General features: G+C 38.3%; 1 protein-coding gene and 1 long non-coding RNA gene across 6 annotated transcripts in view; one reads left to right on the top strand and one right to left on the bottom strand.

Moving 5' to 3' along the window:
• LOC130466872 (uncharacterized) overlaps positions 1 to 630 on the top strand; it is a 3,260-nt gene extending 2,630 nt beyond the window's left edge. For both annotated transcript variants that reach the window (XR_008927012.1, XR_008927013.1), the window contains exons 3-4: positions 176 to 340; positions 518 to 630. This is a non-coding gene — a long non-coding RNA (uncharacterized lncRNA). The remainder of the gene's footprint in view (positions 1 to 175; positions 341 to 517) is intronic.
• Positions 631 to 29,673: 29,043 nt separating this feature from the next.
• LOC110795846 (SWR1 complex subunit 2) lies at positions 29,674 to 37,913 on the bottom strand. Of its 4 annotated transcripts, none has more exons than XM_022000870.2 (13): positions 37,547 to 37,913; positions 37,363 to 37,432; positions 36,822 to 36,893; positions 36,632 to 36,678; positions 36,249 to 36,552; positions 35,120 to 35,195; positions 34,901 to 35,020; positions 34,595 to 34,663; positions 33,994 to 34,036; positions 33,450 to 33,515; positions 30,294 to 30,490; positions 30,060 to 30,194; positions 29,674 to 29,974 (listed from the first exon to the last, which is right to left on the bottom strand). In XM_022000870.2, the coding sequence occupies exons 1-11, from the start codon at positions 37,612 to 37,614 to the stop codon at positions 30,301 to 30,303; spliced, it is 1,125 nt and encodes a 374-aa protein (XP_021856562.1). In that variant the 5' UTR covers positions 37,615 to 37,913; the 3' UTR covers positions 29,674 to 29,974; positions 30,060 to 30,194; positions 30,294 to 30,300. The 4 variants fall into 4 exon arrangements, with proteins under 4 accessions (XP_021856562.1, XP_056692663.1, XP_021856563.1 ...); XM_056836685.1 differs by having other exon boundaries at positions 29,674 to 29,968; positions 34,560 to 34,663; positions 37,547 to 37,874; XM_022000871.2 differs by having other exon boundaries at positions 29,674 to 29,968; positions 37,547 to 37,869.
• Between the last annotated feature and the right edge of the window lie 23,035 nt (positions 37,914 to 60,948).

Genomic DNA, 60,948 nt, shown 5'->3' on the forward strand with positions numbered 1-60,948 from the left:
GAAGTGTTGGGATGGTTGCTAGATAAGCCACCCTCCCTTATTTTTTTGCACTCTTCTGTTCCTTTAAGTATATAGTTGGTCTATTCCACATCAAGTCCGCAGGCTACAGCCATTTTGTCTCTTTGTCTCAGTCGGCCTGAAAGCACACTAACCAGTTTTTTCTTTGTAATGACAGGTGGAAGACATTTTTGATGAAATGAATTTGCTTGTGTATTCTGGCTCAGTAGACATCAGGATGGAGAAAGAAACAACTCCGGAATCATTTGCTGAGTCCAAGGAACTGTTGGAAGACATTGAAAAGCAGAAGGAGCTGTCGGAAGATATTGAAAAGCAGTACAAGGTGCTTTAACTTTCTCTATTTCAACAGAGTGTCTATCACATTGTGCATTTATACATGATCCTGATTCTTGACTGTATGTTGAAATGATTTCTAATTTCTACCCCTATATTCAACAGCTCCAAATTATTTTGATTAAATTCTGATATCTGCATGATTCATTGTTTTCTTTGGATGCAGCCTGCAGCCACTGTTTCTGAAGAATCTTGTTCAGACACTGCCAGATATGTAATAAAGGACTCCATTGAGGCTAGAGATATCGGCAAGACTGATGTTGAAGTGACTGGGAAAAGCAAAGATGATGCTTATATATATATATATATATATATATATATATATATATATATATATATATATATATATATATATATATATATATATATATATATATATATATATATATATATATATATATATGATGGAAATTGTGACGCTCTATCTATAGATAATTACTCGCCAACTATCCTTTTATCGCCTGTTTTCTCTCCTATGGAATGTATAACTCTCTTGATAATCATTTTCTTAAAACTACAGGCTCAGGATATTATTGATTTAGTCGCTCTGAATCAAGCAGCAAAGATCTTTATTCCAGGTATGGTTCCCCTCATTTTGTTTCAAAACATAATGGGGAATAACTAATAAGGTAGCCAAATCATTTTGTTAATACATGTCAGACATGCAGTTGTTGCTTGATGTTGTTTTGCTAGTTCACAGCTTCCTGATTTGTTTGATGACTTGTTTTAGATTGTTCTTTAGCTTTTGTCGAGGTTGTTAACAAACTATAGTTTCTGTTAGTTAATTTATGATGCTCCTTCTGTAACGCGTAAAGAAAACACAATGTTAAATGTCAATCCAAGACAGCAGCGACTCCGACTTACTCTCCTGATAAAACCTCATTCAAACTATGACCATGAGTGAGAGATAAGTCTGAAATCAACTACTATAAAAAGTTTTAGTTGCGCATAGAAATTGCTCATAGTATAAGCTTGTTTTCTGTTTGATTGACTTCTATAGTCGGTTTCGTTTTTGGTCTGTTCACTCATAGTACTCGTTTTTGGTCTGTTTTTGGTCTGTTCAAAGTGTTTTGGAGGATATTTGAGAAGCTTTTCACAGATTTCCGTTACTGTTTGAAAAATTTCGAGTACTATCACCTGGAGGCGAGCGCTAAGTCCAGATTTCAGCCAGTAGGAAGTGCCTTATTAAACAAAATAGTATATAGAGAAATGAAGGAAATAATGCCCTTGGTCCAAGTATGCATTCTATGTTAAGTCTAATAAATGCGGTTCAGTATTAATTAACAAGTTAATAATTCAGTGAGATCAAGTGAGCTGAATGCCTAGCTAGAGGCCGCTTCAGTTCAAGTGGAATTAATGATATTAAATCCACAGCTTACTCTTGACTGAACCCGTAGGGTCACACAAATAGTACGTAAACGGATCAAGTATTTAGTGGCATTAAATACTCCATCTATGAATATTCGGAACCGACGGATCTTGGTTTCAGTGGGAGCTAAGATCGTCACAGGCAAGAAATGAATACTCCGGAAACGATGATATTGCCGGAAACGGAAATATGGATCGTATCGGAAATATAAATATTATCCAAGTCGTAGATGTTGCCGGAAACGGAAACATGGTACGTATCGGAAAATATTATCGGAAATGGAAATATTGCCAGAATCGGAAATATTGCCGGAAACGGAAATATTGTCAGAATCGGAAATATTACCGGAATCGGAAAATAATTCCGGAAACGGAAATATTAAATATTTGTTCGAAACGGAAATTAATTCCGGAATCGGAAATATTAAATATTGTTCGTATCGGAAATGAATTCCGGAATCGGAAAATTTAATCGGAAGCGCATCGTACGAATAAGCATCGGACGAGGCCTGCCGGACGAGGCCCAGCACGAAGCCAGGCCATCGCCCAGCAAGCCAAGCGCGCCGCACAAACAGCCACGCCAGGCCCAGCGCAAGGCCAGGCCCAGCAGGCTGCGCAGCGCGCACAGCGCGCACAGCACGCGCAGCGCGCAGCGCGCGCGGGCGCTGCGTGGGCTGCTGCTCGCGCGCACGCATGGGGCCCATCGTGGCAGCCGTGCGTGTGTGTGCAAGTGTTTGTGTTCGTGCACGTTTCCTAAAACATGCAGAGTTCGGTTAATGATTAAATTCCTAATTCTATTTGATAAATTAATTAAATTAGAGTTCTTGTAGGATTCTAGGTTTAATTAATTTGTATCTGAATAGGATTTCGATTCCCTTTCCATACCCCTATAAATATGAGGCTAGGGCTCACAATTTATAACAAGTTTCAAAGTATTCAAAAGTGAGTTTTTTGAGAGAAAATTAAAACACACATCTTGCTCATAAAGTGCCGAAATTTTCTAGTACCTTAAGGGCGATTCTAGTTGGTCAATCTTAAGGCGGATCCGGACGTGCTGTGGACTATCTACGGAGGGACGACACTTGGAGTCCTAAAGACTTGTTCTTGTTCGGTTCGGGCGCAGCTAGGGAGGGCACGCAACAAAGAGTATGCATCTAAATTATGCTATATGATTATGTGTAAATAATATGTTGTCCTGGGTTAATGGTTGTTTCCGCATGATCTATGTAATGTCATATGTATCATAACCTAACAGTGGTATCACGAGCCCCTTATTATTTTCATAATCTAAATTGCATGAACATGGTTAAATATTACAAATTTGCAAGAATTAAAAGGGGTGATTAATTTTCATAATTGTTAATTAATTGCAAATTGCGTTTATTTAATTATACGTACGCAGTTTTTCGGCAGTTTCTTCGTTACTCATCCGAATTGAGTGATTTTTGTGTCAATTCCGCATGTAAAAGGCATTCTAAAATTTTGACAAAAAAAGTATTTTTCTGCCGAACCCAGAATTCTCAAATTCGAAGCCTAACTATGACTTTTCGAAGGTTTTAGTTTTTCGAATGCAAAATTTCGTAAATTTAAGATGTTAAATTAAATATTTGCGATTCTTGTTGATAAATCTTGAATTTTTGATTGACCTACTGCATATGTTTAACAAGTTTGAATGCCTAGTCTTGTTAATTATGCAATCTAATTTGTAATTATGATTAATTTGTTGAAAATTAGAATAATTTAGAATTAATTTGATTTTCATAATTAATTGTAATTTAATTAGAAACCTATGATTAAAAACCACCATAAAAATTGTAAATTTATGATAAATTTTAAATTTTTATGACCTAGACTTGAATCCATAACAATCGGAAATCAATTGGATAATAAATTTTCGATTTTTCGCCCTAAAATTATGAAATTAATATTATTTATTAATTTGTCATTAATTTTAAATATAAATTTTAAATTTTTATGCGATTCGTTCATAAAACTTGCACGCACGAAGCAATGGACGCTACGTGTTACCCTTAAGGGGTGTTGTATAATGCGGGCATGCGACGACGAGCAAGGGAGCTCGTCGCCCGTGCGGCACGAATGCAATGAGCAAGGGCGTAGTGCACGAGCACAAGGCAGCAGCCCTGCCTTGTGTCGTGTGCCACGAGCAATGGACGAATGGGCATGGGCGAAGGGCGAGCCAAGGCAGTCGCGTGTGGGCAGCAAGCGAGCTGCGCCACAACGCGCGCTGCCTCGCACAAGAGCGCGCAGCCTCGCGCGCAGCGAGCGCAAGCTCGCGTGCCACGAGCGCTGCGCCCAGCATTGCTCGCGCGCACAGCGAGCGATGTCGCCCGCCCAGCGAGCGATGTCGCGCGCCCAGCGAGCGATGGCTCGCGCGCCCAGCGAGCGATGTCGCGCGCCCAGCGAGCGATGTCGCGCGCGCACTGCGAGCGATAGCTCGCGTGCGATGAACGCTGGCGCGCGCAGCGAGCACCAATGCGTGCGGAGGCTTGCGATGGGGATGCAGCAGCTATGCGACGAGCGCATGGGCTGCGCGCACATGGCCAGCAATGGCTGTGTGCGTGCGGCCCATGGGCGTGCAACGCGTAGGGTGTTTGCGTTACGATTAAAGATCGTTTTGAATGTTTAATTTGAAAATTTCAGTTCACGTAATTTTAATTAATTTTAAAATTAATAATTTAAATTATTTTCTTGGATTTTAATTTTGAATATTGTAATTATAATAAATTTTATTTATTCTAATTATTTTACTAAAATTAAAATCATGAATTAATTTAAATACGACTGAAATTAAATTAAATTTTTGGATTCAATTATAAATTTATATGAGCTTTAAATTTTAATTAAATTTGTATGTTTCCGGTTAGACTAGAAATACATTTTTATGTTTAAAATTAGTAAAGCATATAAATTTATTGGTTTAAGTGGGAGCGTTTTTTAGTCATAAACTCTTGATTAGGTCTACAAATCCTTAAGGTTAAAACAACTTGATTAGAATTAATAAGGACTGAATAATTGGTAGATTATTGGTGCCCTTGATTAATTGCTGCAAATGTTTACGTGATGCATCATGTGTTTTACTAACCAGCTATGTGGGCCATTCATGATAATGAATGGGTGAATGGTATATATTGTATATGTACTGTTTTGCAGGTTATGAAGTGACTAGTATGGCCCAAATAGGATAGAAAATATGGTCTGCGTACCATTAATTTGAATGTAATTGGTCTAAAGTACCAAAGTTATTTTTCAATTCAAATATGGTCTGCGTACCATCAAATAGTTGTAATTAGTTATAGCTTATCCTATTTGAAGAAAATGGTGCCTCCCACGGAGATTTTCAAGACGGACTTTGAAGTCAAAGCTTCAAGATGAAGTCGGGCCATACTAGATCACATTTATCTTATGCATGCTTTAAGTTATTTATTGTTTTAAATATGTCTTAAAATGCATGAGATCAAAAGCTTGATTATGTTGCATGATTAAGGATTTTAGTTCACTTAAAATCTAACCAACATAGTAAGAGCCTTAAGTTCCAAACTTAAAAATTGAGTTATAAGGTGCCATGCCAAAATATACACTTGCTTGGATATCCTTTACATCAATCTAGTAATAGTTTTCGCTCAGCGAGGTGTTACTTATTGGTCCTAAAGGGGCAAGGTACACAAATAATTGTGAGTACACGTTAGTTTTGGTGAAACTCAACGATATAAGTAAGGAGTCCTTTTATGTCGTGGCAAAATCGATAGGTTTACCTAATAAGTTCTTAGACGTACCTATCAACCAAGAATAGTTTCTAGACTATTAGCAAAAGGCTTTTGCTTACCTAAGATGTTCTAGGATTAAGTCGACAAACTGTGCTTAGTTCTTCAATGATTTTAGGATCTTGGAATCATTTTATTCACACCTGCCGGAACAATAAATTCGAATAAAATGCTAATAACTTGTTTGAATTGCATGGTTGCTTTAATTTCAAGTTATTATTCATGATAAATGTTTAGACTTTGCATGCTTCAATGTATGTTTTAATTATTGTTTATAATTAAATATCTTGCACTGCAATAAATCCTTTTAGAAAGGTAACAGTAAATTTCCTCGATTGGTAGTGAATCCAAGAACGATTCACGGAAATGAGAGAAAGTGAGCAATTTAAAATGTACGTTTCTTTTAGCGACTTTTATGGTTGTTTTCGAATATCAAAATCGAATGGCAAACCAATTGGTGCTTGTGAATTCAAAATACAATGTAGTTTTGAGATCATAAAGCATTGAGTTTAATACGCTCAGCTTTACCAATGGTTAACAACCTAATATCTTTGTCCATTTAATTCTCGAATGAGTCTAGTCCCTAGACATTCGAATAGATCGATGCTTAGAGAACTTTAGAAGCTTCTGGTAAGATCATCTAGTTGAAACAAAATATTCAACATAAATTAAAATGGTAAAGAACCTTGTTGGTGACATTGGACATGTCTAACAAAGTATAAAAGTCAACACTAAAGAATTCAATTCTTAAGACTATAAGAAAGGGTACAAGAAATAGGAAAACGAGGAACAAATGAAAGGAATTTACGATTCCGTTTCTACCTATAAGTTTATGATTAAAGAGAAGTGACCTAGCAATCAAACTTCCTTGGTATCATATACCGCTTGAGGTTCTTACTTCGGTAATAACTCAAAAAAAAATGGAAGCTAGGCTACACTAATGGGCTACAAGTGGGAAATGAAGCATGGTAATGCTACATTAGTTGTAGGGTCATCTAGTTTGTTTTAAAGGCTGGAACTAAATGGCTATTTTGTTCCATAACCAGCATACCTAAATTTCTGCTTCAAACACAGAAAGACTCACATTCAGAAGAACAAAAACAATGCTTGTTTGTTTGTTTATTTGAATGAAATGGTCATTTACGGGATGAGTCAATATGCTTGATTAAAACAAACAACTCTTTAACAATAAAAACTTTACTAGGTTCAAATCAAACCCTTGATTTGAGTTCCACTAATCTTTGGCATTGTTGCTTAGACCATATCAACAAGTTAACATTCACAAGCTCTATTTTAAATGGACTTTTGAAAGTTGGTTGATTTCTAGATCAACTTAAGACAAGCTAGTCTTACTTGTTGAAAGTAACAAAGAATATGAACTATTGTTAGAACGTCTAGACGATAGAGTTCAAAGCTAAAGAAAGGTTTTATGACTTTATTATTTCACATGGATTTGAGTGAATATAGGTTTATTTACTCAAATATGATATAAGTTGAATCTGTTTGGCTAGTTCAAAGATTCAGAAGTATAAAATCCACTTGGCAAGAAATCATAAAGATCTAGGTTAGATCATGTTGATGATTACTTGAGACCAAATATGATCATCAATGATTGTGTGGTGTAATTTCACAATCTAGGTCCATAAGATATGGCATATCTTAGTTGGAATAATCGAAGTCAATTAGTACTTGATTCGATTAATGATGAATCATAAAGACTTTTCCTATAATTTCTAAAACAAAATGCTCAACTACCACCAAACTAAACCAAAATTCGTCAAAGCTATTGAAAAGTAAATTCAGAATAACTTTTCATAAAATATATCTAGAGAGTTGTAAAACTCAGTGGGAGCTTAGTGTTTGTCATTCGACAAACTAAGGTCCAAGTATAGATATATGTTTCATTGTGATTTATTCAAATGAGACACAAGGGTATTGTTTCTACCACGAATTTTTGAGAACATAATGTTTGTTTGCTCGAAATGATGTCCTTTTGGAGATTCGTTTCCAAAATGACAAGTGGGAGAAAATAGACCTCGAAAGTTTTCGAGGCGAACAACAAACATAAACGGACATTCCGGAGGCTTTTCGAAGTGCTTCAGAAAATCCGAACTTATTCTTTAAGACTTTAGAAGTGGCTTTAAAGAATAGACATCTCTTAGAAGACTTTACAAGTGCTTCAAGGAGAACAGAATATTCAAAGGACTTTAAGTGGCTATTGATATTCTAATGTTTGATGTTCTATACCCAAGTAGGCATAGAATTCAAGTCACTGAAACTATGAGATTCTTCTATTAGATAGTAAAGAAACATAGAGATCAGGTCAATGAAACTATGAGATTCTTCTATTAAATAGTGAAGAAACCTACAACTTGCAGTCAAACTGTTATCATGTAGATTAATGAGTTTGTGACTTGTAAGAAAGCTATGACGAAACCCAGATTCCCTAAAATGGTTAGAGGCCATATATAGACTCAAATGTTTTAAATGGTTAGAGGCCATAAAACATACTCAATGTTTTGATGACAAAATTGAAATTTTGTTGATTTGCAAGAATAGTTTCACACCTATTAGTTGCAAGTTTGTTTTAAGGATAAAAACCATCAAACATGAAATTGTGTTCACACACAAAGCTAGATTAGTTGCTAAAGGTTACAAGCAAATTCACGGCGTGGATTGTGTTGAAACCTCATGCAAAATCGTAATGCTTAAGTCTATAATTCAAGCAATGATTGCATATTGGTACATATGGCAATTGGATGACAAAACGTATTCCTCAATCAAATGTTGGAATATAATATGTACATGGTATGTCATAGAATTTGTGGATCCAAATAAATGCTTAAAAAGGAAAGCTAGCTTATGAAATCTAAGTACAGATTTAAGCAAGCAATTGGGAATTAGAAATGTATTTTAGTGAAGCTAATAAGTATTTTAGTTTCATAAAAATGTACATGATTCTTATAGATATATAAGAAGTTTAGTGGGAGTACATAAAACTTAATTGGTCCTATGTGTATCACACACATATCTCTCTATTGTAAAATAACATTCAAATGCTAATGACTTAGATTTGAAATTATTCATCAATGATGGACCATGGCGAAACTTAGTACATACTGGGTATTAAGATCTATTTACAAAGATCTTATGATATTGTTTTGGATTAAGTAATGGCATTTACTAAATCAAACACGAAAGTCTCCATTGGAGATATTCGACCCATGTGAATAAATCTAAGTAAAGGATGTTTGAACTATGTATAAGCATTTACTAAGTTAAACATCAAAGAGTCTAAATGAGATTCTTAAACCTATATTATATGTCAAAGAATTTAGCTGGATTCAGTATCTGCTGAAATTGAATGAGCTAAAATTACATGAATAGAATTCAATTGGGAATTATTCTGAAAAAGAATTTATCATGTATGATATAATATGAGGATCGCCAAAAACGTATCGTATGACTTTAGGCATGACGAACATATACCAATCTCTATTGATCTAAGTGAAGATCAACTAGGTTGAGATCAAGAATACTTATGGTACTTGAAAAAGTACATAGGAATAGTTCTTGATTCAAGGAAATAAAGATATGCTAAATATTGATGCTACACGCATAAACATTGGCAAAGGATCAAGCAAGACCCTTTGGAGTTAACCATTGATAAGGACGAGCTATAGAGCATGGTGTTTTGAAATGGCAACATGGATTGGAGACCATGAGTTGTTGCGTGGGAAATTAAAATATTAATTTCTATGTTCTAAGATATAGTTGGAGAGTCTTCCACATATCTATGAACTGCTTGGATAGGTAAATCCAAACAAAGCATCACTAGCAACCTATACATTTGAAGTAAAAGTGATTGTTGCCTAAGAAGCAATAAAACAGGGTTGTTTAAAGTTCTTCACTGAACTTGGGTAGATCACCTATCTGCTGGCTTGATGGTTCTTCATTGAAAAATGCGTAGAACCACTCTTGAAGCAAGAAAAACGTCTGCTAACTTGATGGTTCTTCATTGCAAAATGAGTAAAACCACCATCGAAGTAAGAAAGACTAGATCACATAATAAACAAACTCAAAAGATCTTATCATCATATCTCGAAGAACATTCGATGAAAAGGATATTAAGATTGGCAAAGCATGATAACTAAACCTATGCAACAAGTGAGAAGCAACACTCACGTTGTAGCACTGGAAATCAAACATAGCTTTGAATTCCATGAAATGTTTTAAAGATGGGTTAGAGGCCCATGGTTGTAAAACATTGGGGTTGAACATTTATCATATATGAAATGTGTTTTCATATTCCATTTAATCTTGGTTTAGTATTAAATGATGAGTCCCTTCAATTTGACAATATATTCAAGATAGACTGTCAGGACCAATCCTGTGACTAAGAAATGTCTATCAAGTGAACTTGAAAGTCAAAGGTTGAAAATGGTCCCTATTCGGAGTTTTCTATAAAATTGGACGCATAGAAAACGTTAGACGATTAGAATGCAAGATGACTAGTAGTTCTGTTTCTTGAACTATGTGGACATGGCAATGTCATAATCATTTGCATAGATACTTACTTTGGGAAGACTAGTATCGGACAAGACCTATGAAACTTTACTGTAAGAGATGAAAGTTTGTCATAAGTAAATTTCATTAAATTATTAGACACTAAATCCTCAATACCTGAGTGATTTGGGATTACTTGTTTGAGAACTGGTTGCTTTGACGTTGACCAACCGTCGCACCGTAAAAGGAGGCTATAAAGGCAACGCTCAGGTAATCACCTATCAAACGAAGTCTAATCTCAAGATCGCAAGATTGGGATTGTCCTCCCATAAATCGGGATGAGATGCTTAAAAGTTGTACAAGGCCACTCGGAGAGCTAGAAACTGTGAAATGCATGGCCGTGCTCAGATGAATCATAGGCTATGATTATCTGTTTATTTGATCAGTTGAACTCTGAAACCAAGGAACACCTCTGGACATAATAAGGATGACAACTCTTACCTTATGTTCAAGAGCAAGCATCGAGCGACAAAGGAATTAGGAAATGCACACTTGTCCCTAAGGACAAGTGGGAGACTGAAGGAAATAATGCCCTTGGTCCAAGTATGCATTCTATGTTAAGTCTAATAAATGCGGTTCAGTATTAATTAACAAGTTAATAATTCAGTGAGATCAAGTGAGCTGAATGCCTAGCTAGAGGCCGCTTCAGTTCAAGTGGAATTAATGATATTAAATCCACAGCTTACTCTTGACTGAACCCGTAGGGTCACACAAATAGTACGTAAACGGATCAAGTATTTAATGGCATTAAATACTCCATCTATGAATATTCGGAACCGACGGATCTTGGTTTCAGTGGGAGCTAAGATCGTCACAGGCAAGAAATGAATACTCCGGAAACGATGATATTGCCGGAAACGGAAATATGGATCGTATCGGAAATATAAATATTATCCAAGTCGTAGATGTTGCCGGAAACGGAAACATGGTACGTATCGGAAAATATTATCGGAAATGGAAATATTGCCAGAATCGGAAATATTGCCGGAAACGGAAATATTGTCAGAATCGGAAATATTACCGGAATCGGAAAATAATTCCGGAAACGGAAATATTAAATATTTGTTCGAAACGGAAATTAATTCCGGAATCGGAAATATTAAATATTGTTCGTATCGGAAATGAATTCCGGAATCGGAAAATTTAATCGGAAGCGCATCGTACGAATAAGCATCGGACGAGGCCTGCCGGACGAGGCCCAGCACGAAGCCAGGCCATCGCCCAGCAAGCCAAGCGCGCCGCACAAACAGCCACGCCAGGCCCAGCGCAAGGCCAGGCCCAGCAGGCTGCGCAGCGCGCACAGCGCGCACAGCACGCGCAGCGCGCAGCGCGCGCGGGCGCTGCGTGGGCTGTTGCTCGCGCGCACGCATGGGGCCCATCGTGGCAGCCGTGCGTGTGTGTGCAAGTGTTTGTGTTCGTGCACGTTTCCTAAAACATGCAGAGTTCGGTTAATGATTAAATTCCTAATTCTATTTGATAAATTAATTAAGTTAGAGTTCTTGTAGGATTCTAGGTTTAATTAATTTGTATCTGAATAGGATTTCGATTCCCTTTCCATACCCCTATAAATATGAGGCTAGGGCTCACAATTTATAACAAGTTTCAAAGTATTCAAAAGTGAGTTTTTTGAGAGAAAATTAAAACACACATCTTGCTCATAAAGTGCCGAAATTTTCTAGTACCTTAAGGGCGATTCTAGTTGGTCAATCTTAAGGCGGATCCGGACGTGCTGTGGACTATCTACGGAGGGACGACACTTGGAGTCCTAAAGACTTGTTCTTGTTCGGTTCGGGCGCAGCTAGGGAGGGCACGCAACAAAGAGTATGCATCTAAATTATGCTATATGATTATGTGTAAATAATATGTTGTCCTGGGTTAATGGTTGTTTCCGCATGATCTATGTAATGTCATATGTATCATAACCTAACAAGAAAGTCCTTCAACATAGCTTAAATTGACCCTTCAGAGACAGAGACTTCCCAACATCTCAATGAATAGGGCACAGCTTAACCAATTCCAATTAGCCAACTTTCAAGGACTTACAGAACCACTTGCAATCTGCTTGGCTTTCTAAACCACTGGTGGTGAAGAGAGTTACTCACCTTATATGCTTCAAGTTTGAAGGTTAGGAATCACAATTTCACTCTCCCTTCCTCCATCAGTAAATCATGGTCTGGTCAATGGAGTCTGTTCTGCAATTGTTATATGATGTTTGCATGATGATGATGTTGATTACTCCGTACTTCTTCTTTTTTTCACTCACAGGTAGCTTGTGCATTGCATGTGATGTTCTGTCAAATATGCTATTAGAATTAAAGCTTTTTGTTCATGAATTGTTGTCTTTTTATGTTCTACTTTACTTTGGTGTAGAAACTTACGTGTCTTGAGATTTTGTGTTCTATGATGGTATGTGGAATATACTAGTCTACAAAACATTTGGTGTTCCTTGTGAAATTTTGAGAATTATCTTTAGGCTGGTAGGATATGACGATATGTACACAAGTAAGTGGCCGTCAGACTCCTATATCAGCTGTCACAAATTACATACAAAGTACTCGTCTTATAGTACTTTTTATTTTGGGGTGCACTTCCTGGTCTTTTCAGATTTAACAAACTCAGTTTGTTCCACATTTTAAGGCACACATTCTTTAGCTATTGTACTTGTAAGCATTGCTTTGCTTCTCTTCACGCCTGAATATAAGAGTAGACATTTTGAAATTTTGAACTTTATTTACATCTCCTTTTCAGCTCTTTGATATGGAAGTAAAACCATCTTTTTGCTAACATGGTATACAGCGAATACCCATATCTGTAATCTGCTTGGCTGAACAAGTTCAAGATGACAATAATTTAATTAATACTATATCAAAGGAAAAAAGAAAGTTCTTGAGGTCTTAATCTAAATCTATAACTGACAAGAGGAACTAAACTCGAAAGATTAAGAATCTACAGCTTTGATAACATGAGAAGTAGCTGAATCTGCTGCTACTGCTGAGTCCTGTTGTTGTAGCTGTTGCTACTGCTGAGTCCTGGTGTTGCATAGTTTTGCAGGTTTGCAATCAGTCAGGCAAACTGTTCTGCTCAGGCTGGCTTGCTGTTGTGCAGTTTCTTTTTCAGCTTGTTGTTGTGCAGTTCTTTTGTGCAAGCGTTGTGCTGTTCAGTCTGGTTCTGGTGTGTAGCTTGTTTGGCTGGTGTCTTGTTATTTTTGTTTTGGTTTTCAAATGGGCAAGCATGCTAATTAAAGAAAGTCACAATTTAAGCAGCAAGTTAATGAACATCAGAGGCTAAGGATAAGAAAGCCATTATGACTAAGGTAAGACTATATACCTTTTTCCTTCCTAACTTGTCGCCTAACCACCCAAAGAAGAGTTGCCCAGCAAAGGTACCACACAAGGCCACATTCATGGGTATAAACCCTGGGCTAGTTGGGATTTGGCTCAGTGTAATAGAGACGGCCTAAGATTTTGGTCACCACATATATGGAGAAAAGCTCATAGACATTAGTAAAGAAGCCCATACCAACAATCATGAAAACTTTCAAGTGGTACCATTGTGTCTTTGCTACGTCAAGTACACTTAGCAATTTTAACTTTTGTTTCTTCGCCATTGATTAGGAAGTAGGAACTAACCTTTAATTCATAGAGGGAAAAAACAAGGCAAAAATCAGATGTTAATGTTTACTTATTATAAAAGTATTGCAAATTTGTCAAAAATGACCTTTTATAACTCAAATTTTGCGAATTTGGCTGGTGTCTTTGTAGAATGTTTTAGTGTTTTTTGTTTTTGCTTGGGTGCGGGCTGTGCTCCCTTATCTTTTGTTTCCCTTGTTGTTTTGTGTTGGTTGTTGTTTGGGTTTCTACCTTTGGTAATTAAGTTAACTAATTTATCAATATATATATATATTCATTGTTCATGTCTATATTTCTAATAGTCATGCATTTTTCCCTTGATTTATCCCTTGATTAATAGTTGGTATTATTTTGAGAAGACCACTAGTAGTTAGGATCAAGCTGGTTAGGATTACTGTTAATTTTCCCTTGACTTTATGGAATATTCATCATACTTCATATATATTTGACATTAAATTTTCTTTGCAGATTATTGATGATTCAAGTGGTAATAGTAAAATGTAGATCAAGTGATGAACAAGTTATCTTAAAGCTAAGCTAGCATAAGGATAGGTTTACTTGGTAATTAGTTTGTTCGTAGCCAGGAAGTTGTTTTTATTTAGTTTTGGACTATCTTGTAAAAAAATGATAATGCTAGTTAGAAAGTTATTTTTGTTTTAAAAAATCGCTTTTATTTCAGTTTGACTAGACTCTGCAAATTAATTTAATGTATAGATGATTTTTATCACTTTTTCTAAATTAACTACTTAAGTATATATGAATCATACCATGACGTTGCTTTAAGATAGTGTACGTACGTAGTAAGTTAATACTTGTATTTGATTATGATTAATTATCTATGGTCGATATATATTTTTATAGATAATTCATGATTTTAGATATATATATGAAAAAAAAATATGATGCAAATTGTGACGCTCCAAAGTGTCAAAATGATTATGTATATATGAAAAGTAATATGATGTAAATTGTGACGCTCCAAAGGGTCTAAATTGTTTTAGAGGGAATGAGGAGAACTCGCACGAAAGTAAACATATAGTGACTCTAATAAGAGTCTATATATTTCGGGTGTCTAAAGCGTCTCTATATGGTTTATAGTGGCGGAGAAATGTGTCTATACGCGTGCAAATAGTGACGCTTTATACAGTCTAAATATTGCGACTCCCTATAGAGTCCCTATATCCCAAATACCGACGAAGAAATACATCGATATTTTGCAAATTGTGGCAAATACTCTAAAGCGTCGGAAAATAGCGGCAATGAAAATAGCGTCGGAAAATAGCGGCAATGAAAATAGCGACCCTCTCCCAAAGCGTCGCAATGTGAAATAGCGACACTCTATACCGTCGCAATTTATCCCAAAAAGCGTCACAATGTGCCGCGTTTTTTTGTAGTGAATTGTCATCGAGCCCTTAGACAATTGTCACTTACCATCACCAAAGATATGTCCGAACCCTTCTTCATCAAGGACATTTGCAGACAACAAATTAAGGCGTAAATTAGGAATATGGCGCACATTTTTCAATGTAAGCATGCACCCAACACTTGTCTTAACACGAATATCACCCAACCCAACAATGCTAGGTGAGCTCTCGTTCCCCATCTTCACACTACCAAAATCACCAGATTGATAGTTCGTTAAATACTCCTTTTGGGAACACAATGATATAAATCACCTGAATCTACAAGACACTCTGTGTCTAAACTATCTACATGATAACACTCACTAGTTGCACAAATCAAAGCGACCTCATTATCACTCTTAGAAGCGGTTGCTGCAGTATTTTTATCATCTCCCTCGTTTGTGAGTCTTGCTTCTTACCTTGTTCTTTATTCCAACGATAGCAAAACGTTTTGATATGGCCAGGCTTGTTGCAGTCATGACATGTCCTAGTCTGTCTAGACTTGGACCTCCCCTTTGAGTTATCACGATCTTTGGGACCCTTACTCTTGCTTCTTCCACGATTCTCAACAACAAGAGCATGTGAATTATCAATTCCCATCTCCTTTCTTCTAATCTCTGAAGGAAATACGTCCTTCACCCATGGTGCATTAGTCTAATACCAAAGTCAAACCCTAATTTTATTTTCCCTAAATTTGTAATTTTTAGATCGCAAATTAATTTTTAAAATAATTTAGATCTGGAAATTTGGTTAATTGGGAAAGGGAATTTAATTTCAAGACATGTGGCATTTTTTAAAAATTATTGGATTAAAATTTTGATTAGATTCGTTAATTTTAATCGTCACTTAAACCAAATTGATAAAAATCTGAGATTTAAATGTTTAGAACGATTTGAAATTTTGGATTGGATTATAAAAAATGTTCAAATTTTAGTTGACATTGTTCGTTCGTTAAATTTGAATATTGTTAGCCAAGATTTAATAAATTTTGCAAAATTGGATTGTTGGAAAATTGATTAAATCACCCACTTTGTTATTTTTTGAAAATAAAAATGATTACTTTTGTTAATTTCAAGAAAAATAACTCATGCAAATTAAGTTTCGTGAATATTTTTTAAAAAAAATTAATTGGCTCGTATGGCACGAGCCAAAGGCGCGGGACGAGGGGTGTGCGGTGAGTGTGGCTCGGCGTAGCCCACGCGCGCTGCCTCCCCGTAGCTTGGCACAGCAACACGAAGCAGCCAGCAAGCGAGCTGGGCATGCCAGCGCGCTGGCTGATGCAGCGAGCAAGGCAGCAGTTGTGCCTTGGCCCAGCGACGAAGCAGCGAGCAAGCAAGGCACATCGCTGGCCTTGGTTTGCGAGCAGCGACGAGCGAAGCAGCCATCAGTAGCGTGTGGGATGCGGTGCTGTGCGGTGGGCTTTGCGAGGCAGGGGCCTTGCTCCTCGAGGCCTCGTATGGCCACAATGCACTTGGCGATGTTGGGCTGGGCGCAAGCCTAGCCCGTGTTGCACGAAATTGTCAATTTTGTTCGTTTGGGCTTTAAATTTTATTTTTGCATGATTGGCTAACGGTGGATATTTATTTATTTATTTTATTTAACTTGGGTCGTGCTGTGAGTTTAATTAAATATTTAAAATTAAAGTATCCAAAATAAAATGTTGGTTTGAGTGGGAGCCGCTTAATGAAATTAAAATGAAATAATTATTTTAATTATTTTCGTAGGGCACTATTATTTTATTTAAATTAAATTTTGATTAGAATACATTCTAAGGATTAATAATTCGGAATTGATTAATCTTTTAGGACGCGTTTTATGTGAACGTGATTTTTAAATAAATCATGTAAATACTTGCATATTTATTTGGGCCATTTGTTTTAGGATACGAATGTATGAATGCATAGAATGTATATTTTATGTATTGCAGGTACTCAAGTGACTAGTATGGCCAATCTAGGATAGTTAAATACGATCTGCGAACCGTTTTATCGTTGAATGTAAAGTTTTAAATATGGTCTGCGAACCATTGAAATTTTGATGTAATTTTTTTTCAATTATTCCAAGTGTTTCTAGTTTAGAACTTTAAGTTAGCTTATTGAATGAAGTTCAAGACGATGCCAAGCTAACAAGGTGAAGAAGATTGGATGCTGAAAGACAAAGTTTTGGGCCATACTAGTTCACCAAAGTTATTTATGCTTTTATATATTGAATGAATGTATATTATGCATGAATGCGTTGTTTGTATGCTCGATTAGATTTAGTTCACTAAATAATCGAACCAACATAGAAACAACTAGGTCCAAAGTAATATTGAGTTTATAATTTCCTTCCAAATCAAGCACTTACAAAAATCTAAGGACCTAAGATTGTAGGTTTCCGCCAAAGCGAGGTGCTATTTTAGTAGACTTAGATGGTAAGGCATCCCAAAGGAGCACGTTGGTTGTGGTTTTAACTCAAACAATATTGGCATATATTGTGACAATGGGATAAATTATGGTATTAATTTATTAACCAAGAGTAATTTGGAGATTACTAGCAATTGGTTTTGCTTACCTAGAATCTTAAAATACTTAAGACACGCCAAAGTTGCTTAAGGATTTAGGACTTTTAGGGTCTTGGAATCGTTTCATTCATTATGGACCATTTGTTTTTTATTGCATGAATGAAATGTTTAATAGCTTTAATGATTGTGTGAATGCTTTTATTCAAGTTATTAAAGTATGATAAATATTTTCTTTGCTAGTTCATTTTGTAGAATCGTAAATCTTCAACTTTATTGCGTTCGGATACTAGAACTGCGATATTTCCTCGATCGATTGGTAACTAATTTTGAGAGTGATTCTCAAAGAAAAGGAGAGTGAGAGCGTATCTTGAATGCTATTTTCTTATAGTGATCTTCATCGTTGTTTTCAAACTAAAATTTGAATGGTAGACCAATTGGACCTCATATATTCAGAAAACTGGGTAGTTTTGGAATAATGAAGTATTAAGTTAAAGACATAAATGAACTAGACTCATTGGATGTTGTCATTCAAAGTGAATAAAAGAAAAGAACTTTGTAAGCATAACAAAGTAAGAATATCAAGCAAAGAGTTAAATCTTTTGGACTATAAGAAAACGTGCTAGAAAGGAAAGGAAACGAGAACAAAAGAAATGAATTTAGATATTTTATTTATACCTTGAAGTTTATGTTAAAAGAGAAACTACTTAGCAAATAAACTCCTATGGTATTAGATTACTTCTTGAGGTTCTAACTCTTGTTAAGAACTCAAAATCCGGGAGCTAAGTCTGTATAAAGACCTACAAGTGGGAAATGAAGCAAAGTCGTGCTACATTAGCTGTAGGGTCATCGTGTTTGTTTTAAAGTCCTTCTATAGGTTGGAACTTAATGGTATTATGTTCCATTAATCATCCTAAACAATTTCTGTTTGGACAACAGAAAGACTCACATTCAAAGTAAACAAAAACATTCGTTGAGTGTTTATTTGAATGAAATGGTCATTTAAGGGTTGAGTCATATGATTGATTAATTAACAAACGAATCCCTTCACACTCAAACTTCAGAAGGTTCAAATCAAACATTTTGATTTGTGTTCCACATATCTTTGGCAATGTCTTACGACCATATCAACAAGACAACATTCTAAGATTCCATGGCATGGATTTCTGAAAGTTGGTTAATTTAAGACACGTGGGACTTGCTTGTTGAACATGACATTGGAATGGATTATTGTTAGAAGAGTCTAGACAATTATGTTCATGGGCCAAAGATGGATTTTATGACTTACCTATTTCACAAGAATTTGAGAAAATATGGCTATATTTACTCAACGTGAAATAAGTGAAATGCTTCAATGCGATTCACAAAAGGGTATAAAATCAACTTGGCAAGAATTTTGGAACATCTAGGCTGGGTCAAGATGATGTTTGCATGAGCCAAGAAAGATTATCTAGATTGTTTATATGAAAATATGACCATCGAAGCTCCAAAAGAATTTGGTATGTCCAAATGGAGAAATCGGAATCTATTCGATTAACGATAATCACGTATATAATTTCTAAATGATACTCTCAAGTGACTATCACACTAAACAAAGTTGTCAAAGCTAAGGATAAGATGTCATAAGGATTGAACTTCGGTTCAGTACATCTTTTCAGCATATATATCTAGGGTTGTCAAACCCAATGGGAGTTAGTATTTACATCAAACAAACTCAAGAATAGATATATGTTTCTTTAGCGACTCATAGAAACAAAAGGTATTGGTTCTACCACAAATCTGAGAACATATGGTTGTTGCTCTAGATAATGTCTTTTAGGAAACCATCATATTTCCAAAAAGGCAAGTGGGAGAAAAATGACCTCGAAGTGACCTCAAAAGAACTTTGAGTTAAGCAACAAACAAATGTAGGATACTTATGAGTCTTTGGAAAAGCTCCGTACTTAGAAGCCTTTGGAAGAGCTTCAGGAAGACTTTGGAAGTGCTTCAAGAGAATCCTAGTACTCAAAGGACTTGAGTAATGTCTTTATAGACACTAACGTTTGATGTTCAATACCTAGGTAAATCGTATAAGGAATAGAATTCAACCAAGATAGATACATAGATATCTTGAGGAATGAAAACTATGAAGACTTTGGAAGTACTTCAAGAACATACGAGTTATTGGTTAGCTACGACGAATTAAAATTCCCAAGTATGGTTTGAGGTCATCAGAAACACAAGTATGGTTTGAGGCCATCAGAAACATAAGTATGGTTCGAGGCCATACAAAATGGTTTGAGGCCATTTTATCCAAAGTATCTTCACCTTAAAGAATCAAATCTATGATTTGGTTGATTTGCATAAAGGGTTCACCCCCATTAGTTGCATAAATGTTTCCTAAACATACAACGTTGATTTGCATAAAGGGTTCACTCCCATTGGTTGCAAACATGTTTTCAAAACATAAAAAGATGATATTGTATAGACATACAAATGAAAAGCTAGATTGGTGGTTAAAGATTATAAACAACTTCACGGCGTTGATAAGGTTGAAATCTTTTTCACCAAGTCGGAATGCTTGAACTATTTTGGATAAATCTAGCAATCATTGCATATGGAAATATGGAAATTGGAAAACGAAACACCTTCCTCAATTGGACTTGTAGAAAAGAATTGTGTACATCACGCAATGTAAAAGTTTTGGCTGCTAGATAAAAGAGCAACTTAAAAATCTATTCGTAGATTAAAGCATGCAAGTGGGAATTGAATCATATTTTTCAACAAGGCTATTGAGCAATCATAGCTTTATGAAAATATGGATAATCTTGTAGATGAGGTGTTTAGTGGGAGCTAATATAAGTCAAGTTTATTAGTTATATATATATATATATATATATATATATATATATATATATATATATATATATATATATATATATATATATATATATATATAAATATATATATATGAGATACTTATCTCTCTATTGAAAATGACATTCAAATTCTAAATGGTTAGATTTGAAAGTATTTGTCAATATTAAAACCATGGAGAAACTTAGAACATACTGGGTTAAAGATCTATTGGATAGGATCTAAAGCGTTGTTTGGATTATGTGAAAGTAATTACTAAATCAAACACAATTGAGAGACTCAAAAGAGACTCTCAACCCATATGAGTAAGTCTAAGTAATAAATTCTTTAACTAAGTATAAAGCTAGGCTGTTATTACTAAAGTTAAGCATGAAGGACCTTGAAGAGGTGCCTTCACCATATATCACATGGAAATGCCAAGATTTTAGCAAGTTACATGGATAGATTTTTAAATGCGAATGGTTTTTGCATTACAAGAAATCATGTATGATGCTATATATATATATCGCCAAGATAGCTCGTGAACATTAGATCGTCACGGGTTTATACCAATCTCTATTGATCTAGAACAAAGATCATTAGAACAATATCAAGAACATCCATACATTTGGATATGTAGGATGAGCACTTTATAAGAGGAAGTGAAGATGAACTAAAGTTTTGATGCTATATGCATTTGCCTAAGCAAAATTTGAATCGTGTTGTTAGGCAAACCACAAACATACACGGGCAATTAGGCGTCGTGATTAAAAGGTGGTTACATAGGTTTTAAACCATATATGATGCATGGGAAACTGAATCAATGATTAGTTTCTAAGTTCTCAGTTGAAAGATGTATCTCCCACATCTCTGTAAACTGGTTGGAGTATTCCAAAAGGGAAGCATCATTTGAAATTCTACATAAGCATGGTCGTGCTCAAAGAGTTAGATACTTGTTCCTTAGATGTTCCTGTTGTTGTGCTCTTCTGGTTGAAGGCTTATGCTCCTGTTGTTTCTTCTTCCTGCTGTTTTTTTTTCAAGTTTCATGTGTTTCAGCTATTCTGTGTTGTCCATCAATTGCTGATAGTTTGGGTTGATGTTGGGGTGTGTTTATGCTTGCTTCTGGTATGTTGTGTGTGTGCATGTGTTAATATTGTTGCAGTTTGGGTTTTTTGCAACTGCCTTCAGACCTAGCATGTGAAATTTAGGGATTGGTGTCATTGTACATTTGTTCATGACATGTGGTTTAGCAATTGGGTACAATAGTCCATCTCAACCTTGACTGTCCCTTTCGGCTACTCTGTATATTATTGATTAATTGTGTTTGGTTCTTCAGAAATACAGTAGAAAATACTGGATTATGAATCATGCTTAAATTAGACAAATATGAATACTTTATATTAAGGGTTAATTCTGTATTTAAGCCTGATCATCCTTAGCTCGCAACTTCGATGAAATTGAAATTGAGAAAAAATGTTATTTTTATGTACTGCACTTGAATGTCCTCCAAATTCGGATGCGTTTAGGTATGTAGATGTTTATGATGATAGGATACCACTAGTTGGAACTGGCCGGATGAAGGGCACGGATATGGTGTTTGATTCGTAATCTTTAAAGTGTTGAGTAATGTATTCTTTATCTAACAAATTATTCTTTTGCCCTTTATATGCCATAATGTTACATTGTTGTTAGATTTGTGTAAATGATTGTGTGGACGAAATCACTTACTGCAGAATGTAGGTCTGATTTGCAGGAATAAAATTATACAAATTAAACTTAATATGGGTGTTTTGTTTAGTTCTCACAGTACAAAAAGAAAGGAGTTAACTAGTGGTTTTCTATTTGTTTATTTTCATTTAGTTCATGTTTTTTTCCTCAGGTTACTCGGATACAAATGATGATGATGCATTTCAACGAGAATGACAAGTCTTTTCATAACCAGGGTTATATAATGTTGTATTTTGAGAACTTCATCTATTAGGTTATTTTAAGGTCTATCGTCGCAAGGTTATACATGTATTTTCTTTTAATTGTGATCGAATTGCAACGTCTTTTGTATATGAAACTCCCTATAGCTTCCAAGCTCAACTTTGGAATATGTAAGAGCTTTGGATATTTTGATGTACTTACACTTTTACATCTATGAAATTTGACGAAGTGTTATTTTGGATATAATATGAATTGATTTGGTGTTATAATTGTGTATATGCTTCACATAAATGAGGATTTCAGGTTAAATATGCTAGATAGTAGGGTAATGGGGTTTAATATACCAAAAGACTTTAGGCGGCATTTATTTGGTGCTTTACCAGCATTTCCATCAAATGTTGCTATAAGTTTGGGCGACATTGGTTTAGGCGACACTTAATTAAATGCCACTACAGGTTCTAGCGGCTTATATATATGCCGCCTTAGCCTAAAATAAATGTCGTTAGAGGCTGTTTTTGTTGTAGCGGCATTAGTCTAATATCAAGGTTCAGATTAATTACGAATAATTAATTCAGTGAGATCAAGTGGTCGGAACAGCTAGCTGGAGCAATGCTTCCGATCAGTGAGTTCTAATCTATATTAGGCTCATAGCTTACTCTTGACTGAACCTATAAGGTCATACCATTGGCATGTAACAGATCACCGGATTAAATGAATCGGAAGTTCATTTAATAGATTTTCGGGAAATTGGTTTGGAAAACATAATTATACGATTAAACATTGGATCGTGAAATCGTATTTCGTATTGCGTATATTCGTAAGCTAGGCGAGACGAATAATCGTATCGTACGACATTAGATCGTCAAGTACGAAACGATTAATAAAGTTATCGAAAGATAATTTATTCGCAATACGGAAGCAACCCACGAGCCGGAGCGCACAAGCGCAAAGCCCATGGGCGCAGCGTGCATGGCAATGCAGCGCTGGCCCATAGGCCTCGCTGTCGTATGGCGCGCGCGGACAAGGCACAAGGCAAGCAGCAGTTGGCGGCCCGCGACCTATGTTGTTGTGCGTGCAAAATACCCCTCGTGGCTTGCTGGCCGGCCAATGGCCTTAGGCCTTGGTCGGTTAGCTAGCTTAAATGTTTAGGTTATTCTAATAACCTAAACACGTGTTTTTCCACACATAATTCAGTTTACATCAAACCCTAAGGAGGAAAGAGAAACCCTAATTCTCTCTCTTTGCCTCCATGGATGTGTTCTTCCCTAAAAGCTAAAAACTCTTGAGTGACGTCTAAGCTACGAATCTCAAGACGGATCTGAACGTGTCGGTGAACCAAATAGAGGAACGACAATTGGAGTTCTTTGTTCGTGTTCGTGAATAGTTGAACTAGGGAAAACATGCTTCGAATGTAAGTTTCCTTAATCTGTACTTTATACATGCTTCCTGGCTTTGGGGATTGTTCCGCACATGTTAATATGTATTTAACTGTATTCCCCTACAATCTCTTCATTGAACATGCTTTCTTTGATCACATCCAAAGATAGAACACCTTCCGAAACAGAGTTACTAATAGTCACAACCAAGGTTCCCTAACTATCTGGCAAAGAACTCGACAAGAACAAAGCCTGCAGTTCATCATCAAGAACAATCTTCATAGTAGTTAGCTTGTAAATAATATCCTAAAAGCCACTCAAATGTTCAGAAACATACTTTCTACCTTTCAATATTAAATTAACAAGTCTCTTGATTAATGAAGCTTTGTTATGTGAGGTCTTCCTTTCATAAAGACCTTCTAATTTTTTTCACAAATCATATGGGTCGAACTCCTGAAACACATGGTTGAAAATGCTAATATCAACCCACTGCCTAATAGTCCCTAAAGTTTTCCTCTTTAACTTTCCCCAATCTTTCTCTTCCATTTTCTCTGGTTTTTCATGTTTAGAAATGGTGTCATCAGCTTTTGTGGTTGTTTCAATTGGATCATACAAATATTTGCAATATAGCAAATTCTCCATCATCAGTCTCCAGATGGAATAATTGATTGATGTCAATTTAACCATTGAACTACCTCCACTACCACTAGTAGAATCCATAACAAATGATCAAATTAGAACCACGCTCTTGATACCAACTGATAGGACCCTAGTAGTATATATCAACTACCCACAAGGATCACCTCCAAGGAAATCATCCAAACAATACAAATCCAATACACCACAAATAATCCACCAAACAAATAACCTAGAAATCATCCAATAATGGATATCAACAAATAATCAAATGCGGAAGAATAAAATGCAATCAACACACGCAAATTATACGTGGAAAACCCCTTTGATGTGAAGAGTAAAAACCACGGGACTTGTGAGGGGTCCACCCTTGTCACCTTCTCTTATTATGATAAAATTGTGGGAAAAAGAATCCAAATTAGTCATAGAAAGGTTCACAACCCACCAACACATCCATATATAAGAGATCTACAATTAAGAGACAAGAGATGAAAAATATCACCCAAAAACGCAGGTTATGTCCAGCAGCTACCACAGACAATCAGAGCTCAAAACGACGATCAACCGTTCAAAATGAGGTTCTATGTATCCTCAACAAGCTGACCAAAAATCAGTACGTTCCGGCCGTTGAAACTCTGACAAACGACATTTTTCTGATGACTGCCCTGAAAGCTACGAACTGCTCTTCTCTTTCCTCTCCTTTGTGTGTGTGTGTCTTTCTGATTTTTCTCACCGCTGACCTAACTTCCCCTTATGTCATAACTAAGTATCAAAAAACACTCAAGGCTTCTACGATAAGCCAACCTATTTAGCCCCAAGTGGACTAAAAACATAACCCAACATTTTTGGGCTCACAAACACAAGATAAATGACTTACTTGTGCAACAAGCTAGTGGGCTGGACCCACAACACAAATCGTATCAGCGTTACAAAAAAACGTATATATGCTTAGTCAGTGAGCTGCCACATAAATATTGCTATCTCTTTGCATTTTTCCAATGCTTCATACAGTCTATCAGCAGACAAAGAAATAGATCACCAATCAACGTCATTAGGACAAAAGGTTTAGAGCATCACCAATGGTGAGTAACCTCGCTATCATTAATGATCTTGTCTCTCTTCCACATCATCGTCCACATTACTTTCCACTATCTTGAGTTACTATTATGAGTCACCTCCTTTATTTTTCTACAATGGTGAAGTTGTCCACCACTCTCTCTCATAATTTATCAATACCCTACCATTTATTCTCTATCTTATGTATTACTAGTTATTTCTAGTTATTGAGCTTATATAATTAATTAATAAAACTAATGACATTGTTAATTATTATTTTAATTAGAGCATTTTATTTAATATTAATAATCACTTAAATATCAATATTTTAAAGGGGAAAAACTATATCAATATTAGGCGCTATTTATAGATAAAATTATAAGAATTTCGTTGGTGTAATTATTTTTTTGAAAAAATACATTATTAATTTACGTTACAAAAAGTAACAAAGAAAAATAAATACAATCGTTGCACCTGTTGAAGCAACAACCCAACAAATGCAAAAGCATGGGACGCAAAGTGTTTGAAATGATTTCAGAAGTAACTCCCCAAAATCGGCTCTTTCTCTCTCTACCTTTCCTCTTCCACGAGAAACCTAAAAAACCCAAAACCCTAGCCGCGCCGCTTGCTCGCTGGTGGCCACATCCTTCACAGCCACCGGCGAGTTTGTGTGCCTCCGGTGTAGTAGTAATTAGGTGGTCATTCTAAGCACACGGTGGTGTTTTTCGCAGGCGAAGAGGTCAAAGAAGGAACGAGGCGTTCACGCCGATTGCTTCCCACTCCTCCTAGTGTTCTCCTCTTCTCGTCGGATTTCTCTTTTTTCTTGTTCGTATCATCGGAAGGAAATGACCTAATTAAGCTCAGCCGAGTTCGGGCCGGACAATTAGTTGGATCGATTGTCATCAACCTTGGAGCCTATTTAAAGATCTTCCCATACCTCCGCCGTTGAAAAATTGCCGGTAAAGGTAAAATTAAGGGTTAGGGTTTCTAGTTTGGGATAGTAAACACTAGTTAGGTTGTGATCTGTTGTCTTTAGGGGTTTGGAATCTTTAATTCCGAAAGTAACCTTGTCGTCGCCGTCTCGTGGTGTCGGAAAACGCCGACCTTGACGGTAAAGGTAAAGATTAGGGTTTTGGAATCTTTAATTCCGAATTTAGCCTTGTTGTCGTCGTCTCGTGGTGTCAGAAAAACGCCGACGTTGACGGTAAAGGTACAGATTAGGGTTTCTAAATTGGTTCTTAATTTGCCGTTTTGTGTCCCTGAGGCTTGATCCCCTAGTTGTTTGTAGGCTTTGTCGTTCTTTGGGTAGGTTGGTCATTTCCTTATGTTGTGTTTTTAATAGGTTAATGTTAATATGGCTTCTTTGTGGCTTAGTTGTTTGGTATCCTTATGAGTTTGTTGATGTTAATGTTGGTAATCAAACGTGGTTTTTGATGGTGTGGTGTTTAATTGAGGAAGTGAAGGGTTTGGATTTTCTGTATTGGTGCTGGAAGTTTTTAAGTTACTTTGGAAGTAATCTTAGAGTAATGCTCCTAGGTGATATGGAAGGGGAAGGAAATGTTAGTCAATGGAAGGTTTGGTGTTCCTAGGTTGTAGTTGTTAGTTGGTCTTTGGGATTAACTTTTGTTAATTCTAATATTAGGTTACCGTTGCAAAAATTCAACGCTTTCAAAACCCTTAATCTGAAATCAGCTCCTCAAATTTTGGGGGTTCATAGCTTGCTACCAAAGTCACGTTTAGTGACTCAAGAAACGTACTTGTGAGCGGTTCACAAGGTCTTTTCAACCCAGTTGTGACATTCTTACACTTTCGGTCCTTTCTTTGTCTTCCATAGTTTACAGGTTAACGAAGGAATACTCCCCCAACCCCTATTTCATCTCCTATAAGGAAATCATGGCTAACGATGACTTTGGCACGAGTACACCTCGTTGATGGTGCAAGCAAGGCCCTTTCAACAAACAAGGACGGACACAAGGAATGGCTATTGTAATGGTCTTTAAATACCATAGTGATGTAATTTGTTTAGGTTGTTTTGTAATGGTCTTTAAAGACCTTAGTGGTGTAGTTTAGTTTGTAAGCGTTATTTTATAAATGCAAATTAAGCCTATGTCAAAAAGGAAAAAGGAAAAAGAAAAAAAAGCATGGGGCACTTGTCATGTTTTCATTGGACTTTATTGACTCCTAACGCACGTCAGAAAAGAGGGGGTTTTACCTTTTTTGTGTGTAAAAACATGGTAGTTTTGCAGGATTATGGCAAAAACAAAAACAAAAATCAGCAGTGGTCCCGCTAACAGGTGACGCGCCAGTGGGTGCTTCCCCTCTCCATGGTTTAATGGTGTGTTACCACCTACAATGGTGAGCTTACCCACAAAGAGGATAGAATATTATGAGGCACTAGAAACTCACCACTACTCATGCTCTTAGCACAACAACTTTGCATATACAAACCAAAGTTGAATTATAGGTCAAATACAAAACAAAAAAAAGTTATTTACCTGATCATATGGTTCCTCACTTCCTTTCACTAAATATTGAAATTCTACTTGAACTTGAGGCTTCTACATTGAGCAGTTAATGAAGGGAAAACATCATAATCTCTCAGACTAAACATTGAACTTCTCCTTGAATTTGAAACCAATATAAGAAAAATAAATGTAAAATAGTTGTTTTATAGTGAACCGCTCACCTGATTACCGTTGTATCAACCCTCTTACTGTAAAAAAGTTGCAAACATCTCCAAACAGAAAAAAGAGACATGCAGGTTGACATGCCTGGTAAAACTGATCTGGATCCGAAAAATTACCCGATTGATCCGATCTGTAACCTGAAATTAATTTGAAATAACGATCCGCAATTAACCCGAAAACCAAATAGAACCGACCCGAAATCGATCCGGAAGTGATTTGACTTGAAATGACCTGATACCCGAACGACACGAACTGAAGTACCCGAACCGATCTTCATCCGAAACCCAACAAACTCGAACTGAACATAACTGTAAAATTTAAATCAACACGAAACGATCTGAACCGAAGAGCAACTCGAATTTATCAATTACGGAGTAGTTTTAAATACAAGTTTTTTTAGTTTTTCATATTATTATTATTATTATTATTATTATTATGGGAAAACACCAAAACGTTACAAGCTTAACAAGCTACAAAGATCAAATGAACTACAAGAAGTTGGAGGGGAGCCGAGATACAATCAAATAATAATAATAATAATAATAATAATAATTATTATTATTATTATTATTATTATTATTATTATTATTTAATTATTTATTATTATTTTTTTTTTATTATTATTATTATTAATTATTATTCTTTTTATACTCTTTTGTGTTATTGGAGAAAACTTTGATAATATTGTAACAGTGACCACCAATCTCAAGAGAAACAACCTAGTCAAAACTCGAAAAATATGATCCAACCCGAAAAACCCGATCCGTATAACCGATCTGATATGAACCGATCCGATATGACCCGATCCGATATTGACCAGAAATCCTGCCCGAACCACACCCAACCCAATTATAAAAAATCAAAGCTACCCGAAATCCGAATGGACCCGACCCATACTCGAAAGCGACCTGAAAGAAAAGTAACCCGAATGGACCTGACTCGAATGATCGAATCCAATCCAAACGACCCGTTTGCTAGGTCTATGAAGCAGGTAATCTACTATGGGAGAATGTGTTACAGTGTAAACCATCTTAGAAAATCCCCCAGTGCACATAAATTGCCGATGACACCAAGACCATCATGCTAAGTCACAAGCACTCAAAGACTAACAATAGAGTCCTGGACAAAAGTCTCAACGTAGTAAGTAGTGTCATGGCAGGATGATCAGATATTCAAGCAAAGAAACCAAAAGTATACCTCTTCCTAATCAATAAAATTATGTAAAGTTTAGTAGGATAAAAAATCGTGCTTTAGTGTAATAATAGATAGGTTGATACTTGATCTTAAACTATATTAAGTACTCGATTTCCAAAAAATTATTTTCTCGTCTATGATTTAAGGAGTATTCTACAAAAAAATGGTGGAGCCCTTTAATGTGTGAATAATTAAATTATTCTTTGTCTAAATGAATCTAAATTGAACTGATTAAACATAACTTTTTAGACCTAAACTGAACTAAAAAGCTGAAAAATAAATCCAAAAGAACAAAGCCATACGGACATACGGTGCACATTGTTATCTGTTTAATGTAAAAACACGTTAATAAGTACTCCACTCCATATAACTTTTTGAATGTTAAATTGAATGTCTCTATCAGTCATGCCACGAGGGAACAATACAATTTCAACTCTAAGAAACATCAATTCTGGAGAAAGATATCAAAGACCCCATAAAAATGCAGATTACATCAGATTCGACTAGATTATTCGAACTGTGGAAATCGAGAAAAGAATCAGTGACAAAAACTTGCATTCGCGTGACCTTCCACATCAACAGCAAAGCTCGAGTTCATAGTTCACAGTGGTCTTCTACTTCCCCTGCACACTTGTCTTACATCCAAGTGCCGCTGTCTGCAACTGTTCATCAGTCAGTTAATCATTCTTGCTTACAAAGAATTTAAGATGACTTCAATCACAAACTTAGATTACGCTGCATACGTACATGTTGCCAAGAGTTAACATTGCATCACAAAATCAGAAGTTGGGGATGACTAAGTAACAGTCTGACTAGTCCAATTAAACTTGAAAACAGTCTTGTGTTCCAAACTCCGGCTGTGGCATTAGGGTAAGGCTTGTCCTGGTCAAATAAAATATACGAGTAACACTTAATTGTTTACAAAATGCATTTGCATAACTAAACCAATATTACAAAACTGACAACTCCAGCAAAATTTACCTAGCAACTAATCTGAAACCAGATCAGTAACCGCCGGAAATCTGCAAAACCGCCTCGAGTCTTGAGCATATGATGAATCATCTTGATGTGGGACGGTCAATCTCTTCCTCTTGCCCACGAATCCGGGCCCAATAATTGAATCATACAAGTCGCCACTGGCCAACTTAGCTTCGGCGCGCATGTTATCAGCTGCATAACTGCAATATAGGAAATGGTCAGTCAACAACAACAACAAAGCCTCAGTCAAAGTAGAAAAAATCCTTGGCATCAAAGGATTTGTTGTCTTACTTTCAGATGCATCATTTGATCACAACGCTTGACCACACTCATGAAATATGCAGCGCAAATTATGTAAACAATTTGTAACACAAAGTCACAAAATACAACTTTTCATGCAGACAATATATAACCTTTTGGTAAGATATACTTGTACATTATATCGAGTGATAATAACCTGGGCCAGGGAACCAGCTTTTGAAGCTAGTAGGGTTGTGGGCCCTGTGAGGCAAGAAGGAACATAGCCCATAGGGAACGGGGAAACTTGGGTATCATACCCAAACGAAGAAGCCTATTCAACAAAGAGGTTGGAGGAGATGAAAACAAAACCCCACCCTACCCCTTCAAACCTGGCTGGGAGGTGGAAGCTCTACCCATTCCGCCACGTGATTCTCTTGATGTGCATTTAATGTTATTGGCCTAATAATTTCCATGAACTAAGTTTTATCTGCAGTGATTTAATTAATGCAGGAGACCCAAATTCCATTCTAAAAAAGCAGTGGAAACAAGAGATATTAAATGATGCTCAACATTTCACCAATAATCCCAACATAAGAATAAATACCCTAACTTATGAATGATAACCCTCCAGTTATGTACTTGCATTCCCAACCCTCCAAATGCCTCAACAGAGTCGGGAACTCACAACACCGAAATTCAAATAAACCACGTATCAAAAATGGATTTTGCAGAGGCAAAAGTTGTGTGAAATGACTTCGGTGTCTAATGTTTTAAGTTTTAACACATAACCACATAGAGAGGAACGCTTAGTAACCACGCAAGAATAACAGAAAGAATGGCAAAGGAGTTGGTGAAAAAAAAATATTAGGGTACATGTGAAGCAACCTATGAAACTGCCATTAAATGTCTTAATTTCTCGTGTTTTGCATTTGTAAGTGGGAAGACTTCAATTTCAATGCTTGAGATCTTGCCTTAAGGCTAGAGATTAGAGACTCAACTAATCAGCCAGTAACAGCAGAAACCGGTGGCAATTTCTTTTGTTTGCAACCCAGGCCTTTCAATTTGGTTCCATCGCAGTAGTAAAAAATTCAATAGACCTCCTCCATTCCAATATTATTGCACCATATAGTATTGCACAAGAATTTAGGTAGTGGGTAAAGGGAGAGAGAAAGGTAAAACTAGAAACTTGTCCATATGATTGCAAACATTAAATAAATCAACAAGTGTGAACTGTGAAGGTGTAAGGGTTTGTTGGGTATTTATAGTGTGAAAACAACTATTTCATTTTCTAAAATGGAAATGGTGCAATATATGTGAAACTTCCTTGGTAAATTGTGCAATAATATTGAAATGAGGAAGTAAATTTTTTTTTAGATTTCTTGACAATAGACTCTTTCTCAACAATTCTCCATATTGAAAAGGTCTTAGGATTCTAGGAACTAGGAAGTTGGTGCTATGGGAACACTTCCATGTAATCACTTACATGCTTAGATTAGATACGTCTAATTCCCGGATATATTTGAAATAAGTTCAGAAATTGTATTTTAAGCTTGTATAATTGTAATAGAAGCCTCCAAATAAGGGGGGGTATTTATGTTGTAATATTCAGACTATTGGAAATATGTTGAATACCAAGGTTTATGCAAGAAGTTTGTATTCTAAGCTTGTTTCCAACAGAAGCCTGAAGCCTCTATATAAGGAGGCCATTCAAGTTGTTTTATACTTCCTCTGTTCTTATTTACATGACACAATGGTGTTTTAGACACTATTCACACAAATAACTTTGACTTCCTTTTGTGGTTTATACATAAGAAAAAACATAGTCGTGTGAAATCTTATTAGATTCGTATCAGTAAATATTATTTAAATATCAACTTTTTATAAATTTTTCCAATACACAATTAGAGATATTAATGTTTGAAATCGTGCATTGGCAAACGTGCCTAAATAATTGTGTCATTTAAAAAAGAACGGAGAAAGTACAAAATACTGGAAAATTGATGAATGGGTTTACCCAAGAATTAGAGTGAAACTCCAGAACCTTGTTTCTTTATCCTGGGGAAAAACTTATCAGTGTGGTGTAAACAAACGAGGATTGGGGACTTTATCTTAGAGAAGGTGGCTCAGCTTTTAACCTCTAATTGGTAACTTCTTATCCATTTTAAACCCTTGTCAATCCTTATTCCACAAGAACATGGGCCTAGGGATGATGGTTCCTTAAGAGTTGGTTGGTAATCTATAGTTCTGGTCTATGTTACTCGGACTCTTCAATTTCCACAAGTACCCATGTTGCATACACGGAAACCCGATACTCGGACATGAGAATGACACTTGGACCCTCCCTTTTAATCCAAAGTAGTGCAAAGTTTTGAGAAAACGGTGTGTCTGACACATCCCGTGTCATTCAGTGTTCTGTGACTTCTGTCCCTTAGTCCCACCCTCCACTTCTGCCCAGTCATTCAGCAGTTCTGTCTCTGTCACTCGCTAGTTCAACTCCACTTCCCACCATGTTTCACTTAGTTACGAAACTTATAAATCAGTTATTTCGAGTTTATGTGTGCTACACTAACTGATGTTGAAGGTGGAGGTGACATAAGAATAAACCTAATGACAAGACACAAGAGCCTGTGCTGAAGAAGAAAATCTTCTGAGCAACTGGTATTAAACATTAGACCATCCACCAAAAAAATTGCAGGTATAAGGTTCACAGGACATCATCATATAGCCATATATCACCTTGTTTCAAGGACACCAAAACTTGTCCATACAATATCACTCCAATAACAAATGACCACAAGGAAAAAAGTAAAATGTTATGGTTTTTATTAACTATGTCACTTTTAAGTGGAAAAAAAAAGTGCAAGGCAAGAAACAGAAATCATACACAAGAAAAGGGTTGTTAAGATGATGAAGCAATACCGTTCACGTATTGTTTGAAAAGCTTCTTTTGTTGCATAAGGTAGCCCTGTTTTCGGATCTCGGTACCTAGAATGCATGAAATTACATACATTCATTTAAACAGCTTAAATAAAATACAGTCTGGTAAACACAAAAATAAGGCATCAGTACCATCTCTTTAAGTCTATGGGCATTTCCTAGATAGAAGCTTCCTTCATGAACCACATGGTCCACAATTCCACATGTGATTTCAGTTTATCTTACAGCAAAAGCAATTTCTTGTAGAAGGATTTGTTAAATGTAGGTGGTCTGTAATTCTCAATAATAGATATTGAAAGAAGCTATTTAATTGGGCTCACTGAGGATATTGCATTTGGTAAGAATTAGAAATTGTATTGAAAACTGAGCACCGATTAAGAATTGAAAAATCCACAGTTTATAATCTATCAAGTAAGCAAACCCCACTTCTGGGCTTCCAGCCTATATATTTCCCAATTAAAAAAAAAATACAGAACAGAGGAAAAAAAAAGAAAAAAATAGCATCACTAGCTTTTGCAGTACTTACTTTGCAGGCAGTCCAGTGACGGCACATAGAGCTTTCTGAGGATCTGAAAGGAAGAAAGATACATATCAAATTCTACATTATTGATAGGAATAATTGAATTAGAATAATGAAAGAGACGAGCGAAAATGCATCTGAAGGTGTATCCCAGTGGTCTATCCTTTCTTCCTCCTTCATAAGGTGCATGGCTCAAAAACCATTTCCCATCATAATAACATCAAATGGGCTGCATCCAGTACCATATTAAACAAGTAAAGAAAAAAACAACTTCACAACCCTTTATAGCCACTGGTAGCCGCATACAACATGATTGAATGTGCGACCATACAGAACTATCCACAAATCAACGTTCTCAATTAATCTAGAAAGCAATCTGATACAAATATCTAGACAGAAAAAAGAACCAAGGATGCTCGAATATGACATAGAACTGTATCTTTATGCAAAGGGTAATAAGTTAATAACACACTAAAAGACAAGGAATCAAACAAGAATGTGGTCCTTTATGCAAGCTAAACCTAAAAACTTCAGCATGCTACCAACTCAGACATTAAATAACAAGTACATAACTCTATCAGGATGGCCCCCATTCTCATGAACTTACAAGGAACTGATTTTGTTGAGATCTCTGACTCAAATGATAGTCCATTTCGGAATTCAATAACTGTGTCACCTACAAGATTTGCGCAGGGGTCAGGATACCCATATAATCAATGTTCAAACATAAATTGATAAATAATTTTGATTGTCCAACTTCAGGGAAAGTTTGAAATCATGTGCCAGCCTCATACTATCAGTAAGTTGGTGGACTCTTGCAAGCCCTCTAGTGTTATTTATCTAAGCTTGAATTACGTAAAACAAAGAGATTCGGTAAGGGACTAAGAGTGGCTATAAAAAAAGAAACGCTAACCATTTTTTGATGAATATCGCATTTGTGGGCCGGTATAGACTTCTTTATGCACAATAGCTCTTTTCTTAACTTCCTCTTCCCTTGCTAATACACGCTCCAAGTGTCTCAAGTTCGTAATTTCTGCAATATGTCAAGTATAAAGAAGTGAAAATCACAAGCTCCTTTACTGTTATTGACTCCTTCCGTCACCTCGTATTAATAAAGATATAAAGGTAAAACCTGTCTGAGCAGCTTCCAAGAGCATTTCTTCCTGAGACATCCGCTTCTCCTCGCCTTCTTTTTTTCTTTTTACAGGCTGATATAATTCAAATGAAACATATGTTCCACATCAGAAAAGTTATCTTTTTTAGTATCTTGGAACAAAAATGTGTAAACCAGATTATCTCAAGTTAGCAGTTACAATACTTAGTTATTTGTACTAAAGCTTGACATAGATAGAAACTGACAAAGTTCATCCAAAATACCTGTAAGACAAACAACTTTAGATAATTTGAGTACATGTCTTATACCTCTGCTTAAGTGGAAAAGTAGTTATGGTTACAAAGAGTGTTATTTGTCACTAGCACTGAGCTTCATATGAATGAATACGAAGCCATTAGCCATATTGGTATTAAAATATACAAGTTTTTTCCACATTAGTAAGAAAACAAACCTAAATATTCAAACGTCATTTAGAACAATTTGATCAGAAAAGGGATGGGTTTTTATAAGACGCCTGATCATATGTTTGGGTTCATATGATGGCTGATTATATGTGTGTGTTTATGTGAGCCTAAGTTATCGTACTTTTTAGAGGAAAAACACTATTAGGCTTCTATGCTGAACTGAGATTATAGAGAGATCTTTAGTGCCTATTTATTACATAAACATCGTTTAGAGTCCTGGAACAGTTTGACGAATTTTCTCCTGGTGCTCGAGTTTTCACATAAAATCTTATATGTCCTTTATTGTTAGTCTTGATACTTCCTGCCTGTTATCATGCTTGCTGATTCCTTACAAATAATTCTATTCTAGACAACCATAGGTATATAGGTTGAATTTAATAGCAAAATTCCATGAATCCACACTTCCACAAGGTTTATCATGCTACTCAACCTTCCTTTCCTTGAAAGGTGCTAAAATTATATAAATTCCGGAATGGATATGTTGAATTCTCTAATCAGCATAATCTTCTAAGCCTATACTGCAACATATTCTATTGGTTGGTAGCAGGATATGTAATGATTCAGTCAGACATAGGTCTCGGATTAATATAATTTCATTCGATATCCCAGACTTCGGATGGAAGGTGGTTGACAAGGTCGTAGATTGAATCAGGAAAAACAGAAGAACGGGGAGAAAGACTCACCTTCGTTGTAGCCTGTAATGCAGCGCGAATTGCTTCTCTTTCAGCCTGCCTAACTACAACAGCAGTTCTAGTAGATTTCCTCACACTTTTCTCTCCTTCAACTTCATCACCTTCCTCATGATGATCTGGGGTCGTAGGTTGATCAGAGTGCTTCTTTCCATCTGGAGCCTCCATTGAATTTGAAACATCCTTATCCATTTCATCCCTCAAAGATTCTTCTAATTTAGATAGGTCCTTCTTTTTCTTTTTCTTCTTTGTTTGTGGCTTTCCTGTATATACCAGACGCTTCTTTGGCCTCTTCTCCCTGCAAAACAGCAGAATCTTAAATACACTTCCATCATCAAAAACGAACAATACCTCAAGTTCCTATGATTATTATAAACCTTGCATCTGCCTCATTTTGTCCTCCATCATCATCAGGTTCAGACTCCTAAATAAGAAATGCATGAACAGTTTAGTTAAGGTACTTAAGAATGTGAAACATTTCGGAATCAATGAGAACATTTAATGATGTGCTGCGAACTTAAACAACAACAACAACAAGAATCTAAATGGTGTAATTTAGACACTCACATCTTCATTAAAGTCACTATCAAACTCATCAGCGATCTCCGGTTCCGCTTCATATTCATTGTCATTTTCTTCCTGATAGAACACAAAAGCAGGAAAAATCTTTATAAACTATATACTTGCATTTGCATAGAAAAACGAAGTCATACCTAATTTGAAACATGATCCAACAACTATCCAAGCAATAATATAAACCACCAGTACATCAGCAAAACAACAATCACTCAGCAAGACATATGAAGAAAATAAATTAATCCCCGGCAATATAAATAAATTGAATTATGAAAATTTTGGAAGGAATAAAAAAGAGGGAAACTAAATAAAATGGTAATTAACTAATTACTACTCCTAATTATCATGAAAATCAAATTCAACCTGATACAGCAATATCATAAACCATGAAGAGTCCCCTCAAAAAAAAAAAAAAAACCATGAAGAGCAATAATAATAATAATGTTGACGGGATTCGATCCGCGGTGTTGGGTACCACCTCCAAGGGCATGTCAAGAATGTTCATTTGCAGTTAAAATTATCACAAATTTACCTCCAAAAGAGCGTCTTGATTCCAGAAAGCCTCATCTTCTTCAACCTCGTCATCAAGCAATTTGTTCATCCTGGTGAAAATAGAAAATACCCATTACATCAAAATTAAAAAATATAGAGGAAAAATTAAACAATTGATTCAAAAATTGAAGTTTTATGCATTTTTGTTACTGTATTTTTCTCACCGTTTTCCTCGAGTTGCTCGAGAAGTACGATCAAGGAAGCTTGGTTGTTCTTCATTGGAGGGTTCCATGATTTTCTGAAGAAATTGCGAAGTTGAAAACCCTTTTTGATGAATTTTGGTAATTGTGTTCTACAGCTAAGTAGCTCGAATTAACTGAAATGTTAACGGAGTGGATTAGTGAGAAATAAACGTTCAGTATCAATTAACCGATAGAAAAAAAGAACGACAGGTTGTGGTTTGTGTCGAGCCCGCGGGGCTTGGCTTTGGTGCTGGCTACGCCCGACCCAAGGCTTAGCGGCCTTTAGACCAGGCACTCCCATCAGTGGTAGAAAAGAAAAAAAAAAGCATGATAAAAAAATTGTTCACAAACCACATCAACGAAGAGGAGAAGAAAAGTTCACGCGAGAAAGCTTAACAATCTATGCAGTGAACGAAATCGCGTCTTGACCAGCATGAATTTGTGGGTCTCACACAACCGTTAGGGCAGAGAAAAATGACGTTCAATGGTAAAAAATGAATTGAAAGTTAACGTTTTTATCAGAAAAATCCAAAAAAAATAACCAAACAGACATGTTGAATGGGAGTTTGCCACGTGTCCCAGTCAGCAACACTAGCCAATCACATAATGTTGTTCAAATCGTAACGTCTCTATTGTTTGGCGGCTAAATTTAGTCAAAAATAATTATTAAAAAAGGGCAACCTAAGAGAAACACAAGCCACATGTCAAAAAGTGACAAAGTCGTATCTTGCCTACATGCTAAAGCCAAATTTCACTTATTTTAACCTGTTTTGTTATGTCAAGCCTTATTTTGCTTTTTTCTAAACAAAATGTGGCTACTGGCCCACGACATGACACGTGGTGTTGCACAATGCATAACGTGGTGTATCCTTGGTATCGTGCTTGCAACTGTACGTGATCCAGTGTCTTCTTTCAAGTACTTTGTATAACTTTGTTTAAAATCTATAGCATAACTTTGAGTGGAATGAATTTTAGTAGACGAACCCAATATTTATGAGACCATACGTGTATGAGTGTATCCAAACTTTTAATCTAAACTTATTTTTGTTGCTTCCTCGTTTTTTTAACGTGCAAAAAATAACCAACTATATAACGAAGTCTCTCATGTATGACCTCTTAAAAAGTTGGTAAAACAAAAAATATCTTTTTAGTTTGAGAAAGTAAATTGTTTTCTTCTTGGTAAGTTGGTAGTTAATATATTTCGTTTATCCTAAAACACAAATCACATATTATAAAACATAAATAAAGTCAAATTTTATCAACACTCTTAAGATCAGAGTTGTACATCTACCACAACTGATGTGCTAATAATGGTCCAATGCAACCAAGAATCGTTAAACTACTGTTCTTCTGGAACTTTTTCTTCGAAATTGTAGTTTTGTTCAGTTTAATTTAGGTCTAATAAGTTCAGGTCATTTCAAATTAGGTCTAATAAGTTCAACAATCCAAAAGAATAGAACCTAAGTGAAGAATTCAATGACTTTTATTGTTAACCCTTTTGTCATAGTAGTAGTATTCTTCTTATTACTATAATCATCGTTACACGTTTACGTTTCCGCGTTGAGTGCAGTTAGGGTTGCAAATGAGCCGATACGTTCGCTAAAAACTCGCAAACAAGATCGGTCAAATGTCGTTTATTAATTATTGAACGAGTTGGAACAAAAATTCTAGACTCGATAAGTGAACGAGTTATGCTCGAACAACATCACGTTCGGCTCGTTAATGTTCACAACCATGACCACTCGTTTGGAGCTCATTACTTACTCGTTTATAACTCGCTCAAGCTTGAAAAAGTGATTTAAATGGAATATATTATAAGTTTTTTTATTTAAAATGTAACCCTTAAATGCCAAGAAATGTATATGTAACACCCTAATAATTCCTTATATTTATAATTCCATTTTCCGACTAATATAAAAGAATTACCAAGATATTACCGCCACCGTGATAACGGCTACGCCTATTTACCAGAATTACGCAGCAGAAAATAACTAACTTTCAAATCATAATAAATTGTTAATGGTATGACTACAAAGTCGGAACCGTTACGGCCCAAAACAAAAACCGTTAAAATCCATTAACTAATAGTCAAATAGTTAGTTTAGTCATGACTATAAAATAAAATAGAGTTTATAAAATACGGAAGTAGAAAATATAAACTCTCAACACAATCCCATGATAACTTCTTCCGCAAGTTATCTCTAACAACCTGTTTATTCAAAATGTACTCCCCAACAATGCAAATGCAATGGTGGATCATCATAGGGTCATTAAGGCAAAGGCCATGACCGAAAACATGAAGCACGAAGTCAGCAAAAGCTGAGTACGAACAAGCTAGTATAACATTCTATCCAAACATGCTTCACTCGAATTAATAATAATCCACATGCAAAAGCCATTTAATAAACAAGTAATCATGGAGACAAGACGCGACGCACGACACGAACCTTGACTCACATATTATTTAAGAAGTAGCTTCGAACGGGTAAAAGAAAATATCCATAAAAGGAAAGATAACGGTGTTGGGAGCCCTCCAACCACCAAATTAAATAAAGGTCGGACTCCTACCGACAGTCGGGTCATACCGACGAAATTCATGTGCATAAAAGCATTAAAACGAAAGAATGGAACAACGTCTTGTATCATTCAAGGAGTACAAGTTTTCCGGCAAGACTCCCCCCCATTGTTCATACTCAAGGTATATACGTTCCAAGAGTTTTGAAGCTCATTCGGGTTACACTTTACGTTAATTAATATTTTATGTTCAAGACGACTCAAGACTCACCAACAAGACATAACATACAAGCAATTAAACAATGACACTTTATTTTAATCCTTTAGGACTTGTGATCAAACATATGACTCAAATGATATTACTCCCATTGTTCCTTCTCAAAACACTGTTGAGATAACCCGACATTGCCAGTTAACAAGCGGAGTGTGCCCATAGCACGAATAGTCCTTAGTTCAATTCACATAAACTTCCCAAACATATTCTACTTGGCGGTAGAATAAATAATGCATTGCGGCATATCCACTAGGCTCCAAGTATGCTAGACATCTCGTACAATAGCATAACCATAAAAACTTGCATGTGAAACACTCATACATGCATATAAACCTGAACAACATGCTTGACATAATTCAACGATTATAAAAAAAATCACAACATGATTGTTCACATAAAATTCATAAATTTAATAATAAAGCATAACATGGTTGTTCACACATTAAACATGAATTCTCAACACTTCAAGTTCACATGATTCACAATTAATAACATCACATAATCCTCATGAAATAGGTGGTCACCCTAGTCATGTACGTACCTTGAATACCTAAGTACGGAGGCCACTTTGCGAATCAAAAGCTAGAAATCACCTCCTATAATTAAAATAAAGGAACTTAATTACTATCCATGTTTACTAAATTTTCAGCAACTATTATAGATTCTAAAACCTTTGTTTTGAATAAAAATTAATCGTCATTAAAAAATTAATAGTCTCAATTGGTCAATTAAAGTCCTAGTTCAAAAACATTGACTTTTGGCCTTTGTAATCATTTAAAATCAACACTTTAAGGCTTTATATTAAATCTAAAAATTAAGTTTGATTTCCATAATTTAAATCATCATTAAATTATGTAAATTCAAAATGCCTATTAAGTTGGGATTAAAACCCTAGTGATAAACAATCATAAAAACCATGTATTGATAATAAAAATTGACACTTTATTATTTTAATAAATCTGAAAATCATAACTCTTCTAATTAAAATCAATTTCATGAATTCAAATACGAAAAACATCATAATACAATGTTCATAACCGTTCCCAGCAGTTTAAATAATTAAAATCAATAATAATAATATAATAATTTAAATACGGAATTAAATTAGGATAAAAGTATAGGGAGTATTTGGGACAACAACCCACAACACACACGAGCACCGTGTGTGTGTGCGGGCAGCAAGGGAACAGCAGCAGCGAGCACAGAGGCAGCGCGCATGAGCACGGGGAAGGGCGTGCACGAGTCTGGGCAGCGAGAGGCGAGTGCGAGTACGGGCAGCGAGGGGGATGCTGGGCGAGCACTCGACACAACAACAACAACAACAACAACAACAACAACAACAACAACAACAACAACAACAACAACAACAACAACAACAACAACGCACACATCAACAGCACGAGGTTGTGCTTGTGGGACGAGGTGCTACAAGAGGCGAGAGAAAAGAGATACGGGAGGCGAGTGTGCAGCGAGGCACGAGGGTGCGCGGGTTGGGCGCAGCACACACAATTAAGGCAGGGCACGAGCACGGGAGTGTGCCGGGCTGTGCGAGGCAAGGCAACGAGCAAGGGCTCAGTTGTGGGTGAGGCCAGACGAAGAGAGAGAGAGAGCCGAAAGAGAGGAGAGGAGAGAGGAAGGGTTTATGAGATTTTGAGGGGATCAAGAGAAGGGAGGGTTATATTTATAGGTTTCTAGTACTCATGGGCTTAGGTTTTAGGAATTTGAGTTAGGCTTGCAATTGGGTTTAATTAGAATTAATTACTAGCAAGCCTAGTTGGATTTACCAACGGAATTGGATTGGGCTCCGAATATAATTAAAATAGTTTTGAAATACGACCCAACAATTCCCGAATAAATAAATTCATTTAATTTATTTAATAAAAATCCGGTTTTCGTAAATAATTAATAATTAAATTATTTAAAATAAAATACATTTAAATCACATTAAATGTAATTAAATTCATAAAATCCTTTATAAATACATTAAAATATATTTATAAACTAGATTAGATTCCGTGCATGCACGGATTATGAATTTTTTTTTTACAAAATATTTAACTAAATATCCCCAAACTACTGCATAGTTATAAAAAAAATTTAAACATACTCATTTATATTTATTCATCTAATATGCATATTATATATGTGTAATATGCTACTTTGACCGGCATATCGAGTGAATATGATTTCCATTATTAATGTGTCGATGCTAGGGGTGTTCATCGGTCCAAACCCGGACCAGACTGGACCGACCCAAACCATACCAAAAATAATTCAAGACCCGAAGACCAGACCAATTATGCTTGGAACGGACCCAGATCGGACCGAAAAAATCGGTTCAAAACCCAGACCGGACCTATTTTGGCCGGTTGTAGACCTATTTCTATATATTTTTTATTTTTTCTAAAAATTATGGTAAAAAAGAAGAAATATATAAAAAAAATTGTTTAAGGCCTATTTGAAAGCTAAAATAAAATACATTAAAATATAATAATATTTACAACATATTAAAGGAGATATTATATTTTAAATAATTTATATCATATTTTATTAAGTAAAATCGGTCTAGAGACCGGACCAATTGCATTCGGTCCGGTCCGGTCCATTTTTCGGTGCGGACCAATTTTTGCACACCCTTACAGCCAAACTCGCCACCTCATGTGTCAAAGTCAAATGATGGGGATGGAGGGAGCTACATCAGCATCTGCCCCACCCTATTAACATCCATACTAACATCCATTTTGTCTTTTTCACTACTCTTTTTTCTTTCTGTATTTTTCCTCGTAAAGTAACAAATAATAAAATACTAGATTAGATCCCATGCATGCACGGATTATGATAAAAAAAAATTACAAAATATTTAACTAAATATCCCCAAACTACTTCATAATTATAAAAAAAAAATTAAACATACTCATTTATATTTATTCATCTAATATGCATATTATATATGTGTAATATGCTACTTTGACCGACATATCGAGTGAATATAATTTCCATTATTAATGTGTCATTTGACTAAAATATTATAAAAAAAAGTAGTTAGCAAAAATATTATTATGTGGTATCTATTATTGCCATAAATTACAAACTAATATTTTTTTCCATACATAGATAGTTTGGCTCTTAGCTCATTATTGGTGGGGTATCTGGTAAAAAGGGTATAGAGAATAAAATAAAATAAAATAAAATAAGATATATTTTTTAGGAAAATATTTTAGGCGGGAAAATTTTACACCAGGAAGTGACATGTGTCATTCCTGGTGTCTATTTTAGTATATAGTAATAGATTCCAAAATATAAGAGGTATTACAGTCTACCTTCCTTAAAAGAAGATTCGTCCCGAAACTTGGGCACGGAAATCACAATTTGAAAATCAAAACTTGAGACTTTATGAGACTTTAATGTGTTTTCTTGCAAAAAAATTTGAGTTTCTTGTACTCTTTAAGTAATTCAACATGACAATATAAAGTGAAACTTTACTGAAAAACACTAAATTAGGCATAAAATAAGGGAAAGGTAGAAAGTGCGAAATTCTACCGCACTCTACCCCACTTAAAGAAAACGAGTTATGGCCTTGTAACTCAACTAACCTCGGGATATTTCTTTCTCATTTCTTCCTCGGCTTCCCAGGTAGCTTCTTCAGATTCTTGGTTAGACCATAACACTTTGACAATCTTAACATCCTTAGTCCGCGTACTACGCACTTTGCTATCTAGGATTTTGATTGGTCTTTCCTCAAAGGTTAAGCTTTGGTCTAATTCTATGGCCTCCGGTTGCAACACATGCGACTTATCCGGCACATACTTTCTCAACTCAGATATATGGAACATGTTGTGGGAGTTTTTCCTTATGATGCTGACGAGGAGGTATGCGGTCCAGGTAGAACTTGATCCACGTCACGTCCGGCCGAACCACCTGTAAAACAAGAATATTCCCGTGGAATATTTCCTCCGATGCTTAAGTAAGATTGGGGGTTTTTTAGAAAAATAAGATAGTATTAAATTAAGGGAGATAGAGAGAGAGTTGATGTAATCAATGATGAGGTATTTTCTGTATTGAAATTTGTACCCCCCTTTCTTGGGAAATGGGGCTATTTATACTTGGTGTCTTTATGGATTTAACCCGAAATAGGTGGATCCTGATTGGCTAATTAATGAGAAGAGGAAAAGTGTCTCTATCAGCATATTCCTCTTTTGGGCCATGGGCCAAAGGAATTTATTGGGCATATTGCTTAGTATTTGTCCCGTAAAGAGGGGAAAGTGAGCCAAGTGGCTTGCTGACATGTTTAAGTAGTGCCACGTGGCACTTACGGGTTGGTCCACATGACCGGGTAGATTTACCCACAAAATTTGCCCCTCAAGGAGGGTAATAACGTAAAGTCACTTGGTTAGTGCCATCTTTGACTGTTGGATTTTCCATGCCTAGTTTTTTAGGCTATGGTTGGTGGCCACGTGTCCAACCTTCCATTGTTGCCCCTCTCCTATATATAGAGGAGGGGTAAAAGTTTTTAACTTTTTAGATTTTTTCACTCTCTTGCGTTTTTAGAGAGAATTTGCTTCCAGTCTGCTCGCATCAAGTTTGCAGTCAATCATGGAGGACGAAAACCCTTTCTGCTGTCGTTCGATCTCTTTTTTAATCATTGCTCGGCTTCGTGGTCATCTGCTCCGTCATTTTTACCAGGTAAACCTTTGTGCCTTAGATTTTCAAGTTCATTTCGATTTGTGCCTTTCTTATAAGTCTTTCGTCGTTACTTTGTTTTTATTCAACTCTATGTCGGCAGTTACGCTGACGGTACCTCGATTTTTGGGCCATTAGGTTGGAACTTCTGGATATGGTGGTACGATCTGCACCGCACCAATATCCCTCATTTTAGCCCGTCGTTAATTTTGGCCTCCCATTATGCCTCTTATGCAGGATACGATGGCGAGGATGAAAAAGACGGTAAACTTAGCTGACCTTCGGTTGAGGGGACAACAGATGGACCCTTCTTTCTCAGGAGGGAGATCCATCAGAGTGCCGGCTGGAGAATTAAGTCGGACTCCTCCAGGCGAGGCCAAGGGCTCTCGTCATGAAGCTACATATTTTGATGAATTTTGGATGGAGGAGACGGAGGATGTTGGTCCATCTAATCACCCTGCTGACTCACTCGAGGAGTCAGAGAAGATGAGAGTGACGACGGGGTTGAAGAGGAGGCAACTGAAAGGCCTCGAGTTGCTGCTGTGGTGAGAGGGGAAAATGGTGAAATCCCTGCGAGCCAAATTTGTGTGTATCCTAAATGGATGAAGTGGCTGGAGAATGGAAAAAATTATGCCGATGGTTTGAACATATGCCCTTGTTATGAGATGAGGTTGCCGGCTAGTGAGGCCCTCCACTATTTATGATGTGGGCCCAAGAGAGTTTCCTGTGTACAATGGGGCACTAAAAAGAGGCTTGCGGATTCCCGTCCATCCCTTCGTGGAAGAAGTTTTGGATGGATTTGGCCTTGGCTTGTGCCAGTTTACTCCTAACTCCTGGACGAGCATGTTGGGGTATGTGGCCAAGTGCGAGATCTTGGGTTTGAGACCGTCTTTCAACGCTTTCCTGAGGTTAGTTCGTCTTCAAAAGGTCAAAGGAGCCGAGGGGTGGTTCCAACTGGCTAACAAAGGTGATTATGCAACTACTTTTGACAAACCGTCCAAACATCATCTCTGGAGGTTAAGGTGGGTGGTGATGTGGACGGAAGATCAGGAAATGGAGCTGAAGTGCAGTCGTTGGCAACTAGAACCTCGCTTTGCTGGGGGGAGCGAGGAGCTGCCGGCTTTGACTAGGCAAGAGTGGGACCAGATAGCCATCCACTTCCAAGTGGAATCTTTAGCAGCCCAAGGCAAAAATCTAAATATTCCCAAGTCTTGGCTTCCGTCTTGTTCCCAATTTAAAGATCCCATATTTCTGGCCGCCGCAGGTCTAGACCATGGGCTGGACCAAGGTATCTAGGATAGTTTTGATTAATCGGTACGTCGTTGCTTTAATTATACTAACCATTCTTTCTTGTGCAGCCTTTTCCATGTCTAAACTTCTTCCTATTGAGAAAGGTCAAATCGGCATTAAGGAGTGGCTTACTCAGATGGTTGAGCAAAAGCTGAAGGGGATCGTCGGCGGCCCTCCAGCGAAGGTAATTCTCTTAGTTATTTACTTTATCATTTTGGGGTCATACTCATTTTTCTTGTCTTTTTGGAACTATTGTCTTTATTCTTAATTTGTAGAAGGGTGAGAAGAGCCAAGCCACCCCCAAGAGGAAGGCAGAGGACAAAGTGGCATCGGCTGGGAAGCGTTCAAAGGTGAAGGCAATGATCAAGCGACCCAAAAAGGAGGACGTCGTTGAGGGGTCGGCAGATTCCCCGGTGGAGGTGATCCTTATGGCGATGACACCTCTGAGGCAACATCCGCCGCCAGAGGGTTCAGCGAGGCGGGATGATGCTAGGCGGGAGACCGCTCAGAAAGGAGTTCTTTCACCTTCCTTCGTCGAGATTCTTGATGGGAAAGGTGAACCTTCCAAGGCTGGCAACCCCGAGACGTCTCGTCAGAGGGCTGGTGAGGATGACGGTAAGTTATTGTTTTTAGTTCCTTGAGTTATTTTCTGAATATGATAAAAATTGAATGACGGTTTTCTTTGTCTTGGTACAGTGCCTAATCGGCAAGCTGGGGCTGGGGAGAAGGTGCATCACATTCCTCCTTCGAAGTATTTTTCTTTCAGGGACAAGGCTAAAACCATCTCTGCGGTGATTAAGGCCGTGCCTAAGGATTATGTGGAGTCATTTCCCTGGTCCTCCGACGGCCATATTTGGGCCATGCAGTCATATCTCCTTGACGTAAGTTAGTCATTCGATATTTGTTTGGATTTAAGTCTTAGTCCAAACTTTTGATTTTTTGCTTTTGATTTTATAGTTGATGGTTAGAGCCGAGCGTCTCAAGCGCTGGAAGGCCGATGTCACGGGTCAGCTCAACAGGCAGGTGCACAAAGCCACCAATGCTGGAGACTATGCCATGGCGACGGTGGAGAAGGTTCGGCTGGAGATGTAGGAGACGATAGAGGCTTAAAGTAAGGAGCTCACCGTCCAGCGGAGTGACAGTAAGAAGTACTTGATCAAGATTAATGAACAAGTACTTGTTATTGATACTCTTAAGGCTGAAGCTCTTTCTGCCCAGTCCTATCTTCATGAAGCCAAGGCCAAGATCCAGGAGGCGGTGTCTTTGAGGTAGCAGGTGGCCCAATTGGAGAATCAATGTTCTTCCTCTCAATCGGAAGTAGCCAAGGTCAAAGCGAAGGCTAAGGAAGCCGAGGTTGAGACCAGAGAGAATGCTCGCCATGTTTGGGACGCTTGCATGGACGAGTTTTCCTTTGAATGGTTTGAGCGGCAGATGGAAAAACAGGGTGCTATCTTAACTGCTGAGAAATTGGGTCTGCCTCCCCCTACCTTTGAGGACTCTGATGGTGAAAGAGAGGAAGTAAACTCGTCGGCCCATGATGGAGACGTCTCTGCTCAACCTTTGCCTCCGACTGCCGACGATACTGGTCCAGATGGTGTGGATGTACCGGACTCTGCCAACTCTGCTTCTGCTCAGCCATGACCCCCCGTCTTTCAAGGAAGTGTTTATAGCACCGTGAGAGCTTGTAATGAATATGTTTCTTTTGCGCCGTTGTGCGCTTGACAGTTTTTTAACGCCAAGGGGCGTTTGTAACAAATAATTTTTAATTTTTCTTTCTTTGAATCATTTCGCCGGTTAGGCGGACAAATGATGCTTCGGCATCCTTGACTTTTTAATGGTGGTGCTTTGTTTACACTGGTTTGTGACATGAAATGTCTTTTCTATATTTGCATGCTATTATTGTCGACGGTGGTTGACACCCGTCAACTCTATTGCCCCAGACAAGACATTTTCAGTTGTGAATGCTGACTCCTATGCCTAAGTTTATTTCAGATGATTGATTGACGCAAGTCAATCAATCAGTTAACTTGGTTCATTATGTCCTCTATCATTTGGGGACCTAATACAATGGTTTCACTAATGTCACTCCAACATAAGGGACTTCTGCATTTTCTCCCATACAAGGCTTCAAATGGTTCCATTCCAATGCTGGGATGATAGCTATTATTGTATGAAAAATCGATCAGATCTAGGCTATCTTCCCATCCACCTTGGAAATCTATCACACAAGCTCTAAGCATATCCTCTAGGGTTTGGATAGTCCTTTCGGTTTGTCCATCTACGGCTGGATGGAACGATGTACTCATTTTCAATGTCGTACCAAAGTTATTCTGTACACTCTTCAAAAAATTTGAAAGGAACCTAGAATCCCTATCTGACACGATATCCTTAGGAACTCCATGTAGTCTCACTTTATAGTTGATGTAGGCTTTGGCAAGTTGTTCCATTTTTCAGGTTTCTTTCATTGGTATAAACACTGCCGACTTAGTCAACCTATCTACTACTACCCAAATGGTATCATTTCCACTTTTCGACTTGGGTAAACAAGTGACAAAGTCCATTGAGATACAGTCCCATTTCCAACTTGGAATTTCTAAGGGTTGGACCTTTCCCTGAGGTCTCCTATGCTCAATCTTAAACTTTTGACAAGTCAAGAATCTTGCGGCGAATTCAGCCACTTCATTCTTCATCCTTGGCCACCAATAGATCTTCTTTAGATCCTTATACAACTTGTCACCACCCGGGTGAACAGAATACGGCGTATTGTGATCTTCTCTCATGAACTTCTCCTTTAGCTCACCACACTTTTGAGGCACACACCACCGTCCTTTGTACCTCAAACTTTTATCATCGTGGATCTTAAAATCCGTTTCCTTTCCTTGCTAAATCTTTTCCTTTATTCGCTCTAGCTTAACATCTCCAGCTTGATTCTCTTTGATCTCATCAAACACTGACGGTTGGATAGTTAAGACATTCATCATTCCTTTTAGACATTCTCCATTCACTGTCTCTAGATTCAATCGATGCATGTCCTTGCACAACTCGTTAGCAACTACTAACACATTCACACTATGACTTGATTTCCTAATCAAGGCATCTGCAACTACATTATCTTTTCCCTCATGGTATTGAATATCCAAATCATAATCCTTGATCAACTCTAACCACCTTCTTTGACGCATGTTCAAATTCTTCTGTGTGAAAATGTACTTCAAACTCTTATGATCCGTGAATATCTTACATTTCACACCATACAGGTAGTGTCTCCATATCTTCAATGCAAATACTATGGCAACTATTTCTAAGTCAAGGGTAGGGTAATTGGATTCATACGGCTTCAACTGTCTTGATGCATACGCAATCACCTTCCCATTCTGCATCAAAATACACCCTAGGCCATTCTTAGATGCATCACTGTACACATCATAAGTACCACTTCCGTCTGGCAAAGTTAACACCGGCGCGGTTGTCAATCGCTTCTTTAAAGCTTGGAATGCTTCTTCACACTGCTCATTCCACTCAAACATTGCTTCCTTTTTCATCAATGTTGTCATTGGTTTGGCGGTTCTAGAAAAGTTTTGCACAAAGCAGTTCTAGAAAAGTTTTGCACAAAGCGTCTATAATAATCTGCTAAACCAAGAAAACTCAGAATATCGGTGACACTCTTAGGTGTAGGCCACTCACTAACAGATTTTATCTTTGCAGGATCCACTGCAACTCCTTCCTTAGACACAAAATGTCCCAAAAATGCAACCTTCTCTAGCCAGAATCCACACTTTGAGAATTTGGCGTACAACTGGTTGTCTCTCAGGGTACTCAACACTGACCTTAAGTGTTCGGCATAATCTTCCTCACTCTATAAATATACCAGAATATCATCTATGAAAACCACTACAAAAAATTTTCCAAGAATGCATGGAATACTCGGTTCATTAAGTCCATAAAAATTGCAGGTGCATTGGTTAACCCAAAAGGCATAACAGTGAACTCAAAATGACCGTATCTAGTCCTAAATGCAGTCTTTGGTATATCGTGCTCCGCGATTCTCAATTGATGATAACCTGATCGCAAATCAATCTTTGAAAATATTCCTGCTCCTTTCAATTGGTCAAATAGATCATCTATTTTAGACAAAGGATACTTATTCTTGATTGTGACTTTGTTGAGCTCCATATATGTAGTGTATACAGAGTCTCATACTTTCGTCCTTCTTCTTCACAAACAAGACTGGCGCTCCCCAAGGCGATACACTTGGTCTAAACCTTTCTCCAGTAAATCCTCCAGGTGACCTTTCAATTCACTCATCTCTGCTGGAGCCATTAGGTATGGGGCTTTTCAAATAGGTGCATTTCCAGGTATTAACTCTACGGTAAAGTCAATAGGTCGGTTGGGCGACATTCTTGGGATCTCTTCCGAAAACACGTCCAGGAATTCATTTACTACTACAATGTCCTCAGGTTGATCCTTCATCACATGATCTAGGTTTCTCACATTGCTTAAGAAAACAAGGTTCCCTTTATTGAGTAGCCTCACGATTTCCATTGCCGTGATGATTCCTACACTTCTAGGCTTCCCAAAACGACGATAGGATACTACCTTTCCTAAGCTAGACTTCAAGTGAATCTTCTGCTTCTCACAATCAATCTTGGCTTTGAACATTGCCAGCCAATTCATTCCCAAAATCACGTTTAGATCTCCTAATTCAAACTCGATTAGGCTAGATAAGAATACGATTTTGGTTATTCTGGTTGTTGTTTTGGCAGTTGACCTGGTTGGGTTTCCCATTCTTAGTCCAACACTCAAATTATCTATGGCCTAGCTTCTCACAGAACCTACAAATGTTTGGATTTCCCTCACAGTCCTTTCCGGGGTGATTACTATTGTTGTGGGATCTTTTACAGTGATGACGTGTCACGCGTTCCTCAGAGGTATCAAGTATAAGTTGACACGATCCTCTGGCAACCAGCAAAACAAGAATATTCCCGTAGGAATATTCCCTCTGATGCTTAAGTAAGTATAAGCTAGAAAGAGAAGTAATTTGTAGAGAGAAGGCAGAGCAAAGATAGTTTTAGGTTGGTGGGAATGAATTGATTACCCCCCTTACCTTGGGATCTGAGCTATTTATAGGGCTAGGGTTTCTTGGGAATTGATCCCACAACCCTAGCTGCAAGATGTGTTGCCTACTTGGGATTTGGGACAAGTGTCCAGGGGTCAAAATGGATGGACCCTTTGCAATTTGGGCCTGGCCACAAAGAGAATGGGCTTTTGATAAAAGACATCGTTCTTTTATTTTTTAAGTATGTAAGCTTGAGCCATCTTCCAGGCCTTGGACACATGGGTCACCTGGAGGTGGGTTGTACTCACCATTCAGCCCTTGGGATTTATTGTGGAGATATCTAAGCCCACATCATTTGCCCCTCATGAGTAGTGAAAACGGACGTTAGTTTTCACTGCTCTTGGGTTATCCAGTATGGTAGTGACGCGTGGCAGGGGTAATCATTTCTTGCCCCTCTATCAATAAGTGACTGCTTCGAGTGATTTTCCCCCTCATTTCTAAAAATCATTTGAGAGACACAAGAGAAGGCGATTTCCGGCGTCTAGCAACCACCAGAAGGCACTGTAGCACCACCGTGGTCTTCGAACCCTTGTTCTTGAAGTTCTTCATCTTAGGGGAATTGAGTTTCTTAGGAAGTCCTTTTTTTGATCCAACAGGTAATATTTCTTTTGAGGAAACGTGTTTGTTGATTTTTGTTAATTTTGTTCTCTTCTTCTGTCTATGATATGTTGATCTGGTCTAAAAACTGAGGACGGCGACCTGCTATTTTGACGTCTTCATTTCTCAAGTTATGCCCCCGTCTTGAGTCAATTCTTCAGCCTGTGAGGGATATCATGGTGCGAATAGATGAAGATCCATGTTTTGGGGGGGGGGGGAATCTTCTTCTCCCATGGAGGAGGACGCTCCCATAAATGAGCGTGCCGAGGGGGCGCCAGCGGGCCCGTCCAAGAGTGAAGAAGGTCACCTTCATCCTTGCGACATCTTCCCCCTTCAGACGTGGTTGCATTATCTAACCGAGCAGGGAGCTGATTATGGGGCGTCTTTGAACTTGGGCTATGAATACAAGTTCTGCATGCCGACTGGCATGGATTGCACCAGCTTTGGTTTGGTGGAGGGGGAGTTTTCCGTGTACAGCTCCTTTTTAAAACTGGGCATGAGGTTTCCCCCTCACCCTTTTGTGGTGGAGGCACTGGACGGTTTCAACATAGGGTTGAATCAGATGTCTCCCAACTCCTGGGCCGGCGTGTTTGGATACATTGCCAGGTGTGAACTTGAGGGCATCACCCCTTCTTTCCCAGCGTTTCTCAGAATAGCTTCAATGTCCAAAGTTCCTCAGGCCTCTAAGGGTTGACTAGCCCTTAGTTATAAGGGATCATACAGGACGGCCATGGGCAAGGCGTCCAAATGGTACCACTGGCGAAAGAAGTGGGTTGTTATCAGGACTACTGATCTGGAGATGTGTAGCTGAATGAGGCGGTGCACGCTTTAACCCAACTTTGTTGGAAGAAGTGGTTTCTTTCCTCCGGTTTCTGCCGCCCTTTGGAAACGGATTTCGTCCCTTTTCAAGGCCAAGCCGCTCACAGTAGGAACCAAGACGGCCTATACCTGAGGGGTGGTTGCCTCACTTGGATCAGTTGGACGATCCTATCTTCCTCTTGGTTGTGGGCTTGTGTCCGTACATGCCGAGAGGTAATACTTTGTAACATGAGTCTTTCGTTGTCTTGTTCTCACCGTCTTTTTAATGTTTTCTTGACGTCTTCCTCTTTTTTTCTTTTTAGACGAGGCCATGGAGAAGCAGGACGACGCAGCCAAGGGCCGAGTGGACATGCCGTCCTGGCTGGCTGAGGTGCTTGATGCAAGTACCTTCCAGGCACTGCAACGTCAGAAGGCCGTTGAGCAGGCCGACCCGGAGCAGGCCATCCAACAGCCTGATCCTCCCGTGGAGGAAAAGAAGGTATTACGCCTTCTAAAATATGTGATCTCCTTCAGTGTTTGCGACTGACGTTGTTTTATCTTCCCAGGGTTCGAGGAAGGCTGCCACGATCGCGGCGCCGTCCTCCAAGCGCAAAGCTGGTGGCACTGGAAAACCTTCCTTCAAGCCGGTAGTTTCGAAGGCGTCTTCGTCAGCGAAGGCGTCTCCAGCACGTCAAAGGGTGTTTTTCCATGACACTCCCAGGGCTGGGGAGTTTGCCTCTCCTAGTTCCCAGAAAGCTCAAAAAGCGATTGTTCCGCTTGGAGGAATTCCGAAAGACGTCCGCCGGAACATTCCTTCGAAGACGGCGGAGAGGGCTAGGAATTCGGGTGGTAAGTTTTACTCCAACATCGTAACCAATTGCCGTTCTTCGTCTGGCAGTTCTATAGTCTCTCCCAGAGATTCTAAGGCTGTTGTTTTTCCAATAGAAATACCCGACCCTCAGAAAGCCATTGATGTTGAGTTGGATCAGATCCCTTCTTCAGGCCGGTTTACTTCTCGGGACCACGTCAAGATAATGAACTAAATGCGCAGTGCTATTCCTCTGAAGTACGCTGAGACTCTTCCCGAGGCGGCCGAGACTCATCTTGCTGCCATGCAGTCCTCTATGCCGGATGTAAGTTTTATTGTCCTTGTCTTTAGGAAAATGTTTTTGTTTCGACATTTACACTTGCCGCTTTGCAGATGTTTATTCTGCTGGATTCGCTGAAGAAGTGGCGCACCTCCCTGGTGCATGAAGAGGCTAGACACCGCCTTCTTGCTAGTCAGTGCGGTGATCAGCATTTTGCTGGGCTAGAGGAGCTTCGTCTCAACATGAAGGAGGAGATTGACGCGCTGACCAAGTCCCTGGCTTCTCAACATGCTAAAAATAAGCAGCGTCTTGAACAGATTTATCAGATATTCCAAGAGATGAAGGATCTATCTGAGAAGACAAAAGATAAAGAGGCTGAGCTTTCTCGTCTTGACACCAAGTTTAAGGAATTGGAGTCACAGCTGGAGGCGACTCGTAAGGAAGTGGCTACGTCCAAGGAGGTGCGTAGCCAGTCTGCCGTGCGGGGCGAGAAGTCGATCCGAGGGGGCATTGAACTGGCTTGGAAATCAGAGTTCGCCAGTATGTGCCCCTTCAGCTGGTTCGAGAAGTTCATAGATTATCAGGTGGAGGTGGAGAAATCCCTGAAAGAAGGACGTCCTCCTCCTGAATTTGTTCCCGACGATGATGATGAATGAGGCATTCTAGGGGCCTTGTATTTAATTTGGAATTTATCTTTTTTGCGACGCCTCGCTTAATGGCGCTATGTGCATAATTTTGTAATTATGACTGACTTATTGGAATGACTAGGCGTCTTTGAACGTTTTTGTTCTTTTTTTTATCTTATTTTCCGTTCCTGTTTATTATTTATGATGTTGATTAGTTCAACATTTATAGCCGACGCCCCTAAATAGGGACGGCAATTATTTGCCTTGGTCTTTATTGCCAAGGTCTTTAGCTACTTCATATAGCCGCTGAAAAATGTGTACCCCCTGTGTTCTAGATGATCAGCCTAGTGAGGGTGCTAATCTGGGCCGTTTCTTAGGCCTTTAAATGACTAGTCTTTAATTCTTAAGAGAATGTTATTTTCTGGGCCCCTTTAGGAGATTGGATAACATATTTGACACAAATAAAGATTCCTTAGCAAGGCCGACTTGCGGGGAGATTTTTCATTTAAAATTCATTAAGTTGTGCTACATGATGCGTCTATAGTGTGGACGTCTTCATTCTTACAAAATGTTCTTTCATTAATCAAGATAAGATAGATGTCAATTTTAGAAAAAGTATTTCTTCAGGTTGTCCGCATTCCAGGTACGTAAAATCGGACGCCCCTGCATGTCTTGGATCCGGTAGGTTCCGTCTCGAACCTCCTCATAGATCTCGTATGGACCTTCCCAGGTAGGGGTGAGTTTCCCTTGTTCATTAGCGCGTCCAACGACTTCCATCTTCCTTAGCACAAAATCTCCAACCTTTAAGATTCTTCTAGAGACCCTTTTGTTGTACTCTCTAGTCATTCGGAGTTTGTATAGTTGCTGGCGTAGAGCCGCGCTCCCTCTGGTTTCTGGTAGGAAATCCAAGGTCGCCTTCATCATTTTCCAATTGGCATTTTCATCGAATAACATGACGCGCAGAGTTGGTTCACACATTTCAATTGATAGGACGACTTCAGCTCCATATGCTAATAAGAATGGTGTTTCTCCTGTGGAGTTTTTTGCCGTGTCCGTATAGACCATAAGACATTGGGTAACTCGTCGGCCCACAACACTTTTGCTTCATCAAGCTTCTTTTTCATCCCTTCAGAGATGATTTTGTTGAATGCTTCCACCTGTCCGTTTGCTTGAGGGCGGCCAACTGATGTAAAGCATGCCGTGACGCCATGATCAGCTAACCAGCTTTCCAACTTGGGTGTCTTGATTTGTGGCCCATTGTCAAAGACAATAGACTGAGGCACACCGAATCTTGTAATGATGTTTTTCCAGATGAAGGCTCTCACGTCCTGTGCCTTGGTGTTTTCCAGGGCTTCAGCTTCTACCCATTTGGTGAAATAGTCGACAACAACTATCACATAGCGCAGTCCCCCTGGGGCCGTCGTATAAGGACCTAGTAAGTCTATCCCCCATTTGTCAAATGGTATGGGGCTTGTGATGGGTGTTAGTTTCTGAGCCGGTCGTCGAATCAGATGAGCAAACCGTTGACATTTATCACATCGTTTAACCAAGTCAAGGGCGTCTTCTTTGAGAGTGGGCCAATAATATCCAATTCTTAGAGCTTTTTCTGCCAAGGCCCTCCCCCCTATGTGAGAGCTGCATAGTCCCTGATGCAGATCTTCCAGTACTTCGTGCCCCTTTTCTGGGGTTACGCAGCGGAGAAGAGGCCGTGAGAAGGCTTTTTTGTATAAAGTCCCATTCCATATCTCGAACCAGGTGCATTTCTTTTGCAATCTTTCTGTCTGCTTGGGATTTTCAGGGAGTACCCCATTCATTTTACAATTGACTATATCATCCATCCAAGTGGTCGTCCGGTCTAGGATGGCCGTTCTCGAGACATCAATGCTCTTGGTCTGCTTTACCTCCCAAAATACATGACGCGGTGTGTCGCAAGACGCAGAGCTGGCTAACTTGGATAAGGCGTCTGCCTTGCTGTTTTTAGACCGCGGTATGTGTTGTATTTCGAAGCTAGTCAGCTGTTGTACTTCTTGGCGGACTTTTTCCAAGTATCTCATCATGGTGTCTTCTTTTGCCTCGTATTATCCCTTTACTTGGCTGACAATTAGCTGTGAGTCAGATAGGACCAAGACCTCTGCTGCTCCGGATGCTTTTCTCATTTGAATTCCACATATTAAAGCCTCATACTCAGCTTCATTGTTTGACGCCTGAAAGTTGAAGCGCATTGCATACTCATAGACATTCCCCTCTGGAGATTCGCAGATGATGCCGGCTCCACACCCATTTTGGGTGGCGGACCCGTCCACACGGACTCCCCATTGTGTCTTGTCATTTTTCAAGTGGCCTGGCCTAGTTATTTCCACAATAAAGTCAGCAAAGGCCTGCCCCTTTATTGCCTTCCGCGGCTCATATGAAATATCGAATGCATTGAGTTCAATTGCCCAATTGAGCATTCTCCCGGACGCTTCTAGATTGGTAAATGGCCGTTTCAAAGGTTGATCTGTGTATACTATCAGCCGATGGGCCAAGAAGTAAGGGCGAAGCTTCTTGCTAGCCAAGAACAGGGCAAAGACGAATTTTTCAATAGTTGGGTACTTAAGCTCGGCGTTCTGTAGCATGTGGCTGATGAAGTAGACGGGTAGCTGTACTCCATCCCTCTCTGTAAGTAAGACGACGCTTAGAGCGTAGTCTGAGATGGTATGAGGGGGTCGAAAAAGCACGAGGCTAATGCGTGACCTCGTCCCTCGTGGGCGTGACGTTTCTTTTTGTTAAATCAAGTGTAATTGGATTTCCTGTGAGTTTACACCCAATTGACTAGTAATATAGGAGTCGCCATTTAGTTTTTAACGACAATGAGAAAAACTGACAAAACCCGGTTATCGTGACATAAAGGGAGTGCAATTATGTTTGACCACGACGGCCGTAGGTTCCCCTGTGATCCCTGGTGTGGGGATCTCTCAACATACACCCGCAAGGTAGAGATTGAGGGTTCGGGGGACTGTAACTACCGAGAAGAGTACTCGCTCTTCGATAACTCTAGAGGCAGGATATCCTTACTAGCTCAGCATAAATAATTGAAGGGACATGCGTTAAATATTAAACTAATCTGAATTGATTTTAACAATATGCAACACATAATACTAGATAGATTGTGATTATCTGGTTTAGATTGATTTAAGGGACTTAGCATGATAGTTTAATTTCCCAAGATATTATCTTTGTTAGGCGTGATAGAACAATTAGATTAATAGTTTAACAGTTTTATAAAAGGGCGAGGAAAGCGATTAAATCTTGCGAAGGGACACATTACGACACACCCTTGAGAGGTGCGTCACGGTTCTCAGAAAACTAACCACTTTGGCTTTGCTATTTCTCCTTTTATTTAACGAATCTCTAGTTTCCAGGCTTAATTCTTCAGCTACAAGGGACAGGATACGTTCTGTTTGATTTTTGGATCGATTGCGACAGAACGCGGGATCAATTTCGCAGCGTGAGGCTTAGGCTTAGGGGTTGGAGTCAATACTCAGAATATGAATTGTGTGTTGTGTCCCTTTCACGTCAAATTTGGGGCTGTATTTATAGGGAAGAGTTCGTGGAAAGATAGAATTTTAGAGCTCTAATCCAAGAAGAATTAGGAGAGAATACGTACCCAGGTAATTTCAGCGCCCAAGGCTGGGCGCCGAAGATTTCGGCGCCCAGAGCCAGGCGTTGAAAATAGGGCCTGGGCCGTATTTGCTTGTCAGATTTGGACTCGTGGAATACAGAGTCTTTGAGACTTATCCGAGTCTTTTAGTGCGTATTAACTTTAGGACGGAATGCGTCTGGGCCCGTTACGAACTCTAGGCTCGTTAGGATTTTAATTAATACGTAACTCTTATTTTCGAGCTATACTAGGAACAGGATTCCTCTTGTAAATTATATCTCTTTTAGGATTTATGTTGGAGTGCAACACCTAATTCTGACAGATTTCTATCTTTTATGTCTTGCCACTTTTAGAAACTACCCGTTACGACAGTTACTATTTTTAGCAGGTTTATATAAATAGCAGGTTCGGGTGAAATGAAAAGGGTGATCGAGATTCGTTATTTTATAGGAGATGCGTTGCCAAGTGGAGATTTATGTTCTCATCATTGAACCTTCCCTTTCGGGAATGGGGACAAAAGTAGGTGTCTACAGTTAGCCCCCACTTTGACTGAGTCTCGGGATGAGACGATGGTCAAAGTACTGGACGGAGTGCGTCACACAAGCCATAGTGTATGTGACTTGTTTTGCGAGGGTCTTACAACCCCCCGAGTGATAACATTTGACTTAAGGGTCATCACTTGAAGTGTCGACAAATCCCTCACGTGTCATTGGGATTTATCAACGGATAGTATAGAAACTCCCTCACTTTGTCATTGGAAGTATCTAAAGATGCGTAGAAACTCCCTCACTTTGTCATAGGAAGTAGCTACAGATGTTTTCGAAATCAAAGCTATAAAGTGTAATTGGGCCTGGCCAAGCCCAATCACGAGGTAAAAATGTTTTTAAAGATTCTCATTTTCAGGGTTAGCTAAACGAGAAAACCCCCTTGTTTTTATGGGACGTAAAACGAACGAAAATCCGGCACATCGTTCTTTTTTTGGAAAAACGGAAAACCAATCCTTTAATTTTTGGAAAAAGGGAAAACCGATCCTTTATTTTTGGGAAAAGGGAAAACCGGAAAAAGTTATCGCTAGGGCGACTAAGGACCTGCGCGGTTAGTGGCGCAGACCCCGCCGGCTAAAGATGGCGAGTCTGTCCGCTGAGGGTGGACGCCCCGTCCGATAGAAGTGGACGAATCTGTTTCGAGATCTGTTTGTGGTTTTTTAAAAATAAGGACCTACGCGGTTTGTGACGTAGACCCCGCCGGCTGAAGATGGCGAGCCTGTCCGCTAAGGGTGGACACCCCGTCCGATAGGAGTGGACGAATCTATTTTGAAATTTGTTTGTGTTGTTTTGAAAATAAGGACCTACGCGGTTTGTGACGTAGACCCCGCCGGCTGAAGATGGCGAGCCTGTTTTTTTGTTTTGAAGATTTTTCGAAAACTGAGGACCTGCGCGGCTAGTGACGCAGACCCCGCCCGCTGAAGGGGGGCAAGCCCTGTCCGCTGAAGGTGGACGTCCCTGAATTCGTTTTTTCAATTTGGAACTCGCGTGGTTCGTGACGCGATCTTGCCCGCTGAAGATGGGCAAGTTCCTGTTTCTTTTGTTCATCGTGATTTCTTTTGAGAATTTCTTTTCTTATTCATTCTCGCAGGAGAGAATTCTTTCGAGGGATGCTCGGACTTAGTTATAACCTGAATGTGGGTTGACAACGGCTTAGACGGACCTTTGTCTTGTGGTCGTCTTTTTGTGGTTTTGAGCTAGTCTTTACGGCTAAATTTTGCCACCACTTGGTTTTTGATCAGAGGACCATGTACAAGTACCAACGACGACCTTTATTCTGAGGTCGAAATCCGTTTTTCTCTTTGAGATTATCCAAACACGGGACTGTGTATAGCGTAGTCCAGGGATATGATTTTAACTTCGCACACTCTTCATTGGAGTATATATTTTCTTTCGAGCCCCCAAGCGTTCGGGCTTGACGGTCATTTCTTGTCAAGAAAGGTACGTATTTTATAACGTCTTTTAATCATGTTTGGGATCGTGCTCGTATGTGCGAGCGACCTTTATAGTGGCATGCTATTTTGACGAAGTCGTGGAGTGCGACTTCGTTTTCCGGGCGACAGAGTTTATTTTTCAATAATATCAGGTTTAGCTTGGCCCGGATTAATCCGTTGACAAACAAACATTTTTTATTTGAGAAACCAACGACTTAATAATATTTTTTGGTGTTTCGAAGAATGACCTTGATATTTATTTTGCTTATATTTGTTTTGAAAAATGTATACATTTATATTCCTTGAGACGAGTCTAAGTTTCGACAAGTTTTAACATTCATTTTCATTATTTGGGTGCTAAAGGTGCTTTTGGGCTTGATCTTGATTTCAATAGGGCCTCGTGTCTATCAACACGGTTTTAAGTCCTTTCCTGCTTCGCGTTTCGCGAAATCCGGGCCTCGGGCTGCATTTTCGGCGCCCAAAGCTAGGCGTTAGTCATTTCGGCGCCCAGCCTTGGGCGCTGAAAGTCTTATCCTGGCAATTTTTGGTTTTCGGATTTCTTAACGCGTTTCCGGATGGGATCAGGATGTCACTTGATGGCTTCAGGTATATATAGGGGTTAAATACGTCCTTCTTTTCCATCACTCTCAATCTTCCTTTCCCTCGTAATTACTTAGCTTTAATTCTTCCTTGCTTTTGTCATGTCGATTCCTCCCTTCTCCCTCCAACGAGCTGTTAGGCGTTGGCTAAGAGCCCTTACTCCTACAGAAAAGGCTTTGTTGA

This window comes from Spinacia oleracea, chromosome 2 (assembly GCF_020520425.1).
Source record: "Spinacia oleracea cultivar Varoflay chromosome 2, BTI_SOV_V1, whole genome shotgun sequence".
In the NCBI taxonomy this organism is placed as follows: domain Eukaryota; kingdom Viridiplantae; phylum Streptophyta; class Magnoliopsida; order Caryophyllales; family Amaranthaceae; genus Spinacia; species Spinacia oleracea.

Bases quoted from the DNA above. Each gene is read 5' to 3' on its own strand.
- LOC110795846 (XM_022000870.2), bottom strand. From the start codon at position 37,614: ATGGAACCCTCCAATGAAGAACAACCAAGCTTCCTTGATCGTACTTCT. The intron at 35,021-35,119 runs GTTTTACCTTTA...GACATATTGCAG, and splicing joins CTTGGAAGCTGCTCAGACAG to AAATTACGAACTTGAGACAC. The intron at 30,491-33,449 runs GTATTGCTTCAT...CCTATATTGCAG, and splicing joins TTTCAAACAATACGTGAACG to TTATGCAGCTGATAACATGC.